The sequence below is a fragment of the Oryza sativa genome, chromosome 11 (assembly GCF_034140825.1).
Source record: "Oryza sativa Japonica Group chromosome 11, ASM3414082v1".
Taxonomy (NCBI): domain Eukaryota; kingdom Viridiplantae; phylum Streptophyta; class Magnoliopsida; order Poales; family Poaceae; genus Oryza; species Oryza sativa.
In genome coordinates this window covers 29,274,828-29,340,673 of record NC_089045.1, presented here as the reverse complement: position 1 = coordinate 29,340,673, position 65,846 = coordinate 29,274,828, and the positions used below count along the sequence as shown (strand labels likewise).

Sequence of the window (65,846 nt, the reverse complement as noted above, 5' to 3'; positions counted from 1 at the left end):
CGTCATCCAAGCCTCAGCATCACCGGCGCGGGATCCAACCGCAGGAGCAGGGGTCACGACGAGCGGTCTGTTCACTCACCTCCCGACCTTCATAGGGAGCGCCGAGTGGAACGACCTCGCTCACCACCTCGTCGCCGCCCCATCGATCTTCGCGACACAATCATACAGCGCCGAGCAGCTCGCGGCTACCATCACTCGCCGGATCGCCGCGACGACGACCTTGACGGAGTTGCAGCCTTCACCGACGACCTGCGTCGAGTGGATTGGCCAGCCGGCTTCAAACCGACTGGAATAGAGAAGTATGACGGCACCACTAACCCCGAATCGTGGCTTACCGTCTACGGTCTCGCAATCCGCGCAGCAGGAGGAGACAACAAGGCCATGGCGAACTATTTACCGGTGGCTTTAGCAGATTCCGCCCGATCTTGGCTCCATGGATTGCCCCGTGGTACGATCGGATCTTGGGCTGAATTACGCGACCACTTCATCGCCAACTTCCAAGGCACCTTCGAGCGTCCTGGCACACAATATGATCTTTACAACGTTATCCAGAAATCCGGAGAATCCCTTCGAGAGTATATCCGACGATTTTCCGAACAACGTAACAAGATCTCCGACATCACCGACGACGTCATCATCGCCGCATTCACCAAAGGGATTCGCCACGAAGAATTGGTCGGCAAATTTGGGCGCAAACCTCCCAGAACAGTCAAGCTCATGTTTGAAAAAGCCAACGAGTACGCCAAAGCCGAAGACGCCGTCACCGCATCGAAGCAGTCGGGTCCCAGTTGGAAGCCGAAAAATACGCCGGCTACGGGAGGAGGTGGAAGTAACAATCATAAGGACCGCAAGCGTAAGCCTGAGGAACTTGTTGCAACCGCCGCTCACTCTTCTCGACAGCGTTCGCGCGTCAACACCTTCGACAAGATCATGAACTCCCAATGCCCGCATCATCCAAACTCCAACCACGTGGCCAAAGAGTGCTTCATCTATAAGCAGTTCGCGGAGCAATACACCAAGTCTACTCGGAAGAACTCCGACGAGGAACAAAGCACGTCAAGGAAGAAGGACGACGGCGACACCCCGGTTGGATTTCAAGACCACCGCAAGGAGCTCAACCATATCTTCGGCGGCCCCCTGGCTTATGAGTCTAAACGGAAGCAGAAGTTGACTGAACGGGAGATCAATGCTGTTCAGCCCGACACGCCCCAGTATCTTCGATGGTCAGAGATTGCAATCAAGTTTGACCGCTCGGATCATCCTGACCGAGTGGTCCACCCGGGGCGGTACCCCCTGGTACTAGACCCAGTGGTCCGTAATGTCAAGCTTCGCAGAACCCTCATTGATGGTGGCAGTGCACTCAATATCCTCTTCGCTAAGACCCTGGATGATATGCAGATTCCTCGCTCTGAGCTAAAACCAAGCAATGCGCCTTTTCACGGAGTAATTCCAGGATTATCCGCAACTCCACTCGGCCAGATCACCCTCCCAGTCACTTTTGGCACTCGGGAAAATTTCCGCACAGAGAACATCAGCTTTGAAGTCGCCGATTTCGAGACAGCATACCATGCCATACTCGGACGCCCGGCGTTAGCCAAGTTCATGGCCGTCCCGCACTACACTTACATGATGATGAAGATGCCTGGTCCCCGTGGAGTCCTATCCCTACGGAGCGACATCAAGCAAGCCGTCACATGCGACAAGGAGAGTTGCGACATGGCCCAAACCCGCGAGATGGCGTCTGCCCGAGAGGAAATCCGACTGGCTGCAACCACGGTGAGCGAAGGAGAAGTGCCCGCTGCCAAGATTTCAAAAAGTGGAGAAACCGAAGCCGAGACTAAAAAGATTCCCTTAGATCCTTCTGATCCTACCAAAACTGCTGTAATAGGCGCCGAGTTAGATTGTAAATAGGAAAGCGCGCTCATCACCTTTCTTCAAAATAATAAAGATATCTTTGCGTGGAAACCTTCGGATATGCCCGGTATTCCCAGAGAGGTGATTGAGCACTCCTTACATGTCAAAGAAGACGCCAAGCCTATTAAACAACGACTCCGCCGATTTGCACAAGACAGGAAGGACGCGATCAAGGAGGAGTTAACCAAGCTGTTAGCAGCAGGCTTCATCAAAGAAGTCCTTCATCCCGACTGGCTGGCAAACCCGGTTCTAGTTCGGAAGAAAACAGGGCAATGGCGCATGTGTGTTGATTATACCGACCTCAACAAGTCTTGTCCCAAAGATCCTTTTGGGTTGCCTCGCATTGACCAGGTAGTTGACTCAACCGCCGGCTGTGAGCTTCTCAGTTTTTTGGACTGCTACTCGGGGTATCATCAGATCCGACTGAAGGAATCCGACTGCCTGAAGACTTCATTCATCACGCCTTTTGGAGCATACTGCTACGTCACCATGCCGTTTGGATTAAAAAATGCAGGAGCAACCTATCAACGTATGATTCAGAGATGCTTCTCAACACAAATTGGCCGCAACGTCGAAGCCTATGTAGATGATGTAGTCGTCAAGACCAAACAAAAGGATGATTTGATCTCGGATCTAGAAGAAACCTTTGCGAGCATCCGTGCTTTCAGGATGAAATTGAACCCTGAAAAGTGCACCTTCGGAGTACCGTCAGGGAAGCTGCTTGGTTTTATGGTGTCTCATAGGGGCATCCAAGCCAACCCGGAGAAAGTTACTGCTATCCTCAACATGAAACCGCCAAGCACCCAGAAAGATGTTCAGAAGCTGACGGGATGCATGGCGGCGCTCAGCCGATTCGTTTCAAGACTTGGCGAGCGAGGGATGCCCTTCTTCAAGCTACTGAAGAAAACAGATAATTTCCAATGGGGACCCGAAGCACAGAAGGCCTTCGAAGATTTCAAACAACTCCTCACCAAGCCACCGGTCTTAGCTTCACCACACCCGCAGGAGCCGTTGTTGCTGTATGTATCAGCCACCTCCCAGGTCGTGAGCACAGTCTTGGTTGTCGAGCGTGAGGAAGAAGGCCATGTCCAGAAAGTTCAGCGACCAATCTACTTCGTCAGCGAGGTCCTGGCCGACTCCAAAACGAGGTACCCTCAGGTTCAGAAGCTGTTATATGGTATTTTAATTACTACCAGGAAGCTGTCTCATTACTTTCAAGGTCACCCGGTAACGGTGGTCACATCGTTTCCACTCGGCGATGTACTGCACAACCGCGAAGCAAATGGACGGATTGCTAAGTGGGCTTTGGAGTTGATGTCTTTGGACATATCATTCAAGCCCCGCACTTCAATCAAGTCTCAAGCGTTGGCTGATTTTGTCGCCGAGTGGACCGAGCGCCAAGAGGATACCCCCGTGGAGAAAATAGAGCACTGGACCATGCATTTTGACGGGTCAAAAAGACTTTCGGGCACTGGAGCTGGAGTGGTTTTAATTTCCCCGACTGGAGAAAGACTAAGTTATGTGCTTTGGATACATTTTTCGGCGTCTCACAACGTCGCCGAGTATGAGGCGCTCCTTCATGGACTACGGATTGCAATTTCCCTAGGGATAAAGCGTTTAATAGTTCGAGGCGATTCACAGCTGGTTGTTAACCAAGTTATGAAAGAGTGGTCCTGCCTTGACGACAACATGATGGCATATCGACAAGAAGTACGCAAATTGGAAGACAAATTTGATGGACTCGAGCTCAGTCACGTTCTTCGACACAACAATGAAGCCGCCGACAGACTTGCCAATTTTGGATCCAAGCGTGAGCCGGCGCCCTCAGATGTTTTCGTCGAACACCTTTATACACCGACCGTGCCTCATAAAGATACTACTCAAGATGCGGACACTCATGACGTAGCTATGGTTGAAGCCGACTGGCGAGAGCCCCTCATACGGTTTTTAACTTCTCAAGAGCTCCCTCAAGATAAAGATGAAGCCGAGCGGATTTCAAGGCGGAGCAAACTTTATGTTATGCACGAATCTGAGTTATACAAGAAAAGCCCTTCAGGAATTCTGCAACGCTGCGTATCTTTAGAGGAAGGGAGACAATTGCTGAAAGATATACATTCTGGGATATGCGGAAACCATGCTGCTGCGCGCACCATTGTCGGCAAAGCTTACCGGCAGGGTTTTTTCTGGCCTACTGCAGTGTCCGACGCCGACAAAATTGTGCGCACATGTGAAGGTTGCCAATTTTTCGCCAGACAAATTCACTTACCAGCTCAAGAGTTGCAGACTATCCCGCTGTCTTGGCCGTTTGCGGTTTGGGGGCTCGACATGGTTGGCCCGTTTAAAAAGGCAGTCGGCGGTTACACGCACCTCTTCGTGGCCATTGACAAATTTTCCAAGTGGATCGAAGCTAAGCCTGTTGTCACGATTACAGCAGATAATGCTCGCGATTTCTTCATCAACATTGTGCACAGATTCGGAGTGCCCAATCGGATCATCACCGATAATGGCACACAATTCACCGGCGGAGTTTTCAAAGACTTTTGTGAGGATTTTGGAATTAAGATTTGCTACGCTTCAGTGGCACACCCCATGAGCAATGGACAGGTGGAGCGAGCCAATGGCATGATACTTCAAGGGATTAAAGCGCGCGTTTTTGACCGGCTAAAACCCTATGCCGGTAAATGGGTGCAACAGCTGCCGTCAGTACTTTGGTCTTTGCGAACTACATCCAGTCGGGCCACAGGCCAGTCACCTTTTTTCCTTGTCTATGGGGCAGAAGCAATGTTGCCGAGTGAAGTCGAATTTGAGTCTTTGCGCTTCCGTAACTTCCGAGAAGAACGCTACGAAGAAGACCGAGTGGACGACTTGCACCGACTGGAAGAGGTCCGCGAAGCAGCTTTGATTCAGTCCGCTCGGTACTTACAAGGGTTGCGACGTTATCATAATCGCAATGTTCGATCTCGTGCCTTTCTAGTCGGCGACCTGGTTTTACGGAAAATTCAAACCACACGAGATCGGCACAAGTTATCTCCTCTATGGGAAGGGCCATTTATTATCTCTGAAGTCACCCGGCCAGGTTCATATCGACTCAAGCGCGAAGACGGCACTCTCGTCGACAACTCTTGGAACATTGAACATCTTCGTCGTTTCTACGCTTAACTTTACCATTGTATTTCCCTATTTTGACTGTCAAACATCAAGTTTTCTCCTTGAAGTTGTCAGTCGGGGGCTATCATCATAATAATGGAGTGTGATTTTTTATCAATTCAGTTTGCTTGGTTTATCATTGCCTTGTTTGGTTTTTCTACTTAGTTTGCGAGGACTGAAAGTTTTTAATAGCTTCTTTGGGTTTTAGGCTCAACAAAGCTTAGCAAAAACTTTTAAGAAATCAAAAACTTCGCAAGAATCATCAAGCACAGCATAAATACACCAGTATTGTACAAATTGAGCCTCCATGTATTACATTCAAACTCAGTCAGAATCAGTCCTTTCATCATCAGAGTCTTCATTACTCGGTTGGAGGTCGTTGTTGCGAAATTGTTCTACAACATCACTCGCAATTTTGTCAGCCGCATTTTGCGCACTGCTGATAAGATCAAGGGCAGCTTCTTCACTTGTCCCGTCTGCAAACCCATCAATGGTGTCGACTTCAATTCTCGGGTACAAGGATTTTGTCATCGCCAAGGCCATGCCAGCTCCCATACTTCCAGCTTTCTTGATATTCTTGAAATATACTTCCGGAGCAACACTCAGCTTGTCAAATATTTCGGTTGCGTCGAGTGCACTCGGACCACCATTATTGAGGAACATGGCTTGGATAATTGGTGCAGCGGCATTGGCGACGTTATCCCTTGCTCCTTCAAGCCTCTTGATCTTACCAACCAAGACGTCGAATTGGGCTTGCGATTTTATTTTGCGATCTACAAAACACATTTATGATGAGGATTTATTGCATTATAAAGAGAGAAGCTCAGATTGTCAGCTGGCGTTACCTTCGACTTCCTTCAAGGCTGAGTCCCTTTGCGCAACCAGTTCTGTCTTGTCTCTCTCCAGGGCTTCAATTTGCTTCGCCATCTGTTCCATCCTGGCGGCTTGCGCTGTTTGAAATTCAGATGGTTGAGGATACAGTTATGCCAGTTTAAACCAATGAAACGGATCTAGGGATTACCTTTTGATGAACCACTCAGCTCATAGTTTGAATCCTGGAGCTGAGCGATTCGGTCCCTTAACTCCTTCTCCGTCTTTTTGGCGCACTCCTTGGCCTCATGCAGCTGGTCCCTAACTGCTTCTAGAGTTCCCAAATGAGGAACCAGCTTTTCCAAAGTTGTAGTCTTGGCCTCATTGCGAAGATGGATTCTCTGCATGATGGATCATGGTTCAGTTCTGCTAAAAAGAAAACAAAGTTACCGAAGGCCGTCACTCGGAAGACTTACATTTACAATACGAGTGGCTTCTCCGAGCGCTTTCTTCAGCTGGCACACTTCTTCATCTTCTTTTTGACGGTTTATGACTATGCCGGCGGCTTGTGAGTTCTCATCCCACCATTTGATCAAGATAGGAGGACGAGAGTCGTCGGTCGCCTTTATGCGAGGGATTTCTTCTCCGTCATCACCTGATGGTCCTGATGTGTTTCCAAGACATTAGACGGATACACTGAGGTTATTTAAATCGCCATTGTTTGAGAAGACAACTAACCTGAAGATGTACCTAGCTGAGCGTGAGGTGATCTTTGTTCTTTACCTGACGACCCAGCTATCGAGTCGTTACCAGCTTCTGGTCCTTGCGAAGTCGTCGTCTGCGCTTCTACTTCGGGGATCTCTTGATCAGGGCCTGCGTCCGACTGGTTTCCAGTCGGGGGCTCTTGAGTTGTTGCCGTTTCAGTTGTTGCCGACTGGTTTCCAGTCGGCGGCAGGTCACTCGGATTGGCTCTATCGCCCGAAGCATGGGCGCCAGTCGGCTGACTTTCAGCGGTCGGCTGGTTTTCAGCAGTCGGCTCGGGGTCCTTGGATATATTCTGCTCTGTCATGGCAGGATCGGGGTCTTTTCCAGATGGATCTATATCAGATGGTTTCCTGCAAAGTGTTCTTTCAGTATTCAGCATCATTTTCATGGGCAAAACATGCCGAAGCGGAATCATATCGAGAGATCTAATACCTGGAAGATGTTCTGATCTTTGGCATTGCACGGCCAGCCAGTTTTTTCCTGGGCATGGTACGCTTTGGGGGTTTATTAGGCGAGCCCTTATCCCCAGAATTATCATCGTCGCCTTCATCATCATCAAGTACCAGCTTTCTCTTGCGAGGACCTGTTTGACCAGCTAATTTGGAGGTCTGAGGTTGCGGATCTGGTCTGATCGTTGGCCCTCCACCTCCCTGAGCGGTGTGTTGGCGAGGAGACCGGCGCTGAGAGACTGGTGGATCTGACTTCATCAATGCATATTCCTGCACAAGATGCTTCCATAGTTAGTCAACTCAGCATGAAGATAAAATTATGTTCTGATCACGGTTTGAGGGTTTCCGATGCATACCTGTGGAGGCGGATTGAATGCATTATATGGCACAACTGGCAGTTGGTGAGAGTAGCTGACTACAATTGCATTTGAGAAGATTTTATACATCCTCTCCTTCATGATTTTGAAATCCAGGGAGTCTGGTTCTTCACGGTTGGGATCATGTTTGCCGTCGAACTCGAATGCTGTGCGGGATCTTTCCTTGATTGGCGCCAGTCGGCATTTGATGAAGTGCCGAGTGATTTGCTCTCCCTGTAAGCCTTGTTCTTTAAGATTTAACATACGATCCAACAACTCCAAGGCTTGTACTGCTTCATCTCCGATTGGAAGAGAGTTCCAAGTATCTTGGCACACTGGAGGAAGACAAGAGTACCCGGGAAGAGCAGGCTCGGGATTCTGAACATAGAACCAGTTTGCATGCCATCCTTTGTTCGAAGTCTTGAAGGGCATCGAGAAATATTTTTGGCTCAGAGTTCCCCTTAGTTGGAATCCTGCCCCCCCGACTACACACGGTTTGTTCTTGTTTGGTTGGGGTTTGAGGAAGAAGATCCGGCGGAATAGGGCGAAGTGAGGTTTGATCCCCAAAAAGGCTTCACAAACATGGACGAAGTTGGCGATATGCACTATGGAATTCGGGTTTAGGTGATGCAAGCTGATTCCATAGAAATTCAAGATCCCGCGGAAAAATTTTGAGGTCGGAAGAGCAAAGCCACCGTAGAAGAAATGCGAGAAGACTACGATCTCATGTGTATCAGGGGTCGGGAAAACCTCACCGCACGCTGGCCGCCACCCGATGATCTCCTTGGCTGGGAGAACGCCGTGCGCCACCATCTCCTTCAGGTTCTCCTCCGTCACGTCGGACGGCACCCATTGGCTTTCGAAGCTTTCTCTCTCTTCCGCCATCGATTTTTCTCAAATGTGCTGATTTGATTCGAGGGATGGCTTGGGAGAGGTGAGGAATTGAGGCGGTGGATCACGGGAAGGATTTTGATGCACTTTTCGGAGGTGGATTTGGCCGGAGTTGTGAACCCTAGTTCGCCGGCGCAGCTTCGCACTGTAGCAGGGAGTGGGGAAAATGGCGAGAGTTCCGGCGGGGAAGACGAAGCGTCGCTTGGATATAGGATTTTTCAGTTAAGGGTATCGGAGGTGCTAATGGGCTTAGGCCTGAACAGTACTTCAGCCCAATACTTTTAACAGCGTGGCCCATTGTGTTCCTTAGGGACTTAGGCATATTTTGCTTTGGCAATATTATGCGCACAACAGTGTTGCCCAATGCTGATCAAACCCTTTTTATGCGGTCATATAATTCTTTGGAATTATTGCAATGCAAATTAAAAAGGTGCCCGACAGAAAGGCGTTATGCTGTTTTTGCAAGCTTTTTTAGGCTACAAAAGCTGTTTGGGTTAACTAGGAATGACTTGTTTTTATTATAATCATTTCCTTGGCGTGTTATATGCCTGTTTTCATGGTAAATAGTCATGGCCTAGGCTATTCGACTTATTTATTACCATAATCTTTATAATACTTGATGGGTAATCTTTAGAATTTTTATTCGGATGCCTGTCAAGTGTGTTCATTCGTGAACCTTTTAGAGTGTAAACCACTCGGATTTCTTTTATTGTGGCTAAAAAGCAGTCGGTTAGCATGCCTATTTTGGCGCCGCATATGCTTTTGTCATATAATGCACAATTGTGTTGTTATTTTGTCTTTCAACTATATGTTTAGTTTGTTAACTAATCACATAGTTGGGGGCTACACCTAATTAGGTGCATCTATTCGATGCACCATATTCTTCTTCTTTTCGCCCTTTACAGTCCACTCGGCAGGTTTTGGCTTGAAGAGTTTGAAGTACTCGGATTATCATCTTTGAGAAGGCTACGATGGTCGACTGCAAAGGACTCGGGGGCTACTGTGGAGATTATGGGTATCCCATATCTACACGGCGATGGTATTCGAACTGGGTACAGGATACCTAACGTAGATAGAATATCTTATTTGTATCTTGGGTTTGTTTCTTAACTTGTGTATCATGGAAACACCCTGAAACTTAGTCGGTTACGACTGTATCTTACCTATATTTTCATATTCCGTAAGGGATATAGGTTATCTTTTGTAACTCGGACTCCTTCCCATATATAAGGGGGGTCTGGGCGCCTATAGGGGCATATGTTGGTTTTTCCCGAATCACACAATCAATAATACACTCGGCGGATTCATCCCCGGACAGGAGTAGGGTATTACTTCTTTTATAAGAAGGCCTGAACCTGTATAAATCCTTTGTCTCCAAACCCATACACTTTCCTAGCTTGATAGCCACCCCCTTTTATTATTGCCGAAATCTAGTTTCGACACCGATAGGCTTCGTCACGACGGGTTTTGTCCATGGAAGGTAATCTTGCCTATCCCCAGTCCCCCTCGCTACATGCCAGCGCAATTCTGAGTAATAAACCTTAACTGCAATCTGTTTTACATATTACAGTAGTGGGCGAGATGCTGTTGCAATTGCCTTCTGCGAAGCAAAGCTTCTCGCGGTGTTGAGGCGGCAGCAATGGACACATGAAAATCTGAAGCGCAAAGACATCTGTGTCCTTGTTAGGAATGCAAGATCAGCGGCATACCGACGAGCACTGGCAACAATTGTCCTGGAGCAGCAAGAGGATGACCTTAAGTTTCTCTAGTCTGTAAACCTTAAGTTGCTTAGTTATCAATGTTGAATCCTTTTTCAGAATCCTTTATAACTATCTGATTCATTTTTGAGGAGTGACGAGCAACAAATATGCATTTGCTCGAGTGGTAAAATTCCAACTTCCCAGTAAAATGTGAATCTTTTTCCCCTTTCATAAATCAGTTGCCACATGCAGTCTGGGCCCACATGTCAATAGCACAATCAAATGGCAAAAGCAAAGATATACAAAGAGGGTGTATCTGTCTGTCTGTCTGTCTGTTCTGTTGTATCCTTTCTTCACGGCAAACGCATGATTTTTACAGAAGGGTGTTGGTCACCTTTGCTCCCTATTTTGCCGGGAAAACGTCTGGGGAACAACTTGACCTCTCATTTCCCGCCAAATAAGGTCAGCCCTCTCCTTTCCCTCCCTATTCAAATACATCTCCTCACTTGCTTCCTCCCTTGCAGATTTTCAGACACCACCCTACCCCAATCATGTCTCCAAGGATCCCGACGAGGGCGAACCTCGCCCTCGCCGCCCTCCTCATCCTCCTCACCATCGCCGCCACCACCCTCGCATCGGCGAAGTGCATCGCGAAGAACAAACCCGAAGGCGAGGAGGGGGAACCCAGTGGTGCGGGCGCGGCTGCGGCCCACGCTTCACCGGAGAAGAAACCCGGCTCCAACGGCGGGTTAACCACCATGTCCGTCGGTGAGAGCGTACCGGAGATCAAGAAGGACTCCTCCGATGATGGCGCCGCCGTGAATGAGAGCAAGAAACCTAAATCCAGTGGCGGCTTGACTACCCTCTCCGTCGATGATAGTCAAGCAGAACCCGCGGACAGTATAGCAGAACCCGTGGAAGATGGCACCGACGACGGCGAGGATGAGTCGGAGAAAAAGAAGAAGAAGAAGAAGAAGAAATCCAAAAGCAAGAGCTCCGATGATGATGATGATGATGCCGAGAAGAAATCCAAGAAGAAATCGAAGAACTCGGACGACGATGAAGATGACAAGAAGAAATCCAAGAAGAAACCCAAGAACCCGGACGACGATGAAGATGACAAGAAGAAATCGAAAAAGAAGAGCTCCGATGAAGACAACGACGGTGCCAAGAAGAAGAAGAAGAAGAAATCCAAGGGCAAGAGCTCCGATGAGGAAGATGATGAAAAGCCCAAGAAGAAATCCAAAAGCAAGAGCAAATCCTCCTCCTCCGACGAAGAAGATGAGAAGAAATCAAAATCCGAGGGCCAAGCCGCGGCCAAACCAAAGGAAGAAGACGAGGAAGGCGGCTCGGCATCGGCATCGGCATCGACATCGGCGCCGAAGAATGAGCACCACTCGGGCACCATGTCGCTCCCGGACCCGGACATGATCGCGCAGCCGGTGATGCAGGCGCTGAACCCAGTGGTGAAGGCGCTGTGCGGCAAGACGGACCACGCCGACCTGTGCGAGTCCTCCATCGGGCAGCTGCCGCAGCAGCCGCCGGCGCAGCTGGACGACATCGGCGTCCTCAGGCTCTCCATGAACGCGCTGCGCGCCAAGGTGCAGGAGGCGATCAGCGTGGCGACGAACAGGATGGGGGCGGCCTCCGGGGACGAGGTGTCCAAGGACGCCATGGGCGACTGCCTCCAGATGTACGACGACATGAAATCCAACCTGGACTCGGCGGACGCGGCGCTCAAGAAGGGGGACAAGGACACGGCGCACACCATGCTCGACTCCGCGCGCACCGACGTCGACACCTGCGAGGACGGCTTCAGCGAGCGGGAGGGGCTCAAGCCGATCATGGGCGACCTCGACAAGATCCTCGCCGAGCTCTCCAGCAACACCATCGCCATTGCCTCCGCCATAATTGAGTGACTCATCTCATTTTCTCTCTGTCTTTCTCCCTCTGACCGTCTTGAACAAACAACTGAAGTGTATGTAGTATGTACCGAGTGTTTCAAAAGCTGAAACTGCATTATGTATCTGTACCATTATGATTGATTATTATGACTTGTGAAATTGTGAATTGTGATTATGACATCCATCCCCTTTTTTAATCTTGGGATTCTTGGTTAATCAGATTAGTTAACTTGTCAATGGGGAGGAATTTCCTATAGGCGCCAACATTAATCAGCAAACAAAGTTTCACACACACACACAAATTTTGTTCAGAATTTGTTTCTTTCAACAGGGGAAAAAAACCCAGAATTTGCAGGGAAACTTTCGTTTGATTAATAATAAGAATGGAGAAGCTTTTTATCAGCATATTAAATTTCACATAATAAAAAAGTCGTTTGATAAGTAAGAGTGGGGAAGCTTTATCAGCACAGGAAATTTCGCAAAAAAAGAAGATTCAGAATTTTGCTGGCAAAGCTTTTATTTGATTAGTAGCAATGAGAGTGGAAAAAAAAGAAAAAAAAATAGGGGCATTCCGAGAATTGAACTCGGGACCTCTCGCACCCTAAGCGAGAATCATACCACTAGACCAAATGCCCTTGATGATGAATTATTAAATAAATTATACCAATTCAAATGTGTCCAATATATTTTGGTGTAATCAGCATTTGGAGATAGTCTCCTGTTTCTGCTTGTAATTGATTCTTCATTTCATAATCAGAAGAGGAGAGTGTGTTCTTGTTCTAAATCCCCCAATCTGGATTTTCAAATAAGCTGCAGCATCTCAGACAATCAAAGAGGTAATTAAGTGGCTAAATGCTAATGCCATCAATCATGGAAGAGTACTCAACTAACCCAAGTTACTGACAACATGACCTCATCTCACTGCTAACACGAACCTGGTACTGAACATTTCGTTCAAATTCTGAATTTGGTGCGAGAATTGTGACCATAAGCAATCAAGCGATGCTACTACCGCCGATGCGCAGGCGGCAGCGCTGCATCGTCTTACTGAACTTGATGGTGTCCAAAGCCGACTTGACGGCGAGATTCCGAGCGACCATCTTGCTCCTATTCCAGTGTCGTCCCTTCATCTTTGAGCTTGGCTCAGAGTTTGCGAGGGAAGACTCACCAGACACCCCAGAGCGAGGCTCTTGGTGCGTGCAGCCACGACATCTCGGTAGCCATGAGGAAGAAGATGAGCAAGTTCAATTCCCTGGTGATTTCATGAATCGCGACGACTATAGATGGGCTGGCTAGCTCTTATGCAGTGGCAAAGAGTAGAATACTGATACTACACTAGTGATGTTGTTTGTTGGCATGTCACTAGCTTGTTTGACTTGTGTCCCATTGTGCATGTGGGAAAAGATGTGCGCTCTGTTGTCTGAATTACAAAAATATTTGGACTGAAATCCGTTCTGTCATTTGTTAATCACTGTATGCTTTTATCTTTCAGAAATTATATATTGTTGGAACACCCGTAGTGCTCCTATAAGAGAGTACACAAATCCCAAATGCATTTATTTATTTACAGCTCACGTAGTCCTATTTTAAATGAAAGTAGAAACTCTAATGCCAATGGACCTAACAGATTTAGTACGAATCTTTGTCTTGGCTTTTCATAGTATATCATACTCACCTATTGCCACGATTAGCTAGGGCATGACAATGTGATCAAATTACTTCAACATTCCACGATGTGAAACCTGATCGACTATCACTTTGATATTTTTTTAAAAAAAAAGATGAAAAAGAAAGACATACACAAATAAACTAAAAGTGGTTCAGTCGATATGATCTTTGGTATACTCAGTGGTTCAATACGTTCTGCTAAGAGCCGTTGTTGACACGTGGACCGAAAATGCATTTTCAGGTTGCAACGAGTTTGTATGAACCTACGGGGTTGCACATTTAATTGGTTGGAACAAGATAATTAAATGGAGATCCAATAATGGTTCAATTCGAAAGAGGATCCAAGTTGGACTTCTAGGAGCACACGAAGCAAGCGACATCACACGTGGGAAACCCTAGCCACCATTCCTGATCACAAGCCAAACCCTAACCCTAGCCACGCACAGGTGCTAGCACGACCACGCACGCCGTTCCTTTCCTGGATACCGGTGGAGGCGTTGCTGCGTTGCGGCACGGATCGGCTTGGGAACATGAGGAGGAGATGCTCGTGCGAGGAGGAGACAATCAGGTTGCTGCAGTCAACTACTTCCGCTACACCGACATGTTCTACATTGAACCAATCTGTTCCGACTCTTCTTCCACTAGTCGTCACGTCGAGTGGTTACGATCCATGATCTCTTTCTTCGCATGGTTCCTGGTTTACGCGGTAGAAACTTTTGTTTTATGCCATTGTAGCCTACTCGTAACTCAATAGCTCGCATGACTCGGTAAACATGGTTATGGTTGCACGCGGAAATAAACGCGTTGTCTCATATTCAACATACTCCCGCTACATATGGCTACCATATGGGTAATATAAAAAACAAAGTGTACAAGCGATTGCTGAAAAGAAAAGAAGGTGCACTTGAGAATGTATACTATCTAACAAACAAGTAGTTTTACCTGCCTCATCAAAAGTTAATGCACCATGATACATGAACATATGTACTCATTATGATATAGTAAGTTGATAACTATCTAAATTTCCATTTTAGTTATACTAATATGAGAGGCAATGAGTGGAAATATCACAAAACGTGCACTCTCGATTTTTTTTCTTATAAACATACATAGCATCTATATATCTTTTTTTTTTTATAAACTATATAACATCTATCCTAATCCTGAACAAATATACATATATATATACTAAGCTAGGTTTCTGTTGCATAGTTGCAGGTTTTTGTTGCATATTGTTCAATGTTCATCTCGGTCGATGTACGGTATGCTACCATTTTTGTTGGTAATTTTTATGACGGAAATTAGTCATGCCTCTGCATTCCAATTTGTTGTCGTGTCATGTGTAATCGTGTGCTCATAACTTGCTCTCTTTAAAAATCTTTTCAGTCTTCAAAAGAAGAAAAAGTGCTCTCTTTTCCGTGCATACGTGCTTGGCACTAGCTAACCCATCCATCTTTAGTTAATTTAAGACCTTGCATAGATTGACCCTACGACTGATCGGTCATCAAAACCTACCACCACCATTAACCTTTGCATTAACTAAGTAATTCTAAGAACACGTACAATAGCAGACTATAATTAAGCCAGCTATAAACATATTTTAAAGAGGTAAAGGAAGAGAGAAAAGAGCAACGGGTTACAGATCTGTAGACAGCTGCAACACAGACTTTAAGACGTAATGTGTGTATAACATGTGGGACCAGATATTAATAGTATAGTAAGCAACTATTGTATGAATTGGCTATTACATTGACTATAGATGATTTGGAGCTAGTAGTGGGCTATACTATTAAACTTGCTCTAATTAGGTTGCTGCTACCAAGACCTTCCCTCTCGTCTTCCTTCCATAGATCTCCACTCGGTATCCATGCGCGTTGTATCTCCTTCTTCGGTTCTTCCTCCGCGTCATCGTCGTCGTCGTCTTCTTCTTCCTCACAACTTATATAAGCTCGATATGGACACCAGCTGATCAAAACCACGATTAATCAACTGATCAACAATCAACAAGCTCGTCGTACACATATACCTGAATTTCGTTCCAAAATGGCTCGACCCACCCACCCCATGGCGATGCGGCTGCTGAAGAACATCGGCCGGCGAGCTCCAGCATCCATGGCTTGTGTAAGCTCGGCCTTCTCCCCCGGTGGCTGCGGCGTGCAGGTCTTGCCGGCGACGACGGCGGCGGGCGTGGCGTTCTCCGAGACCAATAAGGGTTACTCTGAACTGAAGCAGATGTACCAAGCTTTTTGTTTCAATCATCCTGGGCTCTATGACAGGTATGTAATTACAATGAATAGTTGGGGCTCAGAATGTTTACAAAATCTTGGATTTTTAGCTAATGTTATGAATTGTATGCAGTGATACTGGTTGTGATGAATATGTGAAGAGAATGCGAGCAATCGTCGAGTTAGTTTGTCGTCTTGAAAAAGAAGGCCAGGTATGTAGAGACATACTAAGTATATATTACTATTATTTCAGTATAGTACACTGTATGCTAGTTATGAACAATTGGGCCTCTTGGACGAGATGAAAACAAAGATCAAGGAAATATTTTAGTGCCTGCATTTTGGCCGCTAATTTTTGTCTCACCCTAGTCCCCCAATAGTTTAGGACTGGCCCTAGTGCCGGTTGCGCTGCATTAGGATGGTCCTCATAACAATAAGAAAATTGCAATATTGGGATTGCAAATATTGGGGTTTCACTGTTTTGAATGTGTCTATGAAATGTGGGTCCAATGTTATTATAGCAAAGATTAATGTTTGCAGCGTCATTATTGCAAATCTCCCTCATACAATACATTGGTTTGACATGTCCTTTGGTAATCATTTTTAAAACAATTATTGTCTTAGTAGCATAGTACAAACAAATAATTCTTAGTAATGACTTTTATCTATAAAATGCTCTGTGTAACAATATATCCATGGAAAACTATCTAAGGGTTTATTTACAACATGATCATTTCCAAATAAATAAATATTTCTGAGACATTAATGATAATTCCATGTTGCCTGGTCAGGACTGGACATCTTGCACCATTGAATGGGACAGCGAGAGGGACTTGCCGATTGTCCCGCAATGGACACCGTCATCCCGAACCCGAACCATGACAGTCGGTGATCGCCATGCCCTGCTCGCCGCCGCCATTGTCGTCGCCGGCGCCGCCACCCTCGTCGCCGGCGCCGCTGTTGTTTCCCGTCAAAAATGAACAATTTTCACCTACGTACTTCTGTGAGTAAAAATGACATGGATGATGTATTCATTGATCAGTGTGTATTTAACTCTGTACTTGTATTTGTATCACCAAAGAATTAATTATTAGCGGTTCTTTTATCTGTTTGTTAAGGGTGAATTTGTTGCACCTGTTGCCTACATGATTAACATGAATTTGTTACTGATGTAGCGTTTCATGGTACCTGTATAGTTTTCAGCATTGCTTTGCTTTGCTGCATTAGTCATTCAGGGGAAGAAGAATAACTGAACATATTAGATGGACTTAAGAGTTATTGTTCATGAACCCAAAACAGTTCAGATGATAGTCCTGACACTATATAGAACTGAACTGAATAACTGAAGAGCACAAGAAATGAATGCAAAACTCGATTCTTATTTCAGAGTCCATGAGGGAGTTGCAGATTTGCTCATTTGAATAAACATGTATACTACTAGATTGCAGGGTTGACAGAGTCATCAGTATTTTCCCCTCCTGATGGTGTCAACTGGCTTGGTAAATTCATTAATTAGGACTAAATGCGGAAATGGGCCATAGGCTGTCAGGACTCAGGAATGAGGAGAGACAGAGAGTGAGACCTGCAGGCTTACAGAGTTTCAGACCGCCACGTTCATCACATGTTAGGACCAGCAGGAGCAACCCTGAAGAGGTACAGTATGCGGGAGATGACGGCAACACGGTGGATGGGGAACAGGACGGAGGCGGTCGTCAAGATGGCGTCTTCGTCAAGGAAAAGCGTAATCGTCGAGTGAACATGAAGTATAAGGGGTCCGAGTGGGCCGTCTAAGCTTTGTGGGTTATCGGCCCAAATTCATGTAACGAGAGAGAGAGAGAGAGAGAGAGAGAGAGAGAGAGAGAAGTAACTAAGAACTATATGTAAGCTGGCAACAGCTAGAAGGAAGGTTGGCTTGGAACTCGGCAAGGTGGCGATGGCGGCGGCGGCTCCGCTCGGTTGAGCGTGAGATAATCTATCAATCTAGTTCGAGTTCCACATTTCTGTGTTCTTGTTGCGAGAGGCTGTTCTGTTGATAAGGGTTCTAACAAAATCTGGTATTAGAGCTTTGCGACCTTAATCTCTTGATTCGACCGTAGAATCACCGATCGGGGATTGAGACTCACCTCCTGGGGTGGTGTCTCGCGAAAAGGCAACTTGCCTCGATTGGGTTGGTCGAGTTTGGAGCGGTCGCGGGATCTGGACGCCAGAAAACCACGCTGAGAAATTTGGGGAAGGTCAACCATGGTGCACGAAACAAAGTTGGATCTCTTGTTGAAGAAGATGGAGGAGAACGAGCGGAAGAGAGCGGAAGCAGAGGAGCGGACTCGTGCAGATCTAGCGGAGCTCAAGAAGGTGGTTGAGGCGAGGTTGCCGCTAGTGGAGAAGCGTGTGGAGGAAGTCGCTTCGGTGGTCGGATCCTTGAGTACGAAGGTCGAAAACATGGAGGGTACTCTGCTGAAACAGGGAAGAATGGAGAAGAAACCAGCTGATGTGAAGGAAGAGCAATTCACGCCCCAATCGTCGTTCCAGATTCAAGGTATGCGAGATCCCACTTTGAATTCTGCGAATAATTTCAATTTTGAGCCAATTGCTTCACCGGGGTCGGGTAGTGCAAGGACAAATTTGGGAAGCAGCTTGTCACCGATGACGTGCCCGCAGTTCAATGGAGATAACCCCCAGATGTGGAGAGCTAATTGTGAAGTTTATTTTGATGTTTATGGAATTCCGCCTAGCAATTGGGTTAAGATTGCAACTCTGAATTTTGTGGGAAACGCTGCCTTCTGGTTACAATCAGTGAGGAATCAGCTGATAGGGGTGACGTGGTATGACTTATGTGAAAGGGTGTGTGCCAGATTTACTCGAGATCGACAACAAGCATTGATTAGGCAATGGTTGAGGGTTCAGCAGACTACTTCTGTTGCAGAGTATGTTGAGAAGTTTGATAGCATCATGCATCAACTGAATGCTTATGAAAATTCTGCTCCCATTGAATATTTTGTTACAAAATTCATTGATGGCTTAAAGGAAGAGGTTCGATCAGTTATCTTGGTTCAGAGGCCCCAAGACCTTGATACTGCTTGTTCCTTAGCTATGCTGCAAGAAGAGGCTCTGGAAGGACTGAAGGCTGGAAGTTACAAGAAGTCAGAACAGATGGGAAATTATATCAAGTCAGTACCGAGGTCTGCATCACAGACAACTTTGTTCTCTCCTTCTCCACAGAAGGTCAACTCATCAGCGGCCCTAGAGGCCACTAGAGCTAAGGAAGACAAGGTTGCATCACTTAAGGCATATAGAAAGTCTAAGGGTCTTTGTTTTATATGTGGGGAACGGTGGGGGAGAGATCATAAGTGTGCTAATGCAGTACAACTACATGTAGTACAAGAGCTTATGGAAGCTATGAACATTGATAATGAAGCAAGTCCTGAAGTGGAAACACCTGTTGAGGAAGAAGTGAGTCTGCTTGCTATTTCTCAACAAGCCCTGAATGGTACTGAATCAAGCAAGTCCATACGACTAAGGGGATGGATTCAGGGTACATAATTGCTAATGCTGGTGGATTCCGGAAGTACTCATTCCTTCATAGATGAGCAAATTGGCAGAAAACTATCTAGAGTGGAGATACTGAAACAACCTTTGAAGGTACAAATAGCTGATGGAGGACAGATAGTGTGCAATCCAGTAATTCCTGGTTGCACATGGTGGATGCAGGGGCATAGTTTCAGAAATGATTTCACACTTATAACCTTGGGCAATTATGATATAATATTGGGTATGGATTGTCTTGTGCAGCACAGCCCAATGCAAATAGATTGGAGTTAGAAGTGGCTAGAGTTTCAGTACAATAGTCAACTCATTAGATTGCTGGGTATATCTTCTCAACCTAAGCAATGTTTTGAGATAACTGGGGAGCAATTAATGGGTATGGCAAAGTTGGGTTCCATCATGTATATGATTCAATTGACTGAAGGCAGACCAGAGGAACATCAGAATGTACCTGCTCCAGTGCAAAAGATTTTACAAGAATTTGCAGGTGTTTTTGCTGAACCTAGGGGCCTGCCCCCTACCAGATATTGTGATCATAGAATTCCTTTAATAGAGGGAGCCCAACCAGTTAACCTGAGGCCTTATAGATACAATCCGGAGCTCAAGGATGAGATTGAAAGACAAGTTGCTGAAATGTTGTCATCAGGGGTCATTCAACCTAGCCAGAGTACTTGGTCTTCACCTGCCTTGTTGGTAAGGAAGAAATATGGGACTTGGAGACTCTGTGTTGATTACAGACACTTGAATGCTTTAACTATCAAGAGCAAGTACCCAGTTCCAATAATAAAGGAACTGTTGGATGAATTGTCTGGAGCCAAGTGGTTTTCAAAATTAGACCTCAGGGCAGGTTACCACCAAATCAGAATGGTACCAGGGGAGGAGCACAAAACTGCCTTTCAGACACATTCTAGTCACTATGAGTACAGAGTTATGTCCTTTGGACTAACTGGGGCTCCAGCTACATTTCAGGGAGTAATGAACAAAACTCTGGCTTCAGTTTTAAGGAAATGTGCTTTGGTGTTTTTTGATGATATATTGGTGTATAGCCCAGATCTACAGTCACATTTGACCCACTTGAAACAGGTCTTGCAACTTCTCAGACAAGATCATTGGCAGGTCAAAATGAGCAAGTGTTCTTTTGCCCAACCTCAAGTGTCTTACTTGGGCCATATCATTGGAGCACAGGGGGTCTCCACTGAACCAAAGAAAATTCAGGATGTACTTACATGGCCGACTCCTATATCAGTTAAGAAATTGAGGGGATTTTTGGGATTGGCTGGCTACTATAGAAAGTTTGTAAAAAACTTTGGTATCATCAGCAAACCTTTAACACAGTTGTTAAGGAAGGGAGTGTCTTTTAGGTGGGGATCTGAAGCTGAAGCTGCCTTCCAACAACTTAAGCAAGCTTTAACCTCTGCTCCTGTACTTGGGTTACCAGATTTTTCCAAACAGTTCACTGTGGAGACAAACGCCAGTGATGCTGGTATTGGAGCAGTGTTGTCACAGGAAGGACACCCAATAGCATATCTCAGCAAGGCCCTGGGGCCAAGGTCCAAGGGACTGTCGACATATGAGAAGGAGTGCATGGCTATTTTGTTAGCAGTCGACCATTGGAGGTCTTACTTGCAGCACCAAGAGTTTCTGATTCTAACTGACTATCATAGCCTGGTCCATTTAGATGATCAAAGATTGCACACTCCCTGGCAGCAGAGGGCTTTTACTAAGCTACTGGGCTTACAGTATAAAATCGGTTACAGGAAGGGTAGCAGCAATGCTGTGGCTGATGCTCTATCTCGTAGGGAAGTTGGGGAAGGGGGACAGTTATCAGCCATCTCAGTAAGTACCCCTACTTGGTTACAGGAAGTAACAAAAGGATATGAGCAGGACCCTCACACAAGCCAGTTGCTAGCTGAATTAGCCATCAATTCTATTGCCAAGGAACACTATACATTGTCGCATGGGCTCATTCGTTACAAAGGAAGGATTTGGATAGGCAACAATACAGACCTACAGAACAAGTTAATTGCTGAACTTCATCACAATCCCATTGGGGGGCACTCGGGTTTTCCTGTCACATATAGAAGAATTAAAAGATTGTTTGCTTGGCCTGGAATGAAAAAGCAAGTTAAATGTCAGCTTCAACATTGCCAGGTTTGCATTCAAGCCAAACCAGAAAGAGTCAAATATCCAGGGTTACTTCAACCCTTGCCGGTACCAGAAGGAGCATGGCAGACGATTACCATGGATTTCCTTGAGGGTCTTCCAAAGTCTGAAAGGTACAATTGCATTTTGGTAGTGGTGGATAAATTTTCAAAATATGCACATTTTGTTCCCCTGACACACCCATTCACTGCTGAGACAGTAGCCACTGCTTTCATGAAAAATATCTATAAGTTGCATGGTATGCCTAGAGTGATTGTATCTGATAGGGACAAAATTTTTACTAGCCAATTCTGGGAGTATTTGTTCACTAAGTCTGGTACTGAGTTACACATGAGTTCAGCCTACCACCCCCAATCTGATGGGCAGACTGAACGAGTTAATCAGTGTGTGGAGCTGTTCTTGAGATGTTTTGTTCATGCCACTCCTACTAAGTGGGCAGCATGGTTGCATTTGGCAGAATTTTGGTACAACAATGCTTATCACTCAGCTGTGAAACAAACCCCCTTTGAAGTCATTTATGGCCATCAACCAGCTCATTTTGGTATTACCATGGAAGATTGTGCAGTACCTGATTTACAGGAATGGCTGAGGGACAGAAAATTTATGCATCAGCTTATACAGCAGCATCTGCATCGTGCTCAGCAACAGATGAAGGCTTATGCTGATAAAAATAGAAGCTTCCGGGAGTTTCAGCCGGGTGACTGGGTTTACTTGAAGATTCAGCCTTATGTTCAAACATCAGTGGCTAGAAGAGCCAACCATAAGCTATCTTTCAAGTATTTTGGTCCTTTTGAGATTCAGCATAAAGTGGGTCAAGTGGCATACAAGCTGGTTCTTCCCAATACCTGTTTAATCCATCCTGTGGTCCATGTATCTCAACTTAAGGCTGCCAAGGGTTTCCAACCTGCTCTACAGCATAGCTTGCCATCTTCTTTGGGGTCCTTGGAAATTCCTGTGCAGTTCTTGGATCAGCGAGTGGCTAAAAAAGGTAACGCTGTTGTAACTCAATTGCTCACACACTGGTCAGGTACTGCAGCTGCTGATGCGACTTGGGAGGACCAAGAAGATCTGAAGGCTCGCTAGCTCATTTTCCATTCGCACCGGCTTGGGGGCAAGCCGGCTCTCAAGGAAGGGAGGATGTTAGGACCAGCAGGAGCAACCCTGAAGAGGTACAGTACGCGGGAGATGACGGCAACACGGTGGATGGGGAACAGGACGGAGGCGGTCGTCAAGATGGCGTCTTCGTCAAGGAAAAGCGTAATCGTCGAGTGAACATGAAGTATAAGGGGTCCGAGTGGGCCGTCTAAGCTTTGTGGGTTATCGGCCCAAATTCATGTAACGAGAGAGAGAGAGAGAGAGAGAGAGAGAGAGAGAGAGAGAGAGAAGTAACTAAGAACTATATGTAAGCTGGCAACAGCTAGAAGGAAGGTTGGCTTGGAACTCGGCAAGGTGGCGATGGCGGCGGCGGCTCCGCTCGGTTGAGCGTGAGATAATCTATCAATCTAGTTCGAGTTCCACATTTCTGTGTTCTTGTTGCGAGAGGCTGTTCTGTTGATAAGGGTTCTAACATCACAGGAACTGATGACAAGAATAGCAGCCAGCAACACAACAATAGGGAACAACAAACTGAAGCAACACATAAAGTTCACAGCCTAAGCACACATCAGACAGTGATTGTTGTAACCTGTCACTCACATACTCCCTCCATTTCTAAAAGAAGGTAGTTAAAGCTATCAAAGATAGATTAAAAGACTACTGTATCCTATTAATGAGGAGAAAAAACGAGGAAGAGGGAGTATTACTGGTTAATTTGCTGGTTAAAATAAGAATAAAAATATAAAGTAGTATTAAAGAGATCTAGTGAACCTCACTGTAAAAATAGTCTTTGTGGGATACATTTATAGGTTAAAACTTAAAACTATAGTCTTTTAGATACGGAGGGATATGCGCATCTTTCATACTTGTTTTAGCATGGGATGTCTTTATTGATTAGTGGGTCTGTAACTGTACTTATATTTTGTCAATTCATTAGCTAGATCGGCCAAACCGACATAAAAATAGAACTGTACCTTGATCTAGCCGTTACGGTTTGATCTTGTAGCAAAATTGTATCAAGTTGTTTAGGACTTCGGGCATATCTGGGCTCTGAGACTCGAATGTCTCGTTGCACATCTTGTCTGGGGTGCCCTGTCTCTTGTCATGTCTGGCACTGAATTTCCTTTACCTACTTGTCTATCTCAATTCGCAACATAACTCTCAACTCTGGTGGTCTGGTCAAGCTTAAATAGTTCTGAATCAGATGTTTCCAACAGAGCAATAAGACTGGATGAGTCTCCAGAAGTGTTTCCATAACTATTCCATCATTGAAAATGAAATTAATCTGATAAAAGTGTGGAAATATCCCAACGATCTACTATGTGGATGGAGAGCATCATTTCAACCAACATCTATACAAGATGTTCCCCTCCTTTTTCCGGGCTTGGGACCGGCTATGTCATTTACTAAACCTAGGATGACATAGGCGGAGTTACCTACACACCTACAATAAAAAAAAATTTAAAAAAGAAACACACACCTAATAAAACACGGCAATGTATTTTACAAGAGCTAAAGAAAATATAACCATTTTTTTGGCATTTTCCCATTTTTTGATATTTTTGTTTTTTTAAATTTTTCATTTTTTTAATTTTTTTAATATTTTAAAGACCAGTAACTAGGTAAAGACAAAAATATAGATTACAGGTGACTGCAGCCCAAATCCTTCAAGATTAACCTACAATACAAATAAGCGCACACAATTAATCATGGATGTATATACATAAGCAATTTGGTAATTAAATAACTTAATTAAGGAAAAGAAAATACAAGTGACATCCGTTTTACAACAATCATATTTTCTGCAATTGAACTTACCAAACATCAGACGTGCATTACAAAAAGTATAAGGAAAATACACATATGGACTATACATAGGCATGTCGCTTGGCAATATCCACTGCTTATTTTAACAGATGTAATACGAACAAAAATATCAATCAATTTGAACCAATACAAAGACATTAGGTGGCTTTTGTTTTTCACCAAACAAACCTTAATTAGGAGCCCTACGCTAGGAACAGATGTTGGGCACAACACTTCCATATTCAATATCCTGCTCATAGGCTACAAGGAATCTGAAACATTGGGCCTGACATATTTTTTTGTCAAATCTAAAAAACTACTCTATAGGCCTAATGTCTTGCGAAAATTCATGTGTATTTGTGTTTTTTTATAAGATAGTGAATGCTAAATGCGCACATTGATATGACATAGAACACACTTGTAGAATTGAAGGCTAAATGCATGTGAGCTGGTCTTCATCATATATAGCACATTTTTAGATAATGGATTAAATAAAAACCGACCTCTACATCCTGAAGGATGTACACAGTCAATCATAGCTAGCACATTCAAGAGCTGAATTAAGGATTACTTCGAAGTCCATTATGTTTAGTCGTGAACTTATGCAGCCTGTGTACCAAATGCTAAACCATTTATGTTGTCCCCAAGTCCTTGGATGGATATATGCATATGTGATATAACTACTGGCATATATATAGTGAATATATCAATGCCATCATAGCATTGTTTGGTGACAATATAACCCATACAATTTTCTTTTGGAGTAGCAGTAATCTCTATCTCTGTGTGCAGAGCTAGGAACACTACTGCATACGATCATGTTGTAGTACATATAGGACAATACATTCATCTGGAATACACCGTACGTGCAGGATGCATGTTAATAAGATCATGAGAAGATAAAAGATTTGGCCATCTAATTAATTTGTTGATGTGTATACACCATTTTATGAAAACATTAACCACGGTGAAATGGTTACATGCAACACTAATGAAAAAAAGAACTAAATCATATAGATCATCAAACAATCAGTCAATGCACACAACATGAACATCTAAGGAGACTATCAAAAGCTAAGAATAGCTGCATACAACTGAAGAGCTGAGGAGCAGCATGAATGTACAACCCTATGATTAGTTTATTCCAGTGAAAAAACCCAACCAATCAGTGTACATACCTTGTGCCATCTAATTAATTGGCTCTTAAAACCACTCGTTGACCTCCAACTTATGCTCATCTCCATGGAGCTGGCGATGTTGCTCCTCAAGCCCTGGGACCCACAGTGAAGAGATCTTCTGCATATTCTTTGACAGCCATAGCTGCTCCAAACCACCCAACATCTCAACATGCCTCAAATTCGGGCAATGATTTACAAGTAGCTCTCTCACTTGGGGAAGGTTGGAGATTATCTCCAGGCCTTGACAACTTTGAACAAAAAGTATACCAGAGAGGAATGGGAGGTGTTCCACCATCTTCAAGCATCTTGCTCTTCTTATATCGAGCTCCTTCAAGTTGGTGGCCTGCTGTCCAAGCTGTGGTGGGAGAGCCCTCAGCTTGGGGCACTCCACAAGTTGCAACTGCTTCAAACAAGGCAGCAGCCACGACGACCTTGGAGTTGGAGACGGGGCTTCCTCCCCCTTTTGCTTCGAAGCAGCAGTTCCATCCTTTCCCCCTTCCTGGGCTGCTGCAGCTGCTTTCTCCTCCTGCAACTCTTCTTCTTTGACAAAGGACCACTCCTCCCAGTTGGGCATATCCTTGATAGCCAACAATTCAAGCCTAGGGAAAGCAACTGTCTCTGTGGATATGAGATTACCCTCCCAGCAGCCAACAAATTCGGGTCCAATCTTGGTGATTGCACTTGCTCCATCAATTCTAAGGTATTTCAAGTTGGTAGCTGTCCGATTGTGTGGTGGAAGATGCACACAAGATTTGCAATCTTTGAGTTTCAAATATGTCAGTGAAGATAAAAGGGATGTACTAAGCCAGGTGGGGAACCTTCGCCCAAAGAATAATACAATCATAAGATCTTCTAAATTGCGTGGAGGACTTAGCTGCTCAAAGATCATCTCGACATTGCTAATGCCTTCCTCTGAGTATGCTTCATCAGTCGGTTCAGTGCAGCATAGATGTAGACTTTTAAGATGCTTTTTGTAAGTTAGCAACAATGCATCTGTACTGCTCCTAGGAGTTGCTCTTTCCAATTTGTTCAAGTCAAGCCGGCGTAACTGTGAAAGATGAGCTAACTCCTGCAAGTTCCATCCGTCTTGCATTTTAGTATTGTCACTTCCACCTCCAACAGGAAATCCTTCTAAATCATTGAGGAATTCAAGTCTTCCTATCCCTCTTGGAACCTGATTTATTGGTGAATCATCAAGACCAAGCCGCCTTAAATTGCATAACCGAGTGATCATGCTGGGCAAACTGTACAAAGATTCACACCGCTGTAAGTGTAACATCTGGAGGTTTTTTAGAGCACCAATAGATTTTGGAAGACAGGATATGTTGGTTCCACTAAGATCAAGTAAACGTAGATGAATTAAATATCCAACACAATCTGGTATTTCTTCCACAAGTAAGTCAGTCAAGTCCAAAACACGAAGATACGTGAATCTCATGAAAAATGTTTTCTCAATTCCCAGTGGATTTGGTTGGGTTCTAAAAGTTCTCAACTTAATCTCCTCCTTACCCATGCTAGGTATGACTACCATATCTTTCTCGGTGATAGCTAAAATGCGGCGCAATTTACACATGTTATTATCCACCAATGATGTTGGATCTCCAATATAACATTCTTCTCTTGATAGATGGCAAGCAAGTTGCCTTAAGAGATCATGCATTTTGCATTTGCTCTGATCAAAAGATGTGTCAACCGGTTGGAGGAGATTCCTACTTATTAGCTCATAGTAGTATTCTTCTGCTGTATCTTCTAGTAGTTGATCTTTGTGCACTTCTACAAAGCCTTCGGCAACCCACAACCTGATAAGGTAATAACGGTGAATGGTCCAGTCTTCAGGATATACAATACAATAAAGAAAACATTGCTTTAAATGCTGTGGTAAATCATCGTAGCTTAGATATAGAGCACCTCTTATTTCCTTAGGAAGTTTATCCATGGACCAAACGTAATTAGCTAAAATCTTTTTCCATTCGTTCTCTGTTTTATCTTTGCTTGCCAAAACTCTAGCAATAACCTTGATTGCAAGAGGTAGCCCACCACATTTCTGAACAATCTCAATCACTATGTCTCGCAGATTTTGCACTTCTTTCTCGTCCTCAATGTTAATGCTCTTCCAGAGTAGCTCCCAACCAACAGCCGGTGACATTTGGTCGATATGATGTGGTTCCTCAACCCCAATTTCTCTAGCGACAGTATCTTGCCTAGTAGTTATCAAAACTATTCCCGAGGTTGCAGCATACAGTGGAGTTCGTAGTAGATTGGTCCACACATCAGACTGCCATACATCATCCAACACAAGAAAATAACTCTTATCTTTAATAGCCGATTCAAGCTTGCTTTGTAGCTCGCCAACTGATTCTTCTTGTTTGCATTGAGCGTCGATGGTTCTAAGTAGTTGTCCCAAAACAGAGGCTGGGGAGTAGTCCTGAGAAACACAGATCCATGCATGTTTGTCGAAGCTTTGTTTTAATTTCTCATCATTGAATACTTTCTGAGCAAGTGTTGTCTTTCCGATTCCCCCTGTTCCAATAATAGCAAGCTTGTAAGTCTTCTTTTCCTTGTGTGTAAGAACCTGGCTCACCAATTTTCTAGAAGCATGTAATATCTCTTTCCCCACAAGGTTGGATTCAGCAATTTGAGAACTTTTTCTCAATTCTGATGTTGAATCTTTATGAGATGACTGTGTATTCTCAAGTGTTACAAATATTTTATCCTTTGCTATTTCTTCTAGGTTTCTGTTCAGGCTTCTAATTTTATTACCAATCTCATGGTGAACCCGAATGTTGGAAAAGCAAGAGAGAAGTGAAAGCCCATTACATGCAATTGTTTTTCTCGGTGAACAAGAATGGCCATTTAATAGCTTGCTTCCTTCAAAGCTAACCAAATCGATAATGTCATCAGCATCATACATAGCATCTTTTAGACGAGAAATCCAATTGTGTATTGATGAGTCTTCCATGCCCCTTCGCTCCACATCACTTATAAAGCATCGTATTTGTTCCATTTTTTCCTGCAGTTCTCTAAGATCTTCTTTTACACCTAAAATTAGTATTGCCTCCTCGGTAATGATCTCTTGCAACTTCTTAGCACATGATCCAATCAAAGAATCCAGTATGGTTGCCATAGAGAAACTCGTCGAGGGTGATGCTCCAATATATCCAAGTTTTTTTTTTGGCGTAAGCAATATATCCAATTAAATCATGCAAGAGTAATACCGTCTGAAAATGGACAAAAGTTGAAGTGGTTTCAGAGTATCTTTGTAGCTAGCAAGTTATTTTGCAATCTGTTTTGAGCAAGTATATACTGATTACTGAAGCTGAAGAACTGAAATCATTAAGGGGTTTACCTTTCGGTGGCTTCTTTGTATCAACAGGCAAACGAGAAAGAAGTAACCGGCTCAAATTGCGGTGTTAATTTTGCTCAAGTTGACAAAGCTAACTTGCTTGGTATGAAAGCCGAGCTGAGGCTGAAGTGAATCGGATCGACAGGAACGGCAGTGGAGCAGGCGGGTGTCTTCTGGAATGCAAGATGATGACCGAGCGAGCCAACGTTTCGATTGGCTAGCTCCTAACGTGACAAGCAGAAAATTGTTCAAACCCTATGTTGTGAGAGAAAACTCAGCTGAGCCTGAGAGCAAGGCCTTTGATGCGTGCAGCCGAGGCATCGCCGGTCACAAGGAAGACAACGAGCAAGTTCCCATTATGAGATTATGTCTCGTGGACTAGATGGGCTGGCTCTCTTATGCAGTGTTCAAATAGTACAATGGCTCTTTTATCCGTCTCACCATTTATGTCCCACTGTGCATGAGGAGTTTGTTTTCCAGTGTGCAAATTGCACGGAACAAGACAAGCCATCTTAGATAAAGATGTTTGAACAAGTTTGCAAATTGTGCAAATGGCAGTCTGATGTATGAACAAGATGTTTCAGCTGCATATATAAATTTCTCCATCGTGCTACTAAAAAGATTCCCATGTCAGGAAAGATATTTGGACTGAAATTCATTCAGAGTACTCCACCCTAGTAAATAGAGAAAGAAAGACCTAATACCGAAGGTATCGAGAAATACCAAATTTTACATTAGAAAATATGGTACTTCTTCCGTTTCATATTATAAGACTTTCTAGTATTGCCCATATTCATATATATATATATATTAATGAATCAATATATATATATGTGTGTGTCTAGAATGTGAGCAATGTTAGAACGTTTTATAATATGAAACGGAGGGAGTACCTCCTAGTATCTCTTAAGGATTGGGGTGCAGCTCATCTTCAAAATCTTAATTCTGCCCTAGTAAGTAGAGAAAAAAAGGCCAAGAATATTTCAACTCATGTAAGTAAGAAAGAAAGACGAGATATAGTATTATTTCTGAATCTAATCCATTCAAATGGCCGTATGTGAGCCAAGAGGAAAGTAACATGGCTAGCAGTATGTTGGCTTCTTGTCTTGATGTCAGAATCGATGAACCATCGACTAAAGAAAACGATAAGAACATTTGACTTGCTGACTTATATATGTTAGGAAACATACAAGAAAGGATTTATGGGTGGCTAGGATCATCACCCCTAGTGCTGTCGACTTATCAGGTTCAGCTTCACCATGGTTGATGCTGATCAGTTGCTCACCATTCACTGTAAAAATGATCAATGCTCACCATTGGACCATTTTCTGTCCTTTTGTCCAGGACTATTCTCCTCTGAACCGAGTGGTTCTGCGTTTCGCAACTGTTCCATCTCTTCCGAGTGAAATAATATTACCATTCTCAACTTGTGCACTAATGCACAAATTGCACACAACATATTGCTGCACTTGAATTGCAGGCCGAATTGCAGCAGCAGCCCTGCTTCCTCGTCAAGAGATGTTGAGAACTGCAGTTAAACGTATTAACAGATTGAACATGAATATTTGCCTAACACGAATTTGGTCCTGAGTTGAATTTGATTCCAACTGTAGCATTGATCGAACATTCTCCCAAACAGATACAGGTTTGATGGATGCTATGAATTAAACAGTGAACACAATAAACAGCAGTGCAGCATCTCTTTCAATTCATGGTGTTGATGATATGATTATCTGAACTAGTGAACTCTGCAGACCAACGAACAAACAAGAACTCAACTTCTATCGACCAAACTCTCTTCCTACCAGTTTGGAGATTGAGATTCCTCTGCAAATTTCGCTGCGCCCCGCTGGATAAACAAGAACTGAACAGCCTCCCTGATCTGAACGAGGATAGGAGCCCAAGAACCAACGGGACACGAACCGCCTCTGGATACGGGCGCCGAGATTTGGGGTTTCCGGAGGGAGCTCCGGCGAGCGGCTGCCGGTTAGTTCTCAAGCAGGAGAGACACGCGTCGTTCTTGCGTTCTTGCCCTCAAGTGGGCCCCACGAGTCAGGGAGACATTATATGTTTACATTGCCGTTGATGCGACGACGGCAAGCGAGTGAGCGCTCCGACGAGGTAAATCGCCGCCGAGTCCCACGTCGCCGGCGCCGGAGAACCTCGAGCACAACCGAGGTAGAGGACCCCTCGTTTTCCTCCCCCTTTCTCTTCTCATCGCTGGATGCGCTATAGCTGTGCTTTGCTTTGTGCTGCGTTTGATCAGTCACGATAAGAATAATTTGTCCGTTGTAGATGAACACAGAATGATTCAGATGAAAATTCAAACTGAATAGCTCAATTGTGTACATGAATGAACACAAACCTCGATTCTAATTTCAGAGTCCATGAGAAGGTTGCAGATTTGGGGGAGTGAGCTCTACAGCATCAGTAGTGAGCATCTTTGAACATAATGATCAAATGCCATCAAATGAAATGTCAAAACCGAATATCTCAAACCCTATCGTTGCTAGTAGAACACATTACACTATGCAAAATAAGGAAATCAGCTTACACGGAACATCTATTATATAATTAAAGGAATAGAAAAAGGAGCTTCCACGTTCGCTCTCATGGCTTAGAAATTCTCACATTAATCGGAGAAAAAGAAAAAGCATAGTCCATATAGAAATACAATTTAGAAATAGCTGAAATTCGGAATTAAAAAATAAGGAATATTAGAAGAGGAGACTAGAGTCCTTATAGAAATACAATTAGGAAATAACTGAAATTCGGAATTTAAAAATAAGGAATATTAGAAGAAGAGACTAGAGTCCATATAGAAATACAATTAGAAAATAACTGAAATTCGGAATTAAAAATAAGGAATATTAGAAGTAGAGTATAGAGTCCATATAGAAATACAATTAGGAAATAACTGAAATTCGGAATTAAAAACAAGAAATATTAGAAGTAGAGTATAGAGTCCATATAGAAATACAATTAGGAAATAATATAAATTTGAAATTAAAAATAAGGAATATTAGAAGTAGAGGATAGAGTCCATATAGAAATACAATTAAGAAAAAAAATAGAAATTCGGAATTTAAAAAAGAAATACTAGAAGTAGAGTATAGAGTCCATATAGGAATTTAAAACTAACTAAAATTTGGAATAAACATAATAAAATTAAAAGTAGAGTCTAGAGTCTGTATAAAAAATACAATTTACAAATAACTAAAATTCGAAATTAAGAAAAATATGGGAAGAAGAGTTTAAGGTCAACATAAGAATACAATTTATTAGTAACTGAAATTCGAAATTAAAAATTGAAGAATATTGAAAGATGAGTTTAGAGTCCACATAGAAATACAATTAGAAATAATAAAAATTCAGAAATAAAAATAAATAATATTGAAAAAATAATATTGAAAAAAAAAGCATAGTCTATATAGAAATACAATTTACAAAAAGTTCGGAATTTAAAAAAGAAATATTAAAAGACGAGTCTAGAGTCCATATAGAAATATATATAATTTACAAATAACTAAAATTTGATATTAATAACTAACATGTATATAAAATATAATATGAAAATTCAGAAATAAAAATAAATAATATTGGAAGAAGAGCATAGAGTCTATATAGAAATACAATTTACAGAAAATTCGGAATTAAAAAAAGGAAATATTAAAAGACGAGTCTAGAGTCCATATAGGAATATATATAATTTACAAATAACTAAAAATTGATATTAAAAATAATTAATAACTAACATGTATATAAAATATAATATGAATATTACACATATTGCAAAATTTAAAATTATGTTGTCATTTTAATATATTTGAATAATATAATGAGAAAACATATATGCTATTATATGATAGAAAATATAATGATGCTAGCCGCGCAATCTGCGCGGGCCACCATGCTAGTTAGGAAGATGCAAGTATCCAAGAAGACACTGGTTTGCATCCCCGTCCAGAAAATACGAAGGCAATAAAACCATGGTTAATTTAACAATGTAATGGGATAACAAGGTGAAAAGCTAGTGCACTGTCATAATAACATTTTCCTGAACCAATCCTAAAGACATACAAGCTGTTATTTTCAGTGTTCAAAAGGAAAAAGGATGAATTCAATGAAATAAACAAAAGGTGGATTTACTTCTCTTCCTCAAGTTATACATGGGTTCCATCCCACATAAGCAGCAGCTGGTGGAGAAAGAGCCTTGGACACAATCATTGCCGATGCAAATTTCAGTCAAAGATGTGTTGTATCCATCTATTAACACAGGTATTGATTGTCAATACGAGGTATCATCACTGAGATTTCCTCAAGTACTGAAACATTGTCAGTACAAAGGAATGACTAGGAAGGTTATCCACCATTTCCTCTCCTCTCGATCACAATTCACAAAGCACAATCAGTTTCTATCATGATGGGAGGATAAATATATTTTTGCCTCAGTGATCTTCATTGATTTCCTTGTCCTGCAGGCTTGTCATTAAGGACTGACAGGAGAATGATTGGTGCTTGGGTTTAACCCAATTGCTTCTGGTGAAAGAAGGGGTTGAAATGAGCTCAAACTAAACTGGTTTCCAACTCAGGTTCGTCCAACAGAGAAACAGAGTTTATGTGCCTCTGAAAGTGTTTTCATAATTATTCCATCACAAAAAAAATGCAGTAGCCTGACAAAGGTGCAGTTTCAAGAAAACTTTCAAAGACCTGGTAGCAGTAGACTATTCCGTCATTGAAAATAAGACTGGATGAGTCTCTAGAAGTGTCTCCATAACTACTCGTTGACCTCCAACTTATGCTCATCTCCATGGAGCTGGCGATGTTGCTCCTCAAGCCCTGGGACCCACAGTGAAGAGATCTTCTGCATATTCTTTGACAGCCATAGCTGCTCCAAACCACCCAACTCCTCAACATGCCTCAAATTGGGGCAACCACCTGCACGCAGCTCTCTTACTTGGGGAAGGTTGGAGATCCTCTCCAGGCCTTCACATCTTTCAACTAAAAGGCAACCAGAGAGGAACGGGAGGTCTTCCACCGTCTTCAAGTATCTTGTGTCTCTTATAAAGAGTTTCTTCAAGTTGGTGGCCTGCTGTCCAAGCTGTGGAGGGAGAGCCCTCAGCTTGGGGCACTCCACAAGTTGCAACTGCTTCAAACAAGGCAGCAGCCACGACGACCTTGGAGTTGGAGACGGGGCTTCCTCCCCCTTTTGCTTCGAAGCAGCAATTCCATCCTCTCCCCCTTCCTTGGCTGCTGCAGCTGCTTCCTCCTCCTGCACTTCTTCTTCTTCAACAAAGGACCACTCCTCCCAGTTGGGCATCTCCTTGAAGATCAACATTTCGAGCTTGGGGAAAGCAACTGCCTCTGTGGATCTGAGATTACCCTCCCAGCAGCCAACAAATTCGGGTCCAATCTTGGTGATTGCACTTGCTCCATTAATTCTTAGGTATTTCAAGTTTGGTAGCTGTCCGATTGGGGGAAGATGCACACAAGATTTGCAATCTACGAGGATCACAGATTTCACTGAAGACAAATGGGTACAACCAAGCCAGGTGGGGAATCTACAACCAAAGAAATTCCCAACAAAAAGATCTTCTAAGTTGTGTGGAGGTGTTAGCTTCTCGAAGATCTTTTCAATGTTTCTAGCATTTTCCTCTGAATATGCTTCATCTGTCTGTTCAGTGCAGTCTAGATTCAGAACTTTGAGATGCTTTTTCTCTGTTAGTAGAAATGGGTCTGTACTGCTGCGTGGAGTACCTCTCTCCAATTTTATCATACCAAGCTGCCTCAACTGTGGAAGATAAGCCAACTCTTCCAAATTCCATCCATCTTGTATTTTGGTATTGTCATTTCCACCACCGATAGGAAATCCTTCTAAATCATTGAGAAATTTCAGTCTTCCTATCCCTTTTGGAACCTGGTTTATTGGAGTACCAGCAAGACCAAGTCGCCTCAAATTGCACAGCTGAGTGGTTGCCAAAGGAAGGCGGTGCAGAGATTTACACCTCTGCAAGTTCAATATTTGAAGGTTTTGCAGGGAACCAATGGACTCCGGTAGATGAGAAATGTCTGTCCCATCAAGATCAAGCAAGCGCAGATGAATCATGTTTTCAATGTAATTTGGGATTCTTTGTACATGTGAGTTAGTCAAATCCAAAACACGAAGATATGTAAGTTTCTCGAAAAGTGAACTATCAACTTGCAGTGCCTTCTGATAGGAGGTTCTATACGTTCGCACTTTATATTGATCCTTATTGATGCTAGGTAACACCATCATGTCCTTCTCTGTGACAACTGAAATACGCCGCACTTTGCACATAGTATTAGTCCCTAGTGACTCTACGTCCCCAACAAAACATTCTTCTCTAGACAAATAACAAGCAAGCTGCCTTAAGAGGTCATGCATCTTACAGCTCCAGTGGTCAAAATATAAACCATCTGGTTGGAGCAAGTTCCGATGGATCAGCTCATAATAATATCTCTCTGCTGTATCTTCTAGTAATTGTCCTTTTTCCTCATCTATAAAGCCTTCAGCAACCCACATCCTAGTAAGAATGTCGCGCAAAATGGTTTCATCTTCAGGGAAAAGTGCACAATAAAGAAAACATTGCTTCAGTTGGTGCGGCAGCACTTCATAACTCAGATATAAAGCACCACTTAATTCACGAGGAAGTTTGCTCATGGACCAGGCATTTTTCCCCAATATCCGTCTCCATTCATTCTCTGTTTGTTCTTGGCTTGCTAAAACTGTAGCAATAACTCTGATTGCAAGAGGAAGGCCACCACATTTGCGAACAATCTCAATACCTATGTCCTTGAGATTTTGCACTTGTTTCTCTTGGTTGATGTTCATGCTCCTCCAAAGCAGCTCCCATCCTACATCAGCTGACATCAAATCAACCCTATGAGTGTGCTCCACCCCAATTACTCTAGCAATAGTGTCATCTCGAGTAGTTATTAGAATTACTCCTGTGGCGGCTGCATGAAGTGGAGTGCTTAGTAAATCTGTCCATGCTTCAGAGTTCCACACATCATCCAACACCAGAAAAAAACTTTTATTTGCAATGTGTGATTTAATCTTTCTTTGGAGCTCTGGAACTGATTCATCTTGCTCATATCGAATTCCCATATTACGAAGAACTTGTCTCAAAAGAGAATCCCTAGAATACTCCTTGGAAACACAAGCCCATGCATGATGGTCAAATCTCCCTTCTAATTTTTTATCATTGAATATTTTCTGAGCTAGTGTTGTCTTACCAACTCCTCCTGTTCCAACAATAGCAAGCTTGTAAACATTCTTTTTCTTGCGTGCAAGCACCAAATCCACCACTTCTCTGCAAGCACGTATGACCTCCTTGCCCACAAGGTTGGGTTCAACTAGGCTGGAGCTTTCTATTGGTGTCCATGCTGAACCACTTTCATTATGATGTCTGCGGTTGAGTTTTAAAAATACCTCATCCTTTGAAATGTTATCGATCTTTTTGTTCAGGCTTCTAATTTTTACAGCAACTTCATGACGTATACGAATATTAGAAAAGCAGGATGAAAGTGAAAGGCCACTGCAAGCAGTTGATTTCCTTGACGATGACATAGGATAGTCAGGCAGTAGGACACTTCCTTTAAATCTAGCCAAATCAATAATATCATCAACATCATACATAACATCTCTTAGCTGGTCAAGCCATTTTTCAACTACTAAATCTTCCATCCTCCTTGCCTCAGCATCCTGAAGAGAAGATCTTATGACGTTTGTTCTTCGTTGCAGTTCTTCAAGCTCATCTTTTACCCCTAAAATGAGTATTGTCTTGTCTGTAATGATCGCTTGCAACTTATTGATGCATGATCCAACCAATGTGTCTACTATTGTTGCCATCCGACAAACTCAAAAGGGGTAATCCACCATATATAATTGATCAATGTAAAAAATGCAGCCTGACATGTAACCAAACTTGTGTTAACATAGTTTAAAAGTTAGATAAGGCTGACAAAATATGAATGCAAGATGAAGTTTAGTAAATATATTATCCATCTATTCTTTGTATAAGAGTTTCCACTTAATTCGGTGTACCGTGCATGTTGAGTCTAATGGCTAGCAAAATTGACATTTATGGTTATGTAACCACAGCCCAAGCATCCAAACAGGGTCTATATTATTTAGGTAGCTTCACACATGAAAACCTAAAAGTTGCATGGCGGATACACCTCCCTACCTACTACTCTACTAGCTGCATCCCAAAAAAAGATCACAGAATGATGCATTCGAAACTTGAAGTACACATGCAAATCTTTTTTCGTTTTCGCCGGGATGCAAATCTTACCTTACAGAGCGATCATTCAGCACAAAAATAACATATGGTACATAACAAGGATCAGTAGTATAGTAGCAACCATCTTGCACAGGTTAACAGGTTGCTCGGTCCCATCTTGTACTTAAGATCTCAATAAACTGAGATTAATCAAGACCAAAGGAATCTGATTGAATAAGCCAGAGTATAGAATAGATTACAGAACATTATGAGCCAGTCATCAAGAGAGAACCGCAGACTGCACTGCTACAACTGGAAAAAGGGGACAGAAGAAAAGTGAAGTGTGTATTATATATGTACAACTGAAATGATTCAGAAGGTTAACTAGAAGAATCAACGGGAGAGTACCAGAAATACTGGTTCATGTGTTGACATTCACCGATCAAGGAGTGCTTCAAGAAGAGCAGTATATATGGGATTACTCAGATGAAGCAGATTTTTCCTTCCTAGTAGATCTCATCTCAATCAATCAGAAAGCAGACAGAAATGGACGCAACTGATCCTGTTGAAAATCCGTGCCCTGCAGTCAAGATGAGCATTTACGGATTAACTTAAGGAAATAAAGGAAGTAAATTCAGCTATATGTATTGAGCTTACCCACAGCCGGTAGAAATGCAGTGTAAGAATGCGACACAGTGGAACAAAGCAACAGTACTGCAGGAGGCTAGGGAGTGATTTAGGAAAGGTGGTAAGGCCTTACATATATTGTATAGCTGAACATTCAGACTAGCTAGACAACTGCTGAACCACTCTTCTTTTCTTTTATCTTTCCCATGGTACTATCCCTGACAAAATTTTAAGTTATTGTCCACATGTCTATGCTCCACAACCCAACATTTTGTGTATATTCATCAGAAGAATTGGACCGGCTTAGTCTCTCCCTGGCAGTTTGATCTTGTTTGATACTCCTTGGAATGTCTGTTTATTCCCTAGTACTCTGTATCTAGGATAGTCATCTGGGTTAGGCCTGTAATGGTTAGGCTGATGGTCTTTTGTTCCTGTCCCACTCAGTGGTCAGGTTTATCTTTAGTTCTCCTTTTTTTTTTTACTTCTCAAGACTTGTTGTAATGACTATCATTTCTAGTAAGAGAAATGGGGGCGCTATCGCCCTAATTCTAAAAAAAAAATTTGTGTATATTCATGAACCGTCTAGGTAGCTATGGCTACTCCTTTTCTTATTCATATCCCCAATCATCACTAAATGGTAATTGATTTCCTGCACACTAGCGCTGAAGCAATTGTTCTAGTAACACCATGGAAACGCAATGGTCTTTGTCAAAACGTTAGGTTTGTTAGAATGCAAATGGTGAGGCTCCTGAGAGAGTACTTAATTCCTACTAATAGACCTTACAGATTAGTAGGGAACTTTGCGTTTTCCTTTTCGTACTTCTATTAGCTACACTCACATATTCTAGGGCACTGATCAACAGCTGCAATAGTATATTGCAACGATTAGCTGGCGCCTGGGCTCTGGCGATGTGATTAGTTTACAGTTTATTTCGATGTGATTAATTTAGAGTTTGCTTCCAAGATTCCATGATGTGAAACCAGCTGCGTGCTTTATTGCCGTTACAAAGGGGTGAGCATACACATGCTTGAGTTTTGTTTCCTCCGTCACGGGCTCAATGGCATCTCATACTCATTGTTTGTCGTCTTATCCCTCGATTTGACTAGTAAACATATACCAATTCATGGCATAATGCAAAGCTCTATTGCCTTTACATGCAGCATAATAGTAGCATTAATTACAATTAATTTACATGTCACTCCCTCCATCTGTGATTGCAGCTGGGGTTGCAGCACACGAAGATAAGTGTCATGCCTTCCTTTCCCCTCGCTGTGCCTGCATGCAACAACAAAATCATTTTCAGCATTCAGATTTCAGTAGTTTCTATGTAATTCTGAACTCTGAACAAACTGCTTGGTTTGGCTCTGATCGACAATCCTGACCTGGAAGAAGGCAGCTTCCCCGTGGCTGCATGAAGCGCACTGGACGTACTTGGTGATGTGATTATAATTAGTTTACGTGAATATTATAGTCCATGGTGTTAAAGCAGGCGCGCACTTTGATTAGAAAAGAAAAAGAAAGACGTGCACATGATTAAGTTTTGTTTCCTCCATCATGGAATCATACTACTGCACATGCTTTCAGATTGATGACCATGTCAAAGAAGGAACATACCTGATCTGAAAGACTGAAACCATAGAGTTCACTTTGTATGTGTTCAGATACAGTGACTGATACTCATCCAGCTACAGAAGCAGAACATAGAGAACAAAGCATCCAATTGGTGACTTCAACAGGATCATTGATTCACTCCAAAGAATGAAAGAAGAGGATGCTACGAACTGAACACAATCCTAGTTTCATGAGCTCACACCTGACATTATCAAAGAAAAAAAATGCACTCAGATCTGTATAACATCAATAGGTTCTATAGCATAAACAGCAGTACATACAACATCTCTCATCAATAGGTATTGACATGCTCGTCAAGTGTCTGATCTGTGAGACAGAGAGAGGAAGATGAAAGAGCCAAAGCACATTATGGAAAGGGAAGACTCGAAGAACCTACGTGATACAAATCTTCGCCGGAGAGGAGCTCCGTGGCCAGTCGGCGGAGCTCCGGCGAGCAGCTGCCATGGCGGCGGATTCTCTCATCCAGGAGACTATCGCTCTTGCGGTCAGGCCGACTAATGGGCGTAGGCCAGCAAGCGATTCCATTTAATTTGTGGGCCGGGACGATACTACGGGGACATGCGGCCCGTCAGCGCAGGGCAGGAGCAATGTGAGGCCCAAAGTGTACGGGCCGTCTCTGGGGCGATACTTGGACTTTGGACCCTTTCACAGCCCAACGTGCTGCAAGTGAACATGGGCGGGATGCAACGTGGGGCCCATATTTTATGGGCCATCAAGGGGTTTGCGGATGACGTGTGGGCCGGGATATCTAAGGGCGCCTGAGCATTGGAGGATCATTTTCGAATAAGCCCTCAGATCATCTCGTATTGTCGTTGGAAAAAGGGCGCGTGGGTCGCCGACGCCGACGGCGGCGCTCCGGTGAGTGGCGAGGTTGATGGTGGAGAAGGGAACTACCGTTGCTGCGGGTGAGCGCTCCGATGAGTAAGTGAGTGAGGTACATCGTGGAGCGCCTGGTACGGCCGTCCAACCCCCCACCTCGGCGATGGCGCCGGGGAGCGGAGGCGGAGGCGGAGCTGGAGGGTGGGCCGCAGGGAGCGACAGAGATCCGAGGGTGGAGAAGTTGGAGCGCTCCATGGGCCCCTTCGCCGCCACGGCGCCCGGGGTCGACGGCGCGGCCTCTTCCTCTTCCTCGAGTTCAACCCAGGTACGTGACGCCTCCCTCCCTTCCTCTCTTCTCGTCGCTGGATAGATGTATTTCGCCACAGCTTTGATTGCTTTGCGATGCATTTGTGATTCAGTTCAGGGGAAGGATAATTTCTACTCCAGTTGTTAATTACTCGGAACAGATGATATGAAACTAGAGCACTGAACTGAAATAACTGGACACAACTCGATTCTGATTTCAGAGTCCATAAGAGGGTTGATGATTTGGGAGTGAACTCTAAAGCATAGAAGAGTTTTCACCTCCATCAGCAACTCAATCTGCAGTTAATCGCAGGTGGCATTTGAAATTTTGCATTTACAATTTTAGCCATTTTTGTGTGTACAGAAACCATTTTGCGGCAAGAACTTGAGTTCTGAATCCTGTACAGGAGATGCAGCAGATAAGCCATTGCTAGTAGAGCAGATTACAATGGGAATAATTAGGAAAAAGCTTACGTGGAACATTAGGAAGGTTGAAGTATCCAAAAGGGGCACTGATCAGCATCCCCCTGCATAACACATGAATGCATCAAAACTACAGTTAATTCAACAATAGGGAATAACAAGGGGAAAAGCTGGGGGTATTGGTCATAATATCTCTCCTGATGACAGAGTAACCAGCTCAGCTGTTCTGTTCAGTGTTTAAATGGAGAAGGATGGACTCGATAAAAAACGATGTTGGATAATGGAGGGAAAGCTTTTATTTTCGGTTCATCGAGATATACATGTATTTTGTGGTCCTTAAGCATCATCTGGTGGAGGAAAAAGGGTCTTGCACACAATCATTGCTGATGTGAAATTCAGTTAAGGTAGGCTGTAACCATCAGGGAGACTAAATTTGCTGAATATACACACAGTCAGACTGGTACTCCTACCATCTACCCATTGATCCATTCATTGATTCCTGCTCAATAAGAAGGTTGATGTGCTGATAATGAGCTGCATGGAAGTTGCAGAACCTAATAGAAGATTACCGGAACAAACTAAAAGTACAGTTATGTAGTTCTTATACTGCCATTTCTTTGGGATTATTGTCATATCTGTTATAGTCGATATTACAAAGTACTAGATCCTTTCATCCTCAAGACCGAGATCTAGTAAAGCAAAAGATATATATCTATGTACACAATAGCATGCCAAAAAATGGGCGCAATCTGAATCCAGAGTATATAAAATCACATACCTTGCATCAAACAACCGAAGCGTCCAAATAATTTTGGCATCCATACATTATCACTATGTCCAATTGTAGACAAACGTAGATGGATCAAATTCCCGATGCAACCTGGGATGCTTGGTACAAATGAATCAGTCCAATCTACAACACGAAGATAAGGAAATCTCTTGAAAAATGAATTATCAACTCTGAGTGTTTTCTCATAAGAAGTTTTCCATGTCCTTACTTTATATTGCACCTCGTCCATGCTAGGTAACATTACCATGTTCTTATCTGTGACGACTGAAACACGTCGAAGTTTAGACACAGTGTTACCTACCAATGATTCTGGGTTTCCAACAAAACATTCTTCCCTTGACAAATAACAAGCAAGCTGCCTTAAAAGATCATGCATTTTGCAGCTGCTGTGGTCATAATATAAACCATCTGGTTGAAGAAGGTTCCGGTGGATCAGCTCATAGTAATACTCGTCTGCTGTTTCTTCTAGTAGTTGACCTCCATGGTCCTCTATAAAGCCTTCAGCGATCCACATCCTTGTAAGATCATCACGGTAAATGTTTGCATCTTCAGGATATACACTACAATAAAGAAAGCATTGCTTCAAATGATGTGGTAACTCATCGTAACTCAGATATAAAGCACCTCTCAAATCATTTGGAAGGTTGTTCATGAACCAAGCATTTTTGCTCAATATTTTTTTCCATTCGTTCTCTGTTTGTTCTTTACTCGCTAACACTCTAGCAATAACCTTGATTGCAAGAGGAAGGCAACCACATTTGCGAACAATCTCAATCCCAACATCCTGCAGAGTTTGCAATTCTATGCTTTCACTGATATTCATGCTCTTCCAAAGTAACTCCCACCCTACGTCGGTTGACATCAAATCAACTCGATAAGTATGGTCCACTCCGATTTCTAAGGCAACAATATTATTTCTAGTTGTTATGAGAATTGCTCCCATTTCTGCAGCATGCAACGGAATTCTTAATAAATTTGTCCATGCGTCAGATTGCCACATGTCATCCAACTCAAGGAAAAAACTTGTCTCCTTAATTGCTATTTCAAGCTTGCTCTGGAGCTCTCCAATTGATTCATCTTGATCATGATGAACTTCCATAATTCGAAGAAGTTCTCTCAAAAGAGAAGCTTCAGAGTACACTTTGGAAACACAAACCCAGGCTTTTTTGTTGAAACTTCCTTTTATTTTTCTATCATTGTATATTTTCTGAGCTAATGTTGTCTTACCAACTCCCCCAGTCCCAACAATTGCAAGCTTATAAAGTTTTCTCCCCTTATGTTCAAGCACTAAATCTACCATTTTTCTGCAGGCATGTATGATCTCCTTGCCAACAATGTTGGGCTCAAGTAGGTGGGAACTTTTTCTCACTCTCAATACTGAACTGCTTCCAGTAGGAACCGTACTCTTGAGTGTCAAAAATACTCTGTCCTTCGAAATGTTTTCTATCTTCCTGTTGAGACTTCTAATCTTCACAGCAACCTCATGACGTGCCTGAACATTAGAAAAGCAAGTGGAAATTGACAGGCCAGTGCAAGCAATTGACTTCCTTGATGACGATGAAGGATGATCAGTTAGTAGAATGCTTCCCTTAAATCTAGCCAAGTCAATAATATCATCAACATCATATAGAACTTCTCTTAGCTGACCAAGCCAATTGTCAACTGCTGACTCTTCCATCCTCCTTTCCTCAGCATCACTAATACAACAATGTATGAGTTCAGTCTTCCGCTGCAACTCTGCGAGCTCTTCTTGTATCCCTAGAATAAGTATCACCTCTTCAGTAATAATCTCTTTCAACTTATTGGCACATGATCCAACCAAAGAATCTAATATGGTTGCCATAGGAAAAATCAGCAAGGGAGATCCACTTTTAACGTTTCAGAAAGTGACAGCATTGTAGGTTGGCAAGGAATGCACGATATCTGTTAGCATGATCTGAAAAATATATAATGTTCACTAAACCTTTTGTATTGATAAAATAGACATCCATGGGTATAACTACTGAATTGCCATTTATATTAATACAATAATTAGCTTATCATACTTAAACTAAAGTTCTAGGGACAAATCATGCACAGTATGAGGTACATAACCAACACTAAAAGTATTACATTCTTATCATGTGAGGTATTCATAGAAGTATGTTTTTTTTCTGTGTAGTGTAGTGTATCTACTCTTAATATGGGACTACAACTAAAGAATGGTTTATCTTTTACAATTACATAATTGTATATAGGACTGGTGAGAATAAGACTAACTAATTAACAGCAAACAATACACAGTCTAACATACTAAAATGAACGGAAGAAGGCAATTATTTCATAAAATCATATTCGATACTAACCGCTGTAAATTTCATATAGTGCAGTGATCCCTCTACCCCTATTTGGTTGGTGTGCAAAGTTCCAATTCATCTTGGATGATGATATCATGGTGACTTGGCGAGGGCATCATGTGGATGGTAAGAACTAGAACTAGAACATATTAAATCTGAAAGAACTAGAACAATGGGATTACCTTTAGACAGCTTCTTGGGTCAACGGGCAACGACGAAGAAGAAATGGGCAACAAGTTGAGAGGTTTTGCTTAAGCATGGAAGGCGAAGTGTTGCTGGGTGTGAGGCTGAAATGAGCCGGATCAACGTCTTCTGCTGGAGTACAAGAAGAAGATGACTGAGTGAGCCAACGTCTCGATCGACTCCAACCATGACAGGAAGCAGGAATTGAACAAGGGAAAGCAGAAGATATATTAAGTCCATATGGCAAAGAAGAAAGACTCACCCCAGTCCCCAGAGGCCTTAGGTGCGTACAGCCACAGCATCACCGGCTGCAAGGAAGACGATGAGCACGTTCCTGGTGATATACTGGACCTAGATTATGCAGTGGCAGAGAGGAGAAGACGGATATGAAATTGGTGCAGCTCGTTTAGTTTGGAGTATTCACAGCCTTTAGCAGTGCTGGACATGACAAAAGATGCTGTTAGGTGATATGCCCTGTCTGTCGCAGTGTGCATTAGGAGTTTGTTTTTCGCCAAATTGCAGAAAAGACAATTCATCGGTTTTGACATTCCAGAAGCCACCGTTCCTCTATTGTCTATATAGGGTCTGCTACATAATTTTCTCCATCATGCTAATAAAAAGATTCCCATGTCTCATTAAAGAAAATATTAGGAGTGAAATCTGTTGTGTCATTTCTTGACATGACATGATGCTGGTACAAAGTTATCATTGTTTATATCTTTCTGAAAGTATTTTATTTTCATATGTCTGGCAAAAGTACGCTGGCCGATTATTAAGTGAGGAGAAGTTTTTAGTACATGTATACAGCAAGCATGGTTATTAAGACATCCCTAGCCGCAGCAACCTCCCCACAGAGCAACTTGCAGGAGGTCACCAGAATCTTTCCAAAATCTATCATATTATTAAAGAAATAGAAAAAGAAGCCTCCACGTTCACTCTCATGGCCTAGAAATTCTCACATTAATCAGAGAAAAAGAAAAAGCAGAGTCCATGTAGAAATACAATTTAGAAATAACTGAAATTCGGAATTAAAAAATAAGTAATATTAGAAGAGGAGACTAGAGTCTATATAGAAATACAATTTAGAAATAGTTGAAATTCAGAATTAAAAAATAAGGAATATTAGAAATGGAGTATAGAGTCCATATAGAAATACAATTAGGAAATAACTGAAATTCGGAATTAAAAATAAGGAATATTAGAAGTAGAGCATAGAGTCAGTATAGAAATACAATTAGCAAATAACTGAAATTCGGAATTAAAAATAAGGAATATTGGAAGTAGAGTATAGAGTCAATATAGAAATACAATTAGCAAATCACTGAAATTCGGAATTAAAAATAAGCAATATTAGAAGTGGAGTATAGAGTCCATATAAAAATACAATTAGGAAATAATAGAAATTCGAAATTAAAAATAAGGAATATTAGAAGTGGAGTATAGAGTCCATATAGAAATACAATTAGGAAATAATACAATTTTGGAATTAAAAATAAGGAATATTAGAAGTAGAGTATAGAGTCCATATAGAAATACAATTAAGAAAAAAAATAGAAATTCAGAATTAAAAAAAGGAATATTAGAAGTTGATTATAGAGTCCATACTGGAATTTTAAACTAACTAAAATTTGGAATAAACAGAATAAAATTAAAAGTATAGTTTAGAGTCCGTATAAACATACAATTTACAAATAACTAAAATTTGAAATTAAGAAAAATATGGGAAGAAGAGTTTAAAGTCAATATAGGAATACAATTTAGAAGTAACTGAAATTCGAAATTAAAAATTAAAGAATATTGAAAGATGAGTTTAGAGTCCATATAGGAATACAATTAGAAATAATAAAAATTCAGAAATAAAAATAAATAATATTGGAAGAAGAGCATAGAGTCTATATAGAAATACAATTTACAGAAAAATTCGGAATTACCGCGAAATCTGCGCGGGCCACCATGCTAGTTATGATTGAAACAGAGTAGTGCATCTCATCTTCAAAGGATTTTGGGTGGCAACTGGCACCGCTCATCACCCCTAACTAGGGGTGAAAACGGTACGGAAACGGACGGAAACCATCTTTATTATTTTCGTTTTCATATTTTTTTTCGGAATCGGAATCGGAAACCTCGGATACGAAAACGGAATCGAATATTATCGAAACCGAAAACGGAGCGAAAACGAACAGGCGCGAATATGGTAACGAAAATTTATCGGAATAAAAAAACCCCTCAAACTAATAAATCCAATTGAATAAATTATCTATGTTTGAAAGAGTAATGTTGTCGATAAATCCCAATGTAGGACAAAAAATATTCTTCTGTAATTTTAGATTTGCATAACAAATATTTTTTAAAAAAATAACAGCCAAACACCATGGTATTCACTATTTAGCGCTTAAAAAAAGAATCCAGGGTATTTCAGTCACAAAATTTCTGGTAATTCCGAGAAAATTTCCGGAAATTCCGAGAAAATTTCCGGAAAGTTTCCGACCGATACCGAGTTCCAACGGAAACTGCCCTTTTCATTTCCGATTCCGTTTCTGAGAAAATATTTCCGATTTCGTTTCCGTTTCCGAAAAATTCCGAAAAAATTCCGACCGACCGATTCCGTTTTCGAAAATAAGTCCGGAATCCGGAAAGTTTCCGTACCGTTTTCACCCCTACCCCTAACGCTGTCAACTTTTCCAGTTGAACACAATCCCAGTTTCATGTACTCGTATCTGTACTGTATAACATCAATAGGTTCTGAAGCTTAAACGGCAGTACGGCATCTCTGCATCATTGAACGCTACAGACCAACAGAGGAACACGAACTCAACTGCTATCGACCAAAATTTCTTCGTTCCAGCGATCCAAAACCACAGCCTCTCTCTGCACCGTTCGATCATATACAGGCGGCTGAGATTAGACGCGCCTCGGAATCCGTGGGCCGATTTTCGTTTAGGCCCTCGTATTATCTCGTGTTGTCGTGTCGTTGTACAAGGGAGGAAGAGATGTCGAGACGCCGCCGCCGCTGCCGCCGGCGATGAGGAGAAGGGAACCGGGCGTTGCCCCTGGCGCGGCCTCTCCACTGCAATGTTCACAAAGATACCCCGAATTATTACTCCATCTGCAACTACACATTCTGTTAATCACAGTTGGCATCTGAACCGAAACCGAGAATTATTTTTTTTGAGAATATGCAGAACTTGCGTTAGTTGAGTATCTTTTGTATTAACTCTGAACTCTGAATAAACTAGTTGGTTTGGTTGTGATCGATAATCCTGACCTGGAAGAAGACAGCTTCGCCGTGGCCGCAGGCGGCGCACCGGACGGACTTGGTGCGGGGCAGGGTGGGGTCGCCGGCGACGTCCTGGAGCACCTGGGTGAAATCCCCGGGCGGTGTGGTGCACCACGTTATGGTACGCGCAGTAGCTCTACTGCCAGCTACCTCCTGTGATTCAGGGAATTGCAAGTTCAGTCAAGCAATGCAGTGACATTGCCATCCTAAACTGTTAGTACTTTTTAGCTCAAGAATGAACCTGAATCAACCAAACAAGGGCACTAGCTCCGTAGTAAGATCTAACTGATGTTGTGTTCTGGCCTATATGACAGTGGTAACGCAGTTGTTTCTTTTACAGGAAAAAAAAAAGGCTAACAGTTGGAACTGATTTCTGGAACATGGCTGTGTCCTATCTGCTTCTTGCTGACCTTCCCTCTCCTCGCTGAATTGTACCTGTTTTTTTTTTCTAGAAGCTGCAGGCAACTGAGATGATCTCTCTCAAGAAGGCGATTAAAAGATGAGAAAGATCAAATCTTTGTAGTATCTCCAAGTGTCTGGAGAACAGAATCTCACTTGGCCTTCCTGACGCCAACCAGTTCTCTGCTTAGGCATGCATTTGCATTGTGAAAGAGCTGGTTGACAGAGACAACGGCAGAGGTTTCTATGAGAATTCGGGGCTTATTTCCAGTCCTGTTGCATACTTGGGATCAAAACTTTTAGCGTTGAATCCAATGGACAGGTTTCACGAGTAAACATACAGAAATATTTCTCATCAAATATTGGAGTTTACAGGAGTAATTGTTTACAAGTATACTTGTTTTCATGCGTTTTTGTGTATCTGGCCAAACTTTGTACGTACTGCTAACAAACAGTGAATGATTTCCTTTGCCTAACTTGTGTCTCAATTCTCAACTCTCAAACAGCAGGATGCAAGGACTGAGAGGGGGATGAACTGGTGCATGTGTCTATCCCAATTGATTTTACTGGGAAACTACTTCACTGTGTTTGGTCCATATGTGGGGAGTACTGTTGTATCTTTTGATAATAGAATCAGATTTGTCCAACAGATACAGTTTGGCTGAAGTGCTGAACTGAATCTTGTCTGCACATCTATCTACAAGCTACTTGCATTTACCATTTAGAAAGCATATGGATTGCGACTTCAACGGGAAGCATTGATCTAACATTCTCCCAAACAGAGATAGTATAGGTTGATTCAGGTCTTGAGATGATGTGAATCACTGAACTCTACAGAGTACAGACCAACAAAGGAACACGAACTCAACTGCTATCAACCAAAATCTCTTCGTTCCAGCGATCCAAAACCTCAGCCTCTCTGCACCGCTCGATCTTATACAGGTGGCTTAGATTTAAGCATGCCTGTGACTGTGAATCGAGGGTTTATTTTCATATAGGCCCTCGAGTTATCTCGTATTGTTGTCGTCATGATCGACGGTGACCCGGCGGCGGCGGGATCTTCTGCGATAGCCTGTGGAGGCGCTGGCGATGTCGGCGGATGCGGGTCACTGGCGGCAGCAAGTGGAGGTGCGAGGTGAGGATGAGGACGGTGAGGTGGCTTTGCGTTCAACAGCAGTGGCTGTGGTGGTGGTGGCCATGACTACGGTCACCGGAGGCATGGCGGCCTCGGACGGCAAGACGAGGGCGTGGGAGATGGCTACATTTGGCCGGCGCGACATCGTTTGGTAGAGGGGTCGGTGACCGGCTTGGCACGAGAAGCGCGGCCGATGGAGGGAGGCCGGATTGGCGCGAGAGGCGCGTCCGATGGAGGGAGGCCGGATTGGCGCGAGAGGCGTGTCCGGTGGAGGAGGCCGGCTTGGCGCGAGAGGCGCGGCTGACGGTGGAGGAGGCGACCTAGGTGTGAGGAGAATCTGCTGGTGGGTGTGGCGCGATCTTCGGCGCTCGAAGGCTAGCCGACTGGGGACACCAGTGCAGGGGTCCCACAGGTCGGCAGAGCTTGTATGGTGGTGGGGCATCAGTGCGTCAGCCGTGGATTTGCAGGTGGTGAGCGGCGGGTGAAAACTCAGTCCGGCCTTGGTCGAACCAACAACGAGGTTCTCCCTCCTGAGGGTGTTGTCGTGTTGTTTCATCCCCCAAGGGTAATTGCCGGGCGAAAGCCTAGTCTTGGCTCCTTCGAGTCCCGACGGACGGCGGCAGCGGCTTTTCCGTCACTTCTCTTCTTGAAGACATCGTTTTGGCACCCCTATGGGGCGATCTCGTCAGTGTCCCTTTGTCGGCCTAGTGGCGGTCGGTCATACTTAGCGGCGGCCGGTCCGGTGCTAGCCTTCTCCTGGGCTTGTGTGTTGGCGATGTCGGTGTGTGGGTGGGGTTTTTTTTCTTTTTCCTGGTTACGACCCTCCAGGGTTGTAATCTTGTAATCTCGTGCGAGTCATTCAAAAAAAGTTTGCCTCCGCAGTGTGAAGGAGCAGGGCGGGTTAGGAAAGGGCAAGAATGTAAGTGTCTCTATCATCAATGGTATAGTTAGGTAAACCTTGTATAAGCAAAATCCTAGGGTTTGCTTACGGTTCCTGTAAAATAAAATTAGACCCAAGTGGGGAGGCTACAGGGGAGTTTTTGAAATACTCCTACAATATACTACTTCACTCCTTTTGGTCCACATGTCACATGTGGGGACTACTGTTGTGTCTTTTGATAATAGAATCTTGTCTGAATACAGTTTGGCTGAAGTGCTGAACTGAATCTTGTCTGCACATCTATCTACAAGCTGCATATAAAAAGCATTTCTAGTTGGATTGCGACTTCAACGGGAAGCATTGTTCTAACATTCTCCCAAACAGAAATAGGTTGATTCCTTTGGATATAGAGGCCGGATTTTATCCATTATCTAAAAAAAATAGGTTGATTCATGTCTTGAGATGATGTGAATCACTGAGCGCTACAGACCAACAAAGGAACATGAACTCAACTACTATCGACCAAAATCTCTTCGTTGCCTCAAGCCTTGCCTTCGAGCACACATTACTGCTTGGGTGGTCAAATTCGCTTAACCATCTTGTCTCCCCTTTTGTATCTATGTATCTCTTGTATTTTTTTTTCTTTCTTCCTGTTTTTCTCCCTTGTACCTCTGTTTTTTCTCATGTCTTTTCTTTCTGTTTTTTCCTTCTTCTCCCCCCTCTGTTCTCTTGTTCGGCTTTACCAGATTTTATCTGATTTGACCACCATTAATGCAATGGTTATAAGGTAGTCTCTACCTTTTGCGTCAAAAAAAAAATCTCTTCGTTCGAGCGATCCAAAACCTCAGCCTCTCTGCACCGTTCGATCTGATATAGGCGGCTGAGATTTAAACACGCCTGTGAAGTGTGAACTGGGGGTTTATTTTCGTATAGGCCCTCGAGTTATCTCGTATTGTTGTCGTTGCGAGCGACGGCGACCCGGCGACGGCAGGAGCTTCAGCGAGAGGCGATGGGGAGAAGGGAACCGGGCGTTGCTGCGAGCGGGCGATCCGACGAGCCAATGAGGTCATCCTCGAGCTCCTAGCGCGCGCGGCCGTCGAGCGAGCCCCCACCTCGGCGTTCGTGCCGGAGACCAGAGAATGTAAGCGACACCTCTCACTCCTCCCTTTCTTTTCCCGTCGCTGAATGCAATTCAGTTTTGCTTTGCTTTCTGCTGCATTTTGTCATCCAGGGGAAGACAATTTTGTACCTGTTAGATGAACTTGTTGCGATGACACTAAGCGCCTCTTTGAATTGGAGGAAAAACATAGGAATTTTGGAGGATTTCAATCCTATAGGAAAATTTCCTATGAAGCCCTTCGAAACAAAGGATTGAATCATATACAATCCTTTGAAATTCCTATGGACAATCCTAAAGAGATTTTGGAGGAAATTTAGCAAGAGCTTCAACCTCTTGGTAACTTTCCTACGAGTCTATCTCTCTCATCTAATTCCTGTGTTTTTCCTGCGATTCAATCAAACGGTCATTCCTGTGTTTTTCCTGCGTTTTGCAATCTTCTGTTTTACACTTACATTCCTATCAAAATCTTACGTTTTTCCTATTCCTATGTTTTCTCAATCCTGCGATTCAAAGGGGCCCTAAAAAGTCTGTGCACTAAACTGAATGACTGAAGAGCTCTTACAGGAAGATGAAAGGAGGACGCGTCCCCCGCGTCGCTCTCACGCGGGCGGCTCGGGGGCGAAACCCTAGCCACCCGTGCCGCCACACCCTCATCCCCCTCCTCCACCTCGCCGCCGCCGAAGCTCGCCGGCGGCAAAGCCAGTGGTGAGCCGGGAAGGCGGCGGCAAGGCCCAAACGTACAGCTCGGTGGAACCGTCCTCTGCGTGAGGAGGACGGAGAAGGCCGACGACGGCGCAGCCGAAGGTGAGACGGCCGATCGGTTTGGGGCGGCGGATCCGGCGCCTCCGTGGCCGGATCTGGCCCCCTCACCCACGGTTTCGGCCAGCGGGCTAGCGTCGCGACGGAGGTGGAGAGGGGCATCGAGCGGCACGAGGGAGGACGCGGGCCCCGGCTGGCGAGGCCCTCGGCCGGTGATGGGGGGCCACGCGAGACGGCGGTGGGGTGGCCGCGAGACGACGGCGAGGCAGCCGCGAGACGACGGCGAGGCAGCCGCGAGGCGGCGGTGGCCCTCGGCCCGGCGATGGGGGCGGTCGGATCCGGTGGCCCTTGGCCAGATCCACCACCCTCCTGGCTGGATGATGGCGTGCTGCCAAGGTGGGGACCAGTGTGCCCTCGCCAGAGCGGCAGTGGGAGGCCGGCGACGGCGGGGGTCTGGTGCTGCGAGGAGGCGGATGCGAGGCCCTTGTCGGCGCAGTGGCAACCTCCAGCTACGCCCACTGGCGTCTTGACGAGGTGCAGCGGGGCTGCGGGCGCTTGTGGCGACGGTGGCAGCGGCATAGCGGGGAGTGGGTGCTCGTGGAGGCGATGGCAGCGGGGAGCTTCGACGACCAGTACCTTGGCCGCCTTGGCCGGTTCTGGTCGGTGCAGCAGAGGAGTGTGGGCGATGGTAGGATGCGTCGAGGGTGGAATGCTTGTGAGTCATCTTGGACTATCGTTTGGTCGTCGATGTGGGGGTGCTTGTGTGGGTAATGTGCAGACGCTGGCGAAAGCCTTGCTGTACCTTTGGCCGGCTCGATGACGACGACGCACCCATTGGCGCCATTTCCCTTCTTGAAGGCGTTGTCAATGTGCTCTCCCATTTGCCCCACAAATCTCCAAGTGAAAACCTTGCTCCGGCTTCGGACGAGCGGCGGCGGCGTTACGCGTCGTGTCCTCCTTGGGGGCGTCGCTTCGGGGAAGTTCCTTTACATCGATGACTATTGAGGGTCTCTTCGGTTCAAAAGCTTTCTTTCCTTGGTGCTTGGCGAGGCCTAAGCCTCTTGGGTTCGCTTCGCTCTTGTGGTGGGCGACACACTCTTCGGTTGTTTCTACGGAGGAAGTCGGAGCTGCTCGCTGCTGGGGTGCGGCGACGCTTGACAACGATGACGTGTTGCGGTCTCTTCCAAAGAGTTGGTGCTGGCCATGTGAAGGAAGTGGCTCTTTCATGGCTTGGCTGATGTCCATTGTGGATGTCGGAGCTGCTTTCGCTTTGGCAACTTCCGTGGCTTCAATGTCGCTGCAGTGGTGAAGTCGGCGCTGCTGGGTTGCTTGGCCGGCTAGCTCGGCAACGATAACACCTCTTCTATGATGTCGGAGCTGTTGTGCCACTTTTGTGTTTAGCTTGGCAATGATGTCTTGCGTTTGGGCTCCGCCGTTGTTGTTAGTAGTGTAGTTAGGTCCCATGTTTTCCTCTGTGATGTCGGTTCCCCATAATTAACCATGCAGCTGTATGGGTTTCGGGCCCGATGTCTCTTGTCTGTACAGTTTCTCCCTCTCTTAATATAAAACCAGCAATGCTGGCTTAGGTTTAAAAAAAAAAAGAGCTCTTACAGTAATGAACGCAACACAGCTGGATTCTAATTTCAGAGTCCATGACAGTGTTGAAAATTTGGGGAGTGAACTCCAAAGCATTAGGAGATAACATTCTCTGAACATTACGATCAAATGCCATCAGGTGAAATGCTGCTAAGTATCTGAAACTGGATCTAGGAATTTAAACTTCTGACGAACCGCAGCCTCCACACCGCAGTGTTCACAATTCTCAATTCTCAAACAGGATGCAGGGAATGAGAGGAGGACGAACTGGTGAATGTGTTCGCCTCCATTGCTTTCACATGAAAACTGGTTTGCAATGAGGTCAAGCTAAAATAGTTTAGAAACAGAATTGCCCAATAGAGCACCAGAGTGGATGAGTGTCTAGAAGTGTTTTTCAGTAAACTATTCCATCAATAAAAATGCAATTAACTTGACAAGAGTGCAGAAATTTTCAAGAGAACTTTCACTGCTCTAGATAGCAGCAGCGCATTGTTTCACTTAATGTCTATACACTATTACCCCCTGCTCCTTTTCCGGGCTTGGGACCAGAAGTGCTTCAGCGTTGATGACTTAGGGGTATTTCAGTCCAAAAAGAGATGCAAAGATGATAAAATAAATTTAAAATGGAAGAAATGATGAAAATGGTAAAGTGGCGAAGTGTACTCAGTTCAGGATGTTATTCTAGCGAAGCCCATTTAAGTGATGGTATTTTTACGAAGCCAATTTTACGCGATGGTACATATGCAATTTTCTCTTTTTCGGGCTTGGAACTAGCAATGCCATTAAAGATGCACACCCAAGATGGCATAGGAGGAGCTACCTACACACGTGCAAGACAAAAAACAAAAACACGTTTTTTTTTTCATTTTTGGATCTGTATCCCTTTTTTGACTTTTTTTTTGTAATTTTCGTGTTCTTTTCACTCTTTTTTTTTTCAGTTTTTGTAATCTTCCAAAGACCAGCAACTAGGTAAAGACAAGAAACAAATGAGAGGAGCAAAATTGTTTGATCCTGCAGCAAAATTGTATCTTGTTGTTCAGGACTTCAGGCACATTTGGGCTCCAAGACTTGAAAAAAATTTTTGCTCCTCATCAGGTCATGGTCGGCACTGAATTTCCTTCACCTACTTGTCAATTCGCAGCTCTTAGACCTGGTGGTCTGGTCAAGCTAGCTTAAATAGTTCAGAATCAGATTTGTCCAACAGAGCAATAAGGGTGGATGAGTCTCCAGAAATGTTTCCACAATTATTCCATCACTGAAAATGAAATTAATCTAATAAAAGTGCAGAAAATTCCCAATGATCTAGCAACGGAGCATCATTTCAACACACATCTATACCAAACTATCCCCTCCTCCTTTTTCCGGGCTGGGGACCGGCTATGTCATTTAGTTATACCTACGATGACATAGGCGGAGTTACCTACACACCTACAAAAAAAAATAAAAAGAAAAGAAACACACACGCAAAATCTAACGAAACATGACAATATATTTTACAAGAGCTAAAGAAAATATATTTTTTATTTTTTTGACATTTTCCCTTTCTTGATATTTTTGTTTTATTTATTTTTTAAAAAAATAAAATTTTTTTAATATTTCAAAGACCAATAACTAGGTAAAACAAAAATACATATTACAAGTGACTGCACAGCCCAAATTCTTCAAGATTAACAACCTACAAAATAAATAAGCACACAGAAATTAATCATGGATGTATATATACATAAGTATTTTGGTAATTTAATAACTTAATTAAGGAAAAGAAAATATATGTGCTATCAGTTTTTCAACAATCATATTTTCTGGAATTGAACTTACCAAACAATACACGTGCATTACAAAAGGCATAAGGAAAAGACACACATGGACTATACATAGGCATGCCGATCAGCAATATCCTCTTCTTCTTTTAACAGGTAGAACACGAACAAAACTATTAATCAATTTGAACCAATACAAAGACATTTAGGTGGCTTTTTTGTTTCACCAAACAAACCTTAATTAATTAGGAGCCCTACACTAGGAACAGATGTTGGGCGGACTGTGTGCTGTGCCGGCATGGCCCATTTGTCCGTGTCGTGCTTGGGCCAGCACCTTAGCCCATGGGCTTACACGGCACGGCATGCCTGTTGACGGGTCGGCACGAGCACGGCCCAGCTGCCCATTTATTTTCCCTACAATTTTCTAATTTTTCCCATATTTTTCTCATATTTTTTTATTTTTTTTCATATTTTATCCTATTTTTACCATATATTTTCTAATATATTTCGTATATTTCCTAAATTTTCCTCACGTTTGTCCTGTCTTCATTCATTTTTTAACTTCATATTATTTTTCCCTCAATTTTCAATTTTTTATGGGCCACGTGCACGGCCTGCTACAGTTGCCGTGCCTTAGTGGGTCGTGCCACTAGTGGGGCCGTGCGTGTTGGGCCGGGCCACCCATTTGGCCAGCTATAGTCATGGTACTGTAGTTGAGTATTTTTAATTGAATTAATTAATTAGTTTTGGATTAATCATCATTATATCCGAACCGTGGAGACTTCCCTCACTGTTTTCCAAGTCAAATCATGGTAAAGTACAAGAGACCGGATGCCCGAATGCCGCCATTCCAACATTTTTTTAAGCAAAATAATCATTTTAACCCATGTATTCAACCACATGTACAATTGAATTTCTTAAATATTTTAATAACCCATACAACGCACGGGTTGACGACTAGATCTAATGGTTGTAAATGATGGGTTCACCAGATTTAATAAAGATAAATGACAAGATGTTTTTGTTTTTCTCGGAATTTTTAGAAATTTCTTTAATTTATTAGAATGTCATGTGGAGGCTTAGGAGTGTTCGTAGGAGTGCTACGTGATGGCTTAGAAGCGTTTGTAGGAGGTTTAATGTACTTTAGGATATAATAGATTATAAAATGCTATAACACTTGTTTCTGTACTGGTTATGGACATTGAGAATAATTACAACACAAAGTTTTAAGGATTTCTGTACTAGTTTTAGGTGACAAGGTCAGTAATATAGGTACAAATATTAATCATAACAACTACCGAAAGTTTGACATTTTGTCTAATATATATGATGATCTCCTTACTAAGAATGATGCAAAGTGTACAACATCAATGAATGTAAAGTGTACAGGTGAGAATAACATTAGACATGCATGATTTTGGCTGAAAATATGCAAAGTTGGAATGAAATTAAAATATGTTTCCACTATTTTAGATAACGATAGAATAAAAATATGTATCAACAAATACAGAGCCAATGCCCTTACCTTGTGTCTCTACTAATCTACTGTCTTTTAGTTGGGTCTTCACATCTCACTCTCTAGGCCACGTGTAGACATCCAGGTGGCGGTACTGCTCTCGAAGCCCATGCACCCACGGTGATGAGTCCTCCATATTCACATCCAACCATAGCTGCTCCAAACTGCCTAACTCCTCAACACAGCTCAAATTTGGACAAACACTTACAAACAGCTTTCTCACTTTGGGAAGTTCTGTAACCCTCTCCAGGCCTTCACATCTACAAACAGAAAGGAAACCAGATAGGGATGGAAGGTCCTTCACCGACTTCAAGCAGCTTGCTGCTACAAGGGAGAGCTCTTTCAAACTGGTGGCCTCGTGTCCAAGCTGTTGTGGGAGAGCCCTCAGCTTGGGGCAGTTATCAATGTCCAACCTCTTCAAAGAGGGCAGCACACACAACCTTGGAAATGAGGCTTCCCCCTTTTCCGTCACAGTGGTTCCATCCTCTCCTCCTTCATTCATTGCTGCAAGTGATATCTCCTCCTCTTCGGCCACAGCAGTTCCATCCCCTCCTCCTTCGTTCATTGCTGCAAGTGATATCTCATCTTCTTCAATAAAGGCCCATTCCTCCCAGTTGGGCATATCATTGATGATCAACCATTCAAGCTTGGGGAAAGCAACTGCTTCCCTGGATCTTGGAAATTGCCCAATAAATTCGGGTCCAATCTTGGTAATTGCAGTTGCTTTCACAATTTTCAGGCGTTCCAAGTTGGGTAGCTGCCATATTGGTGGAAGATGTATGCAATATTTGCAATCAGAGAGGATCAAATATTTCAGTGAAGGCAGATAGACATTACAAAGCTAGGAGGGTAAGTTCTGACCAAGGAATCTCAGAATAGATAGATCTTTCAAGTTCTGTGGAGGGACTAGCTGCTCAAAGATATTCTCAACATGTTTAACATGTTCATCTGAACATGCTTCATTTGTTGGTTCAGTGCATTCTAGATATAGAACTTTCAGATGTTCTTTGTTTGTTAGGAGAAATGAATCTTCACTGCTGCAAGGAGTACATCTTTCTAGTTTTACCATAACAAGCCGCCTCAACTGTGAAAGATCAGCCAAGTCTTCCAAATTCCATCCATCTTGCATTTTTTTATTATAAGTTACACTTCCAATAGGAAATCCTTCCAAATCATTAAGGAATTGCAGTCTTCCTATCCCTTTTGGAACCTTATTTATTGGTGTATCAAGAAGACCAAGCCGCCTTAAATTGCATAGTTTCGTGGTTGCCAAAGGAAGCCTGTACAAAGATTTACACCTTTGCAGGTTCAGTACTTGAAGATTTTGAAGGTTACCAACGGACTCTGGGAGACAAGATATGTTTGTCCCATCAAGATTAATCAAACGCATATGAATCAAATTTCCAATGTGACTTGGGATGCTCTGTACAAGTGTGCCAGTCAAATCCAAAACACGGAGATATGTAAGCCTCTTGAAAAGTGGATTGTAAACTCTCAGTGACTTGGAATATGAAGTTCTGTAAGTCCTCACTTTATACTGCTTCTTATCCATACTTGGTAACACCACCGTGTCCTTCTCTGTCACCACAGAAACACGTCGCATTTTACTCATTGTATTACCATTTTGTGATTCTGGATCTCCAACAAAACATTCTTCTCTTGATAAATAGCAAACAAGCTGCCTTAAGAGACCATGCATCTTGCACCCACCTAGGTCAAAATATGAAAGGTCTAGTTGAAGGAGGTTCCAATGGATCAGCTCATTGTAGTATTCTACTGCTGTATCTTCTAGTAGTTGGTCTTTCTGCTCATCAATGAAGCCTTCAGCCACCCACATACTAGTAAGATCATCACGGTTAATGGTTGAATGTTCAGGATATATAGCACAATAAAGAAAACATTGTTTCAGTTGGTGTGATAGCTCACTGTAACTCAGATATAAAGCTCTTAGTTCATCAGGAAGATTATTCATGGACCACGAATTGTTGCTCAATATCCTTTTCCATTCATCATTTGTTTTCTCTTTGCTAATTAAAACTTTGGCGATGATCTTTATTGCTAGTGGGAGATAACCACATTGGTGAACAATCTCAATCCCTATGTCCCGCAGATGATGAACTTGTTTCTCTTCGGTTATGCCCATGCTCTTCCAAAGTAGATCCCATCCTACATTTTCTGACATCAAATGAACTTGATGGGTATGGTCCACTTTAATTTCCTGAGCTACTTTTTCATTTCTCGTAGTTACTATAACTATCCCCTTGGCTGCAGCATGCAATGGTTTTTGAAGTGAATTAGTCCACGCATTAGATTCCCATACATCATCTAGCACAAGGAAAAAACTCTTCTCTTTAATGGCTGATTTGAGCTTGTTTTGGAGCTCTTCAACTGATTTTGCTTTCCCATATCGAATTTTCATGATCCGAAGAACTTCTTCCAATAGAGAAGTTTGTGTGCTGTCTGTTGAAACACAAACCCATGCATGTTTATCGAAATTCCCTGTTATTTTTTCATCATTATATATTTGCTGAGCAAGTGTTGTCTTGCCAACTCCTCCTGTCCCTACAATACCAAGCTTGTAATCTTTCTTTTCCTTATTTTCAATAACCAAATCCACCAATTCTCTGCAAGCAAGTATGACCTCTTCACCCACAAGGTTGGGTTCAACTATGCTGGAGGTTTTTATCGGTGTCCATATCGAACCATTTCTCGGATGCGGTCTACGTCTGAGATCTTGAAGTAGTTCATCATTTGAAATGTTCGCTATCTTTTTGTTCAGGCTTCTAATCTTAACAGCAACCTCATGACGTGTCCAAATATTACAATGACACGAAGGGCAATTGCAACGTGTTGGTTTGCTTGATGATGATGAAGGATGGTCAGCTAGTAGGATGCTTCCTTTAAATCTAGCCAAATCAATAATATCATCGACATCATACATAACATCTCTTAGTTGTCCAAGCCAATTATTAACTGCTTCATGATCCAACCTCGTTGTCTCAGCGTCATTAAGAGAACATCGTATGTAATCTGTTTTTCTCACCAGTTCACTGAGCTCTTCTTCTACTCCTAGCACGAGTATTGCATTGTCTGTAATGATATCCTGCAACTTCTTGATGCATGAGACAATCAAAGCATCTAATACCGCCGCCATCAGGCAAACACAAACGGGGAGATCCACCAAGGCCAAAATACCAGATGAATGTAAAAAAAGGCAGGCTGGCAATAATTCCAATTCTGTTAACATAGTGAAAAATTAGAGAAGGTTCACAAAATTTGCCAAGTGATGTTAACAGAATTGGCATATTTTGTGAAAATTACAGTTGTATTTTGTAATTAAAATTTCAAAATGTGCCAAATAACGTTATTTCAAAAATTATAGTTGTCTTTTGGGTCGCCATGCTTACAATAGCAAGTTTGAAATGTAATGCCTCCTTTTAAGACCTACTCCCTCCGTTTCTAAATATTTGACGCAGTTGACTTTTTTAAATATGTTTGATCATTCGTTTTATTCAAAAAATTTAAGTAATTATTAATTCTTTTCCTATCATTTGATTCATTGTTAGATATACTAATATGTATACATATAGTTTTATATATTTCACAAAAGTTTTTTAATAAGACGAACGGTTAAACATGTGCTAAAAAGTCAATGGTGTCAAATATTTAGAAATGTAGTGAGTATTTGCATAGGACGTAATATGATTCAAAAAATGCCAACTGTTGGATCAGTGTGAAATGACTAGTCTAGACAATCTTCGAGTATCATAAAAAACATTTCTACAAGTCGTGACAGGACTTCGCATTGTGGTAATTAACGTCATGTAGAAACACCTCCCTACTAGTTTCATCCCGTAAAGCCTCCTTTTGGAACACATGAACTGTGGTAATAGAACTAATTTCTTTGAAAATATTGTAAAACTCATGTGTTTGAAAGGAAGTCTCAAAAGATCATGAAGAGAAAAGAATACGATATTTGAAGTGTGCAAGCAAAATTTACCTTACTGACTGTTTTCATTCAGCAGAAAAAAAAAGTATAGTAATAATAATTTTGCAGGCCTCATATACAGGTTGAATGGCCAACGTGTAGACAAGGCAACCAATAATTCAGCTCTTCCTGTTGATTGGATCAAGCAACCTATAATATTAGTGTTTGATTGCTCAAACATTGCAAAGTTACTTAGTTTGCCTCATCGACTTTGATGAACAATTACCTGGTTTAATTGTCCTGCCGGATCATGATGAGGAAAACATAATTCATTGCTCATGAGGTTGCACAATTGGCATAATGTTTAAAACGTTCTGCCGTTGATATTGATATGTTGATTTCCTTTTTTATTCTATAGAGCAAATAGTTCCTGAAGAATGTACTCTTATTCTGAATTATTAACAAAATTCCCTCTTCATCTCGAAAAATAGTTGCTAGCCATCATCTCGTAACCAGTTTGCATGACCAACACATCCACTTCAAATCTCAATTGAGTGAGATTAGTGAAGACCAAACACAATTGATTGAATGAGCCAAAGTACAGAATATATATACAGCAGAAGATTATGAGTCCAGCAGCAAGAGGAAACCATAGACCACGCTTCTACAACTGCAACAAAGGGAGGAAAGAAAAGAAAGGTGAAGTGTATGCACATTATATAGATGTAGAGCTAGAATGGCTGAACCCGAAACCCTAAACCAAACTTGGTCACTGGTACCTCTACTAACGGTATTTTTCCTTGTGCCGTGAATCACATGTTTGTGACTAAATTGGCGAATCCACATGAATCACCAAATTTGCATACAACAAATTAAAGCAGCAGCAAGAAAATACCGGTATCACAGCAAGTCGTCCATCTCTATTTCTCTCACTTCCTCCTTTCTACGAGATTTACTCCGATCTAACAAAAAGTACCTCGAGGTACCGGTACCTCACGGTACCAAAACGTTTATGATCATTGGATCTAGCTGAGCAGGATGAGTATTGTTAAATCCAACGATCGAAAACGATTTGGTACCGTGAGGTACCGGTACTATACCTCGAGGTACTTTTTGTTGGACCGAGACTTTTTACCGTCCAGCGGGGAAGCGGTACCAAATTTGGTCCATCGATCCAGGATGATCGGACGGCTGTCAAGCATCCAGTACCTAGCGGTACAAGCGCTCACCCCTCCCGGTACTAACCATCCGAAGGGTAAAACCATAATTTCGTGTTTAGCCTCAAAGCTGTGCACCTCTCGCTAGAATCCTGATTCAATGCGCTCGCCGGACCGTGCTCCACTGCTCCTTCCCCTTTTCTTCTCCCATCCATTGCAGCGAGGAGGAACAAACAGCCTCATCTCCCCACCTCGACTCGACAACAGGAATTCGACCCGTCACCGGCATCCTCGCCGCACGGCACGGCACTTACTCGTCCATGCCGGAAGTGGAACCATCTGTCTTTTTTTCTTTGCTTTTTTTTCTTCTCGACTCATCCATGATGGAACCATCTACCATTCTACCTTGATTTTTCCTCTCATCCTTCTTTTCTTCTCTTATTTTTTTCTTCAACTTAGTCCATGGCGGAACCATCTGCCTTTTTTTTCTCATCCTTCTTTCTTTCCTTTTTCTTTTCTCTACTCAGTCCATGGCGGAACCATCCGCACTGATTTTTCCTCTCACTCCTTTCAATCACGGTATCCTCTCATTATCACAAGATTTATGGCCTCCTCCGTCCATACTAATCGGCATCGCGTAGAGCAACGAGCAGTTAATCGCCGGCGGCGACGGATCGAGAAATAACAACACAGCCACCGGGCACCAGCTGAATAAAGGTCGTGGCACTAGTAGTGGTACCGCGGAAGAACACACAGGTGGCGCTGGCGGCAAGGAATGGCGTCAGAGAAGATGCCGTCGAAGAACACTCACGCGGCGGCGTGCCAGCGAAGAATCGAGGACGATGGCGAGTCAACAAGCAGTTCAGAAGCAGGGGCGCTCGGCAAATCGATTCTTTTTTCCCATCATGCCCCTTTTGATTCAATGGTTGGATTTTATTTGGTACCTAGCAGTACCAGTACCTGGAGCGTAAAAACTCTCATATATATTAGGACAGCAAATTAAACCGTTTGTTTGTTTGTTTGTTTGTTTAGAAAACATGAGAAAAAGATTATGGAATTCAAACTATGATTGTATCTACCTAACGATAATAATCCAATCACCACAATTTCACCAAATTTTGATTGTAGAAAAAGTATAATATGTTTAGATAACTTGAGACACTGCTTAATTGAAGTGCAAAAAGTGAAAAATATGTTAATAGTTCAACTGTAGTTGCTGCTACCCAGAAAGCACGAGCAATTCTACGGTCCTTGAGCAGGTACCATAAGGTACCAAAATTTTAGTGTAAAGGTACTATGAGGTACCAAAATTTATAATAGAAAAAATGGTACTTCATGGTACCTCCTCAAGGACCATAAAATTGCTCAGAAAGCACAGTCGGGATCACACAAAACAGTAGCTAGAGAAAGAATCTTTCACTTTACTAAAATCATTCAACATTCCAAGATGTGAAGAAGCATTACCTTTCATTACAGACCTATTTCCGGCATTAATCCTATGCCGACGGTAAGAATTAGCTATAGTCTTGCAAAATCAGTTTCCTGCAACTATCGACCCATTTGATTTTTCAACGGATTGATAGCATCAGTTTCCTGCAACTATCAACTCACTAGATTTTTCGATGGATCGATAGCAGAAGGTTCAGCAGGAAACCACCAAGATAAAACCTGAGATCACCTGCAAAGAGAAGAAAAATAAAAGAACAGGTGAATTGCAAGTTCATTAATAGAAAGCTGGTGCAACCAATGGTTAGAAGTAAAACACATCAATGGAAAAGAAGAAATTAAGGTTACGCCATATGAACCAGAGAATAAGAGAAATAACCGGAAATATGGATACAAATTATCATGCCATTGGTCAGAGTGCTGCAGAAGGACTGAAGGAGAGTGCTATATGTTCAGAAAAATTGGTCCCTCCCAAGTCCCAACTCCCAACAACAAGATCTCTTCAGTAAAAAAACTTCAATAAGAACAGAAATGGCCACGTTGATCATGGATCTTCGGCGACATGGTCAACATGGACAAATCAAGAGAAGAGCTAGGAAGAGAGAAGAACTCTATTTTTTTTCAATGTTAAGAGAGATGAACTCTGTATTAAGCAGAGGGATGGCTGGACACTAGAGAGAAACCGGTCTTGCATCACATCAAGAACGTACAATGAGACATTATAAAGTATGAAGACTGCATACAAGTCTACAAAGTCGCCGATGCTTTTTTAGTTTTTCCCCTTCCATTGTGTTGACTCTGATGTACCCCTCTAAGGGAGTAATTAGCAACATGGAAAACTGCAACTGTCACCAATTGTCAAGTGCCTAGGTGTATTGAACAGGACAAGACATGAGATGTAGGAGTAATATATTGCTAATATTAGTTGGCAATGTGATCCATTTACTTTGAGATTCCATGAGCTGAGTTGTTCCCATTAATCAAGGATGCAAGGAGCACAACTTGGAAGTAAATAGTCCGTACTATGTAAGTTGATGAAATTTAATGTTCTCATGAGAGCATAATGCCACCAACTCCATGTGATTGTGCCTTACACAAATAATGTAGTACGTAAGGTAGAAGTTATCAGGCATGACCCAAAAAAAAGTTCTTAAAAGGCATGTCGATTGTCTGTATACTTGATGATAAGGCTTAGTCATATGGTTCTCAAAGCAACCGTGAAGATGATGATTAGCTCCACTTGAAAATATCCATGCATCCCTTACCGAGTACATTTGATCAGCGTACTGATGAGCCTTAGCAAGGGTAGTTTGTTTAAAAGTTTCTGTTTATGCAAGATGCTTTTGAACGGCTAGGCTCTCCTACTATACCAAAGCATCGTACAATTGTAAATTGTGCAAAAAGAAGAAAAACTCATCGTGCATACAACCCCTTATTTTCCCCTTCAATTTTGCCCCCCTTTGGATACTGTTCGCAGGTTTTGTTGAATCAAATAGTACCTTTAGTTTTGTAGAATTGCTATACAAGAACACAAGTATAATCGCTACACATAATTTTAAACAAGAACAAAAAAAATGTTCAAGTGGACGTATGTCGTGAGGGAGGCTCACCTCACTGGAGAGATGCCTTTTGTGCAGCTAACCATGGCATCCCCCATCGTGAGGAAGACGATGATCAGCGCACTCCTGGTGATTCCATATACTGTACGAGATTTGCTGGGCTCTCATGCGGTTGCACAAAGAGGACAGGAGATGGCTGTGAGATTTGTGAAGTTCGTGTAAGGTACTACACTACTATTTAGTAGCCTGAGACGAGTTGACGGGCCTGAGGTGAGATGAGGGAGAGCTAAATCTCATCCACATGACAAAGCCATGCATCCATTGGCTTATACTCTCTCCATATTTTAATATATAACGCCGTCGACTTTTTAACCAACGTTTGACCACTCGTCTTATTAAAAAATTTTATGCAAATATAAAAATACGTATGTCATGCTTAGAGAACATTTGATGATAAATCAAGTCACAATAAAATAAATTATAATTACATAAATTTTTTGAATAAGACGAAAGGTCAAACGTTTGTCAAAAAGTCAACGGCGTCATACATTAAAATACGGAGGGAGTATATATTATATGAATGAAATCGCATATATAAATATGGGAAGGTTTGCTACCCGGTATTAAAGCTCGTGATGGTATAGTAGGTAGGTGAACAAAGCTAAAGCTTCTTGTTTCTAATATTTTCCCTTCTAGTTGCAATCAGTTTGTTGTTGCCGGCCGGTATCGATGTCAGGTGTCAGCATCGATGAACCATTGTACAAAACGATAAAAACGTTGACTTATTGACTTATGGCAGCATATGCATGAAAGTTCCTTCTATGATGATAAATGTAGCTGGAATTATGGGTGACTAAGTTCAACAAAATACTCTATCACTGTCTTTTTTTAAACCCCAGCATGGTGTGTTTGTATTAAAGGAGAGGAAAATACTGTATAATAGCCGTGAAGGCTAAGAGATTACAAAAGTGAGAAAGAAAAAAGGAAAAGGCTG

General features: G+C 42.9%; 5 protein-coding genes, 1 non-coding gene and 1 pseudogene across 14 annotated transcripts; 2 read left to right on the top strand and 5 right to left on the bottom strand.

The window, feature by feature from the left end:
- Positions 1 to 10,521: 10,521 nt before the first annotated feature.
- LOC9268461 (suppressor protein SRP40) lies at positions 10,522 to 12,133 on the top strand. Its single transcript, XM_015761126.3, has one exon. It carries the CDS (start codon positions 10,584 to 10,586, stop codon positions 11,949 to 11,951), a length of 1,368 nt encoding a protein of 455 aa, XP_015616612.1. The 5' UTR covers positions 10,522 to 10,583; the 3' UTR covers positions 11,952 to 12,133.
- Positions 12,134 to 12,499: 366 nt separating this feature from the next.
- TRNAP-AGG (transfer RNA proline (anticodon AGG)) lies at positions 12,500 to 12,571 on the bottom strand. Its single transcript has one exon. It is a non-coding gene; the product is annotated as a tRNA-Pro (tRNA).
- Positions 12,572 to 15,451: 2,880 nt separating this feature from the next.
- On the top strand, positions 15,452 to 23,054 carry LOC107276760 (uncharacterized). The gene is made up of 4 exons (XM_066305142.1): positions 15,452 to 15,880; positions 15,963 to 16,041; positions 16,621 to 18,365; positions 22,563 to 23,054. Exons 1-3 carry the CDS (start codon positions 15,648 to 15,650, stop codon positions 16,807 to 16,809), a joined length of 501 nt encoding a protein of 166 aa, XP_066161239.1. The 5' UTR covers positions 15,452 to 15,647; the 3' UTR covers positions 16,810 to 18,365; positions 22,563 to 23,054.
- An 812-nt stretch (positions 23,055 to 23,866) lies between these two features.
- On the bottom strand, positions 23,867 to 29,468 carry LOC136351156 (putative disease resistance protein RGA4). The gene is made up of 3 exons (XM_015761449.3): positions 28,961 to 29,468; positions 25,615 to 28,832; positions 23,867 to 24,308 (listed from the first exon to the last, which is right to left on the bottom strand). The coding sequence occupies exon 2, from the start codon at positions 28,736 to 28,738 to the stop codon at positions 25,640 to 25,642; it is 3,099 nt and encodes a 1,032-aa protein (XP_015616935.1). The 5' UTR covers positions 28,739 to 28,832; positions 28,961 to 29,468; the 3' UTR covers positions 23,867 to 24,308; positions 25,615 to 25,639.
- Positions 29,469 to 30,008: 540 nt separating this feature from the next.
- LOC9272435 (putative disease resistance protein RGA3) lies at positions 30,009 to 38,249 on the bottom strand. 2 transcript variants are annotated; one of them, XR_010737493.1, is made up of 5 exons: positions 37,861 to 38,233; positions 37,612 to 37,783; positions 37,276 to 37,515; positions 31,323 to 36,889; positions 30,009 to 31,209 (listed from the first exon to the last, which is right to left on the bottom strand). XR_010737493.1 is itself a non-coding variant. In XM_015761451.3 (4 exons), exon 4 carries the CDS (start codon positions 36,828 to 36,830, stop codon positions 33,735 to 33,737), a length of 3,096 nt encoding a protein of 1,031 aa, XP_015616937.1. In that variant the 5' UTR covers positions 36,831 to 36,889; positions 37,276 to 37,515; positions 37,612 to 37,783; positions 37,861 to 38,249; the 3' UTR covers positions 32,929 to 33,734. The 2 variants fall into 2 exon arrangements, 1 of the variants encoding a protein (XP_015616937.1); XM_015761451.3 differs by lacking the exon at positions 30,009 to 31,209 and having other exon boundaries at positions 32,929 to 36,889; positions 37,861 to 38,249.
- A 558-nt stretch (positions 38,250 to 38,807) lies between these two features.
- LOC9269902 (putative disease resistance protein RGA3) lies at positions 38,808 to 44,757 on the bottom strand. Of its 8 annotated transcripts, none has more exons than XR_010737495.1 (8): positions 44,583 to 44,757; positions 44,320 to 44,452; positions 41,790 to 43,737; positions 41,063 to 41,115; positions 40,868 to 40,987; positions 39,446 to 39,644; positions 39,214 to 39,327; positions 38,808 to 39,106 (listed from the first exon to the last, which is right to left on the bottom strand). XR_010737495.1 is itself a non-coding variant. In XM_066305319.1 (5 exons), the coding sequence occupies exons 3-4, from the start codon at positions 43,642 to 43,644 to the stop codon at positions 41,105 to 41,107; spliced, it is 1,866 nt and encodes a 621-aa protein (XP_066161416.1). In that variant the 5' UTR covers positions 43,645 to 43,737; positions 44,320 to 44,452; positions 44,583 to 44,757; the 3' UTR covers positions 40,770 to 40,987; positions 41,063 to 41,104. The 8 variants fall into 8 exon arrangements, 3 of the variants coding, with proteins under 3 accessions (XP_066161416.1, XP_066161418.1, XP_066161417.1); XR_010737497.1 differs by having other exon boundaries at positions 39,214 to 39,644; positions 41,790 to 41,924; positions 42,010 to 43,737; XR_010737496.1 differs by having other exon boundaries at positions 39,214 to 39,644; positions 41,790 to 41,899; positions 42,010 to 43,737.
- An 11,932-nt stretch (positions 44,758 to 56,689) lies between these two features.
- Positions 56,690 to 65,155, bottom strand: LOC4351109 (putative disease resistance protein RGA3; annotated as a pseudogene).
- Between the last annotated feature and the right edge of the window lie 691 nt (positions 65,156 to 65,846).

Coding starts and splice junctions, on each gene's coding strand:
- LOC9268461 (XM_015761126.3), top strand. CDS start 10,584: ATGTCTCCAAGGATCCCGACGAGGGCGAACCTCGCCCTCGCCGCCCTC.
- LOC136351156 (XM_015761449.3), bottom strand. CDS start 28,738: ATGGCAACCATACTGGATTCTTTGATTGGATCATGTGCTAAGAAGTTG.
- LOC9272435 (XM_015761451.3), bottom strand. CDS start 36,830: ATGGCAACAATAGTAGACACATTGGTTGGATCATGCATCAATAAGTTG.
- LOC107276760 (XM_066305142.1), top strand. CDS start 15,648: ATGGCTCGACCCACCCACCCCATGGCGATGCGGCTGCTGAAGAACATC. Junction 15,881..15,962: donor CATCCTGGGCTCTATGACAG/GTATGTAATTAC, acceptor AATTGTATGCAG/TGATACTGGTTGTGATGAAT. Junction 16,042..16,620: donor GTCTTGAAAAAGAAGGCCAG/GTATGTAGAGAC, acceptor TTGCCTGGTCAG/GACTGGACATCTTGCACCAT.
- LOC9269902 (XM_066305319.1), bottom strand. CDS start 43,644: ATGGCAACCATATTAGATTCTTTGGTTGGATCATGTGCCAATAAGTTG.